Source organism: Psittacula echo (assembly GCF_963264785.1).
Source record: "Psittacula echo genome assembly, chromosome: 2".
NCBI lineage: Eukaryota > Metazoa > Chordata > Aves > Psittaciformes > Psittacidae > Psittacula > Psittacula echo.
Genome location: NC_137737.1, coordinates 160,902,067 through 160,973,103, shown reverse-complemented (window position 1 = coordinate 160,973,103; position 71,037 = coordinate 160,902,067). Strand labels below are relative to the sequence as shown.

General features: G+C 59.7%; 3 protein-coding genes across 4 annotated transcripts in view; 1 reads left to right on the top strand and 2 right to left on the bottom strand.

Moving 5' to 3' along the window:
- The window catches only part of CPSF1 (cleavage and polyadenylation specific factor 1), a 63,765-nt gene extending 61,074 nt beyond the window's left edge, over positions 1-2,691 (bottom strand). Inside the window, exon 1 of the mRNA XM_080610902.1 lies at positions 2,651-2,691. The gene's annotated coding sequence lies outside the window, so the exon portion shown is untranslated. The remainder of the gene's footprint in view (positions 1-2,650) is intronic.
- Positions 2,692-20,435: 17,744 nt separating this feature from the next.
- On the top strand, positions 20,436-28,340 carry VPS28 (VPS28 subunit of ESCRT-I). The gene is made up of 9 exons (XM_080609848.1): positions 20,436-20,909; positions 21,069-21,097; positions 22,038-22,075; positions 23,609-23,698; positions 23,804-23,909; positions 25,805-25,906; positions 27,822-27,875; positions 27,950-28,041; positions 28,118-28,340. The coding sequence occupies exons 1-9, from the start codon at positions 20,873-20,875 to the stop codon at positions 28,233-28,235; spliced, it is 666 nt and encodes a 221-aa protein (XP_080465974.1). The 5' UTR covers positions 20,436-20,872; the 3' UTR covers positions 28,236-28,340.
- TONSL (tonsoku like, DNA repair protein) lies at positions 28,257-70,689 on the bottom strand. 2 transcript variants are annotated; one of them, XM_080609846.1, is made up of 25 exons: positions 70,622-70,689; positions 66,509-66,604; positions 60,249-60,391; positions 57,440-57,632; positions 57,234-57,363; positions 55,707-55,878; positions 54,375-54,489; positions 52,760-52,902; positions 51,245-51,397; positions 49,970-50,095; positions 48,286-48,529; positions 46,257-46,318; positions 44,109-44,198; positions 43,932-44,004; positions 42,967-43,130; positions 41,408-41,534; positions 40,766-41,327; positions 37,946-38,096; positions 37,191-37,269; positions 35,500-35,798; positions 33,951-34,092; positions 30,689-30,861; positions 30,043-30,119; positions 29,328-29,461; positions 28,257-28,524 (listed from the first exon to the last, which is right to left on the bottom strand). In XM_080609846.1, exons 1-25 carry the CDS (start codon positions 70,650-70,652, stop codon positions 28,349-28,351), a joined length of 3,855 nt encoding a protein of 1,284 aa, XP_080465972.1. In that variant the 5' UTR covers positions 70,653-70,689; the 3' UTR covers positions 28,257-28,348. The 2 variants fall into 2 exon arrangements, with proteins under 2 accessions (XP_080465972.1, XP_080465973.1); XM_080609847.1 differs by having other exon boundaries at positions 28,258-28,524; positions 48,286-48,472.
- Between the last annotated feature and the right edge of the window lie 348 nt (positions 70,690-71,037).

Here is a 71,037-nt window from a genome sequence, read left to right as displayed (position 1 = left end):
CCATAGCACCCCATAGACCCCCATAGCCCCCCCATAGCACCCCCATAGCACCCCCATAGCCCCCCATAGCACCCCATAGACCCCCATAGCCCCCCATAGCCCCCCATAGCACCCCCATAGCACCTCCATAGCACCCCCATAGCCCCCCCATAGCACCCCCATAGCACCCCCATAGCCCCCCATAGCACCCCATAGACCCCCATAGCCCCCCCATAGAACCCCCATAGCACCCCCATAGCCCCCCATAGCACCCCATAGCCCCCCATAGCACCCCCATAGCTCCCCATAGCACCCCCCCATAGATCCCCATAGCACCCCCATAGCACCCCATAGCCCCCCCATAGCACCCTCATAGCCCCCCATAGCCCCCCATAGCACCCCCATAGCTCCCCATAGCACCCCCATAGCACCCCATAGCCCCCCCATAGCACCTCCATAGCACCCCATAGCCCCCCATAGCCCCCCCATAGCACCCCCATAGCCCCCCATAGCACCCCATAGCCCCCCATAGCACCCCCATAGCTCCCCATAGCACCCCCCCATAGATCCCCATAGCACCCCCATAGCACCCCATAGACCCCCATAGCCCCCCCATAGCACCCCCATAGCACCCCCATAGCCCCCCATAGCACCCCATAGCCCCCCATAGCACCCCCATAGCTCCCCATAGCACCCCCCCATAGATCCCCATAGCACCCCCATAGCACCCCATAGCCCCCCCATAGCACCCTCATAGCCCCCCATAGCCCCCCATAGCACCCCCATAGCCCCCCCATAGCCCCCCCATAGCACCCCCATAGCACCCCATAGCCCCCCCATAGCACCCTCATAGCCCCCCATAGCCCCCCATAGCACCCCCATAGCTCCCCATAGCACCCCCATAGCCCCCCATAGCCCCCCATAGCACCCCCATAGCCCCCCATAGCACCCCCATAGCCCCCATAGCACCCCCATAGCCCCATAGCACCCCCATAGCACCCCCATAGCACCTCCATAGCCCCCCATAGCCCCCCCATAGCACCCCCATAGCACCCCATAGCCCCCCCATAGCACCCTCATAGCCCCCCATAGCCCCCCCATAGCACCCCCATAGCACCCCATAGCCCCCCATAGCCCCCATAGCACCCCCATAGCCCCCCATAGCACCCCCATAGCTCCCCCATAGCACCCCCATAGCACCCCCATAGCACCCCCATAGCCCCCCATAGCACCCCATAGCCCCCCATAGCCCCCATAGCACCCCCATAGCCCCCCATAGCACCCCCATAGCTCCCCCATAGCACCCCCATAGCCCCCCCATAGCACCCCCATAGCACCTCCATAGCACCCCCATAGCCCCCCCATAGCACCCCCATAGCTCCCCCATAGCACCCCCATAGCCCCCCATAGCTCCCCATAGCCCCCCATAGCCCCCCCATAGCTCCCTCATAGACCCCCATAGCCCCCCACAGCACCCCCATAGCACCCCCATAGCCCCCCCATAGCACCCCATAGCACCCCCATAGCACCCCCATAGCCCCCCCATAGCACCTCCATAGCCCCCCCATAGCACCCCCATAGCCCTCACCCCCCCCGTAGCCCCCCCCCCGTTGTACCCCATTGTCCCTTCAGCCCCACATTGACCCCCACTGACCCACAGCCCCCCCCTTGGGGCTGCACCCCAAAACCTGGCCGGAGGGAGGCTCCGTGGGGCCCCCCCATTGACCCATAGAACCCCGATGAGCCCCCAAAGCCCCCCTCATTGACCCACGGATCCCCCCATTGACCCCCAGCACCTCCCCACTGCCCCCGCCTTGCCCCACACCCCCCCATGGGTGACCACGGGGACCCCCCCCTGCCCCACATCCCCCCCATCCCCCCCCCCCAGCCCCCATTGACCCCCCCCGGACCCCAAACTGCCTCCATTGTCCCCCATAGGCCCCATTGCCCCCATAGGGCCCCACTGCCCCCATAGGCCCCATTGCCCCCATAGGGCCTCATTGCCCCCATAGGGCCCCACTGCCCCCATAGGCCCCATTGCCCCCATAGGGCGCCATTGTCCCCATAGGGCCCCATTGCCCCCCATAGGCACCATTGCCCCCATAGGGCCCCATTGCCCCCATAGGGCCTCATTGCCCCCATAGGGCCCCACTGCCCCCATAGGCCCCATTGCCCCCATAGGGCCCTATTGTCCCCATAGGGCCCCATTGCCCCCCATAGGCCCCATTGCCCCCATAGGGCCCCATTGCCCCCATAGCGCCCCATTGCCCCCATAGGGCCCATTGTCACCCATAGGCCCCATTGCCCCCATAGGGCCCCATTGCCCCCCATAGGCACCATTGCCCCCATAGGCACCATTGCCCCCATAGGGCCCCATTGCCCCCCATAGGCACCATTGCCCCCATAGGGCCCCATTGCCCCCATAGGGCCCCACTGCCCCCATAGGGCCCCATTGCCCCCATAGGGCCCCACTGCTCCCATAGGGCCCCATTGCCCCCATAGGGCCCCATTGTCCCCCATAGGGCCCCATTGTCCCCCATAGGGCCCCATTGCCCATCACAGGGCCCCACAGGCCCCATTGCACCCCATAGCCCCCCTATAACGCCCCATAGGGCCCCACTGCCCCCCACTGCCCCCCATTGCCCCCCATAGGCCCCACTGCCCCCCTCACCCTCACACGCGAGCTCCCTCCAACGCGCCCGGAAGTTCGGCCGGAACCACCGAGACACCGGAAGTCGCGTTTAGAGCGGCGCCGCGCAGGGCGCGCTGGGCCGCTACCATCGAGACGGCGGTCCTCCAACGTCCGCCAAGGTCCTCCAAGGACCTCCTGGACCCGCCGGTTCGAATCCCGGGTCCGCCATAGCGGGGGGGGAGGATGTGGGGGTCCTGAGCCCCATAGAGGGGTCCTGAGCCCCATAGAGGGATCCTGAGCCCCATAAAGACGGTCCTGAGCCCCATAGAAGGGTCCTGAGCCACATAAAGAGGGTCCTGAGCCCCATAGAAGGGTCCTGAGCCACATAAAGAGGGTCCTGAGCCCCATAGAAGGGTCCTGAGCCCCATAGAGAGGGGTCCTGAGCCACATAAAGAGGGTCCTGAGCCCCATAGAAGGGTCCTGAGCCCCATAGAGAGGGGTCCTGAGCCACATAAAGAGGGTCCTGAGCCCCATAGAAGGGTCCTGAGCCCCATAGAGAGGGGTCCTGAGCCCCATAGAAGGGTCCTGAGCCCCATAGAAGGGTCCTGAGCCCCATAGAGAGGGGTCCTGAGCCCCATAGAGAGGGGTCCTGAGCCCCATAGGAGGGTCCTGAGCCCCATAGGAGGGTCCTGAGCCCCATAGAGAGGGGTCCTGAGCCCCATAGAGAGGGGTCCTGAGCCCCATAAGGAGGGGTCCTGAGCCCCATAGAAGGGTCCTGAGCCCCATAGAGCGGGGTCCTGAGCCCCATAGAGAGGGGTCCTGAGCCCCATAGAAGGGTCCTGAGCCCCATAGAGGGGTCCTGAGCCCCATAGAAGGGTCCTGAGCCCCATAGAAGGGTCCTGAGCCCCATAGAGGGATCCTGAGCCCCATAGAGGGGTCCTGAGCTCCATAGAGGGGTCCTGAGCCCCATAGAAGGGTCTTGAGCCCCATAGAGAGGGGTCCTGAGCCCCATAGAGAGGGGTCCTGAGCCCCATAGAGGGCCCCTGCACCCCCTAGGGCCGCATCCTGCATCCCCCCCTGTGCCCCACATCCCCCCCCCCGAGCGGCTCTGGCCCAATCAGCGCTGCCTTTATTGGGGGGCTTGGGATGGGGCTGGGGGGGGCCGGGACACCGGGGGGGACACGTGGGGTTATGTGGGGTGAGCCCGGGTCATGTGGGGTGAGCTCGGGTCATGTGGGGTGAGCCCGGGTCATGTGGGCTGACGCTGTTTGCCATTGGGTGCCATTGGGTGCCATTGGGTGCCATTGGGTGCCATTGGGTGCCAATGGACGCCATTGGGTGCCGTTATGTCCCATTCGGTGCCTTTGGGTGCCACTGGGTGCCATTGGGTGCCTTTGGGTGCCATTGGGTGCCATTGGTTGCCTTTGGGTGCCATTGGTTGCCATTGGTTGCCTTTGGGTGCCATTGGTTGCCGTTATGTTCCATTCGGTGCCTTTGGGTGCCATTGGTTGCCATTGGTTGCCATTGGTTGCCATTGGGTGCCAATGGGTGCCTTTGGGTGCCACTGGGTGCCAATGGGTGCCCCCGTTGGTGTTGGGTGTCAATGGGTGTCAAAGAGTGTCATTGTGTGTCAATGGGTGTTAATGGGTGTCAATGGGTGTCAATGGCTGTCAATGGGTGTCAATGGGTGTCCCTGGCTGTCAATGGGTGTCAATGGCTGTCAATGGGTGTCAATGGGTGTCCCTGGCTGTCAATGGGTGTCAATGGGTGTCAATGGGTGTCCCTGGCTGTCAATGGGTGTCAATGGGTGTCAATGGGAGTCTCTGGGTGTCAATGGGTGTCAATGGGTGTCCCTGGGTGTCAATGGCTGTCAATGGGTGTCAATGGGTGTCAATGGGTGTCAATGGCTGTCAATGGGTGTCAGTGGGTGTCCCTGGCTGTCAATGGCTGTCAATGGGTGTCAATGGGTGTCAATGGCTGTCAATGGGTGTCAATGGGTGTCCCTGGCTGTCAATGGGTGTCAATAGGTGTCAATGGGTGTCAATGGGTGTCAATGGGTGTCCCTGGCTGTCAATGGGTGTCAATGGCTGTCAATGGCTGTCAATGGCTGTCAATGGGTGTCAATGGGTGTCCCTGGCTGTCAATGGGTGTCAATGGGTGTCAATGGGTGTCAATGGGTGTCAATGGGAGTCTCTGGGTGTCAATGGGTGTCAATAGGTGTCCTTGGCTGTCAATGGGTGTCAATGGCTGTCAATGGGTGTCAATGGGTGTCAATGGGAGTCTCTGGGTGTCAATGGCTGTCAGTGGGTGTCAATGGGAGTCTCTGGGTGTCAATGGGTGTCAATGGCTGTCAATGGGTATCAATGGCTGTCAATGGGTGTCAATGGCTGTCAATGGGTGTCAATGGGTGTCAATGGCTGTCAATGGGTGTCAATGGGTGTCAATGGCTGTCAATGGCTGTCAATGGGTGTCAATGGGAGTCTCTGGGTGTCAATGGCTGTCAATGGGTGTCAATGGGAGTCTCTGGGTGTCCCTGGCTGTCAATGGGTATCAATGGGTATCAATGGGTGCCCCCGGGTGCCCCCGGGTGCCGCGGTCGGTGCTCACAGGCCGATCCCCTCCTCGTACAGCGCCAGCAGCAGCAGCGTCGCCCAGCCCAGCGCCAGCCCCAGGCTCTGCACCCCCAGCAGCACCCATGGGTGTGGGTCCTGCAGCGCCAGCAGCGCCGGCACCTGCGGGGGCAAGGGGGGGACGGGCTGGGGGGGGGCCCTGGCACCCACCCAGCACCCACAGAGCACCCATGGCCTCCCTACAGCACCCCCATGGCACCCATAACCCCCCCAGCCCCTATAGGCCCCTATAGGCCCCATGACCTCTTCTATCCCCCCTATATCCCCCGTAGCCCCCCATAACCCCCCCTATATCCCATAATCTCCCGCTCCGCATTGTTGTATCCCACTATATCCCGCTATATCCTGCTAGATCCCACCTTGGGCTCCTGTATCCCATTAGATCCCACTTCATCCCATTACATCCCGCTCTATCCCCCCGATCCTGCTCCATCCCACCCGTTCTTGCCCACTATATCCTGATATCCCGTTCTATCCTGCTCTATCCCATTATTCCCACCCTATCCCATGCTATCCCGTTATATCCCATTATATCACCTGTATCCCACCCTATCCCGCTCAATCCACTACACCTCGCTCTATCCTGCTGTATCCCACTGTACCCTGCTCTATCATGAGACATCCCACTGCATCCCATTCTATCCCGCTCCATCCCGTTATATCCCCTATATCCCGCTCTATCCCGCTCAATCCCGATAGACCTCACTCTATCCCATTCTATCCCGCTATACCCCACTCTATCATGCTATCTCCCGCTCCATCCCATTCTATCCCCTATATCCCGCTTTATCCTGCCCTATCCCGCTCCCTATCCCACTCTATCCTGTCCTATCCCTCCCTATCCCGCTCTATCCTGCTGTATCCCCCTCTATCCCGCCCTATCCCCCTCTATCCCACCCTATCCCGCCCTATCCCATCCTATCCTGCCCTATCCCGCTCTATCCTGCTGTATCTCACGCTATCCCACCCTATCTCTCTCTATCCCCTGCTCTATCCCCCTCCATCCCAATCCATCCTGCTGTATCCCCCTCTATCCCGCTCCCTATCCCGCTCTATCCCGCCCTATCCCGTTCTATCCCGCTCCATCCTGCTGTATCCCCCTCTATCCCGCCCTATCCCCGCTCCCTATCCCGCTCTATCCCACTCTATCCCCTGCTCTATCCCTCCCTATCCCGCTCTGTCCCGCTCTGTGCCGCTCTATCCCTCCCCATCCCTCCTCTATGCCCCGCTCCCTCCCTCTCTATCCCCCTCCCTCCACTGCTCCCCGCGCCGCTCTCTCCCCTCCCTCCCGCCGCGCTGCGGCGCCCCCTGCCGGCCGGCTCACCAGGTCCGCCAGGCTCAGGTACAGGATGGCCCCGGCCGCCGCCGCCTGCACCCAGGCCCCGGCCCCGCCCCCTCCGAGCGCGAGCCCCGCCCACAGCCCCGGCAGCGCCGGCGCCGCCCCCGCCACGCGCAGCCACAGCGCGCGCCGCCGCGCCGACGACGACGGCGCATGCGCCAGCACCGCCGCGTCCCCTGCCGGGAGGAGCGGGAGACAGAGAGAGAGAGAGAGAGAGAGAGACACAGCGGGTGAGCGCGCCCCCTGCCGGACGGGAGGACACAGCGGGCACAGCAGCACCGGGGGGGGCCCCCCCAACCTGAGCAACGCCCCCCCCGCACCCCCCTCCTGCCATGGTGGTCCCCTCCATGCACCCCCCACCCCTGTGCACCCCCCAGCCCCCATTCACCCCCATTCACCCCCAATTGACCCCCATTCACCCCCATTCACCCCCATTCATCCCCCCCACCCCTGTGCACCCCCAGCCCCCATTCACCCCCATTCACCCCCACCCTGTGCACCCCAACACCCCACACACTCTGCACCCACCCCAGGTGCTCCCCACTCCCCCACCCCCCCCGTACACCCCATGGACCCCCCACATCCCCCCGTGCACCCCACAGCACCCCCCTCCTGCCCCCATCCACCCCCATTCACCCCATTCAACCCCATTCGCTCCCATTGACCCCCATTCACCCCCATTCACCCCATTCACCCCATTCACCCCATTCACCCCCATTCATCTCCATTGACCCCCATTGACCCCCATTCACCCCATTCACCCCCATTCATCTCCATTGACCCCTATTGACCCCCATTCACCCCATTCACCCCATTCACCCCCATTCATCTCCATTGACCCCATTAACTCCCATTGGCCCCCATTGACCCCCATTGACCCCCACTGACTCCCACTGACCCCCATTGACCGCCATTGACCCCCATTACGTCCCATTCATCCCCATTGACCCCCATTCACCCCCATTCACCCCCATTGACCCCCATTCACCCCCACTGACCCCCACTGACCCCCATTGACCCCCATTCACCCCCATTCACCCCCATTGGCCCCCATTCACCCCCATTGACCCCCATTGACCCGATTCACCCCCACTGACCCCCATTGACCCCCACTGACCCCCATTGACCCCCATTAACCCCCATTGACCCCCATTGACCCCCATTCACCCCCACTGACCCCCATTGACCCCCGTTGACCCCCACTGACCCCCGCTGACCCCGAGGCCCCGCCCCCTCACCCAGCGCGTGGGGGAGCTCGTGCAGGAGCAGCCCCGCCCCCGCCGCCGCCCCCGCCCGCCACGAGCCCGAGAAGGCGGCGCCGAGCGCGAGCCCGTCCGCGAGGCTGTGGGCGGCGGCGCCCAGTGACGTCATCACCGGGAGCGACCACCGGCCTGGGGGGGGGGGGGGGGGGATACCGGGGTCACGTGAGGTCATGGAAGGGGGGTTACCCGAGGTCACTGGGGAGGGATCGCACAGGGACGTGGGGGGGTCACAATGGGGGGGGCGTTGGAGGTCACGTGGCGGGGGTGACACCGGGGGGGGCGTTGGAGGTCACGTGGGGGGGTTACACCGGGGGGGGCATTCGGTGTAAAGGAGGGGCACAATGGGGGTGGGGTCAGTCGAGGTCACGTGGGGAGGGGGGGGGCGCACCAGGGGGCCCATTCAGTGTAATGGGGGGGGGGGTCATAATGGGGGGGCTCATTGGAGGTCACGTGGGGGGGTCACACCATGGGGGGCGCATTCAGTGTAATAGGGGGGGGCAGAATGGGGAGGAGCATCCGAGGTCACGTGGGGGGGGTCACACCGGGAGGGGGGGGCTCATTGAGTATAATGGGGGTTCCCAAGGGGGGGGGGGGGGGTCATCCGAGGTCACGTGGGGGGGTCACACAAGGACACGGGGGGGTCCCTCTGGGTCCCCTCCAGCCGTGGCCCCCCCCCCCCCAGCAGCAGCTTGGTGCCGGCTGCAGGCGCTCAGGGCCCAGTGGCCTAATGGACAAGGCATCAGCCTCCGGAGCTGGGGATTGTGGGTTCGAGTCCCACCTGGGTCGGATCCCTTTTGCTGGGGGGGGATGTGGGGCTGGGGAGGGGGCAATGGGGGTGATGTGGGGCTGGGGGGGACAATGGGGGTTATGTGGGGCTGGGGAGGGAGGGCTATGAGGGTTATCTGGGGCTGGCAATGGGGCTGATGTGGGGCTGGCAATGGGGGTTATGGGGCTCGGGGCCTTACTCCTGCTCTGCAGCTCCTCTGTGCTCTGGTCCAGGTTGGTGTCGTCCTCATTCACCTGGGGGGGGGGGATGTGGGTCTCCTGCCCCATAGATTCGACACCTTCGTGTTCCCCAGCCCCAAATCTGCCCCATAGATTCGATGCCTCCCCAGCCCCACATCTGCCCCATAGATTCGATGCCTCCCCAGCCCCACATCTGCCCCATAGATTCGATGCCTCCCCCAGCCCCACATCTGCCCCATAGATTCGATGCCTCCCCCAGCCCCACATCTGCCCCATAGATTCGATGCCTCCCCCAGCCCCACATCTGCCCCATAGATTCGATGCCTCCCCCAGCCCCTCACCTCCTTGGGGGTCAGCAGGGCCCCCCCCAGACTCTCCAGCAGGAAGGCCCCATAGATGCCCCCCAGCACCACCAGCAGCTTCCAGTGGGGCTCAGCCCCGGGCTCCTGACCCACGGCGGCTCCGGCCCCACTGTGATCGTGCAGGCCCAGAACCTGGGGGCGGGGGGGTGGGGGTGTGAGCATGGGAATGCAGCCCCATATCCCATATCCCATAATACCCCATATCCCATATCCCATATCCCATAATACCCCATATCCTATATCCCATATCCCATAATACCCCATATCCATATCCCATATCCCATAATACCCCATATCCATATCCCATATCCCATAATACCCCATATCCCATATCCCATAATATCCCATATCCTATATCCCATATCCCATAATACCCCATATCCCATATCCCATAATACCCCATATCCTATATCCCATATCCCATAATACCCCATATCCCATATCCCATAATACCCCATACCGCATACCCCATATCCCATAATACCCCGTATCCCATATACCCCATATGCCATATAGCCCACATATCCCTATATCCCATACCCCCACACCCCCCATCCCCTACTTCCCCCCCATCGCCCCCATCCCCCCATTCCCCCCCATCACCCCCCTTCCCCCCATCCCCCCCATCCCCCCATCCCCTCCTTCCCCCCCATCCCCCCCATCCCCCCATCGCCCCCATTCCCCCCATCCCCCCATCCCCTCCATCCCCCCCATTCCCCCCCATCCCCCCATCCCCCCCATCCCCCCATCCCCCCCATCCCCCCCATTCCCCCCCATTCCCCCCCATCCCCCCCATCCCCCCCATCCCCTCCTTCCCCCCATCCCCCCCATCCCCCCCATCCCCTCCTTCCCCCCATCCCCCCATCCCCCCCATCCCCCCATTCCCCCCCATCGCCCCGCCCCGCTCACGTGGGGCAGCAGGTGCAGGATCCCGTCCCCGCTCAGGGCCCCCGCCGCCCCCCCCAGCAGCAGCGGCCGCAGCCACCGCCACGTCCCGGCCGCCAGGGGGCAGCGCAGCAGCAGCAGCGCCGCGAGCGGCGCCAGAGCCAGCAGCAGCCCGGCCGCGGAGCCCACGGCGAACCCTGCAGGGGAGCAGCCCCATGGCACCCTATGGCACCCTATGGAGCCCTATGGAGCCCTATGGAGCCCTATGGAGCCCTATAGCACCCCATAGACCCCTATAGCACCCTATAGCACCCCATAGCACCCCATAGAACCCTATAGCACCCTATAGAACCCTATAGCACCCTATAGAACCCTATAGCACCCCATAGACCCCTATAGCACCCTATAGCACCCCATAGCACCCCATAGAACCCTATAGCACCCTATAGAACCCTATAGCACCCTATAGAACCCTATAGCACCCCATAGAACCCTATAGCACCCTACAGAACCCCATAGCACCCCATAGAACCCTATAGCACCCCATAGAACCCTATAGCACCCTATAGAACCCTATAGCACCCCATAGAACCCTATAGCACCCTACAGAACCCTATAGCACCCTATAGAACCCTATAGCACCCCATAGAACCGTATAGCACCCTATAGAACCCTATAGCACCCCATAGAACCCTATAGCACCCTATAGAACCCTATAGCACCCCATAGAACCCTATAGCACCCTATAACACCCCATAGCACCCTATAGAACCCTATAGCACCCCATAGAACCCTATAGCACCCTATAGAACACTATAGCGACCCAATGGGACCCAACAGCACCCAATGGGACAAAATGGCACCCAACAGCACCCAATGGCACCCAATGGGACCCAATGGAACCCAACGGAACCCAATGGCAACCAATGGCACCCAACGGGACTCAATGGGATTCAATGGAACCCAGTGGGCCCCATGGCACCCAATGGCACCCAATGGGACCAAACAGCACCCAAAGGCACCCAATGGGACCCAATGGGACCCAGCGGGATCCAACAGCAGCCAATGGCACCCAACGGCACTCAATGGCACCCAATGGGACCCAACAGCACCCAACGGCACCCAATGGCACCCAAAGAGACTCAAAGGCACCCAATGCGACCCAACAGCACCCAATTGCACCCAATAGGACCCAACGGGACTCAATGGCACCCAACGGCACCCAATGGCACCCAAAGGGACTCAAAGGCACCCAATGCGACCCAACAGCACCCAATGGGACCCAATGGGACCCAACGGCACTCAATGGCACCCAATGGGACCCAACGGCCCCCAATGGCACCCAACCCCCCCCCCAGGCACCCTGATGCTCCCAGGCCCCAGCCCTGCCCGCCCTCACTCTGCGCGGTGCTGAGCTGGTCCCGGGGGCCGGCGCTCGCGGTGCCGTTGGCCGTGGGGCCGGGGCTGGGGTCTCCGTGGCGGGGGCTGGGCTCGGGGGGGGCCCGGCTCACCTGGGGGGGGGGCACGGCCTCAGTGTGGGGATGGGGACCCCATGGGCACCTTGACCCCCCCCCAAGGGGCCTGGGTACCCCTATGGGGCACACGGGCTCCTTCAGAGCACCCCTCTATAGGGCACCTTGACCCCCCCTCGAGGAGCCCAGACCCTCCTATAGGGCACCCTGACCCCCCCATAAGCACCCCAATCTCACCCCAAGGGCACCCTGACCCCCCCCAGCACCCAGGGTGCCCCTCACCGTGGCCCAGAGCAGCGCCTTGGGGTGTCCATCACCGGTCCCATTGGAGGTCCCATGGGTCCGGGGGGGTCCAGGGGGGGTTGTGGGGGGGGCCATGGGGTGCAGGCAGCGGCCACGCAGCACCAGGGCCCCCAGTGCTGCCAGCACCCGGCCGGCACCCACCCGGGGGGACACCGCGGCCCCCGCGGCCAACACAGCCCCAGCGTCCAGGCAGCCCTGGGGACACCATTGACATCAATCGGTGACGTCATCGACATGGGCGACGTCATCAACATGGGTGACATCATCAATGACACCATCGACACCATTGACACCATCGACACCATTGACACCATTGACACCATCGACACCATTGACACCATTGACACCATCGACACCATCGACACCATTGACACCATCGACACCATTGACACCATTGACACCATCGACACCATTGACACCATTGACACCATCGACACCATCGACACCATTGACACCATCGACACCATTGACACCATTGACACCATCGACACCATTGGCACCACTGACACCATCGACACCACTGACATCCCATACCCCACACCCCACATATCCCACACCCCACATATCCCATATCCTACATCCCACACATCCCACATCCCATATCCCACACCCCACATATCCCATACCCCACATATACCATATCCCATATCTCACATCCCATATCCCACGCATCCCACACCCCACATCCCACACCCCACACATCCCATATCCCATACCCAACATCCCATATCCCACACCCCACATATCCCACATCCCACATCCCATATCCCATACCCAACATCCCACATCCCACCCCCCACACATCCCACCCCCACCCCCATCCCTCCCCGCTCACCCTCGCTCCCTCCTCCCCTCTGTAGTTGCCCTCGATGGCCTCCAGCAGCCCCGACACCTCCCGCCGGGCCCGGCCGCCGCTCTCCTTGGTGCTGAACCGGGCCCCGGCCGCCGTGAACGCGCGGTGCAGGGCGCGGGCGCGGGCGACCCAAGGGGAGCCGCTACCGGTAGCATCGCTACCGGTAACGGTGCTACCTGTAACGCGGCTATGGGTAGCGTTGCAAGCGCCCACCGGGTCCCAAAGGGTCCCCAGGACGGCGGCTCCGAGCCAGGGCAGGTCCGGAGCCTCCAGCCCCACGGTGGCACCGGCCAGGGCCAGGACATCAGCGGCGGAGAGGCACTGGGGGGGGACACGGGGGGTCAATGGGGGTCAATGGGGGTCAGTGGGGTCAATGGGGGTCAGTGGGGTCAGTGGGGGTCAGTGGGATCAATGGGGGTCAGTGGGGTCAATGGGGTCAATGGGATCAATGGGGGGGTCAATGGGGTCAAGGGGGTGAATGGGATCAATGGGGGTCAGTAGGGTCAGTGGGGTCAATGGGATCAATGGGGGTTAATGGGATCAATGGGGGTTAATGGGGTCAATGGGATCAATGGGGGGGTCAAGGGGGTCAATGTGGTTGGGGTGATGGGGGGTGCAGGGGTGTCAATGGGGTCAAACGGGGGGATTCAAGGGGATGGGGGCAAATATGGGGGGGTCAATGGAGTCAATGGGGGGGATTCAAGGTGATGTGGGAAGAGGTTGGGGGGGTCAGGGTGCCTTGGGGTGGTCAAGGGGGTCAATGGGGGGGGTCAAGGGGGGTCAAGGGGGTCAATGGGGTTGGGGTGATGGGGGGTGCGGGGGGGTCAATGGGGGGATTAAAGGTGATGGGGGCAGAGATTGGGGGGGGTCAGGGTGCCCTGGGGGGGGTCAAGGGGGTCAATGGGGTTGGGGTGATGGGGGGTGCAGGGGGGTCAATGGAGTCAATGGGGGGCATTCAAGGTGATGGGAGCAGAGATTGGGGGGGATCCGGGGGGTCAAGGAGGGGGTCAAGGGGGTCAATGGGGTCGGGGTGATGGAGGGGGGTGCAGGGGGGGCAATGGGGTCAATGGGGGGCATTTAAGGTGATGGGAGCAGAGGTTAGGGGGTCTGGGGGGTCAATGGGGTTGGGGTGATGGGGGGGTGCGGGGGGGTCAATGGGGTCAATGGGGGGGATTCAAGGGGATGGGGGCAGAGGTTGGGGGGGTCAGAGGGGTCAAGGTGGGGGTCAGGGGGGTCAATAGGGGGGTCAATGGGGTCAATGGGGTCGGGGTGCTGGAGGGGGGGCGCAGGGGGGTCAATGGGGGTTCAAGGTGTTGGGGGGGGCAAAGGAGGGTCAGGGTGCCGGGGGGGGGGGCAATGGCACTGGGGGACATTGGGTGGGAACAGTGGGGTCATGGGGTGCCCCGGTGCTCCATAGCATCGTACATGAGACCATGGGGTGCTATGGGGTCCATGCCCCACCACACAGCGCCATGGTGTGCCATATATGGGACATAGAGTGCCATAGCGTGCCATATATGGGACATAGAGTGCCATAGCGTGCCATATATGGGACACACTGTGCCATAGCGTGCCATATATGGGACATAGAGTGCCATAGCGTGCCATGTATGGGACACACTGTGCCATAGCGTGCCATATATGGGACATAGAGTGCCATAGCGTGCCATATATGGGACACACTGTGCCATAGCGTGCCATATATGGGACATAGAGTGCCATAGCGTGCCATATATGGGACACAGTGTGCCATAGCACACCATAGCACACCACACAGTGCCATAGCGCACCATACAAGAGGCCTTGGTGGTGCTGTGTCCCTCCATACCCTCCCACCCTGTGCCACCTTCTGCCACCCCATCCCACCCATCCTGGTCCTTCCCATCCACCCCATTCCATTCCCTTCCCCATTCCCTTCCTTTCCCCATTCCCTTCCTTCCCTTCCCCATTTTCTTCCCTTCCTTTCCCCATTCCCTTCCTTCCCTTCACCATTTTCTTCCCTTCCCTCCCTTCCCTATTCCCTTCCCCTCCCTATTCCCTTCGCTTCTTTCCCTTCCCTTCATTCTCTTCCCCATCCCCTTCCCTATATCCTGCCCTTTTCTATTCCCTTCCCCATTCCCTTCCCCATTCCCTTCCCTTTCCCTATTCTGTTCCCTATTCCCTTCCCTCCCTTCCCTATTCCTTTCCCTTCCCTTTTCCCTTTGCTTCTTTTCCTTCCCTTCCCTCTCCTCCCTATTCCCTTCCCTTCCCTTGGTTCCCTTCCCCATTCTCCTCTCTTTCCCTTCCTTTCCCTCCCTATTCCCTTCCCTTCCCTTGGTTCTCTTCCCCATTCTCTTCTCTTTCCCTTCCCTTCCCTCCCTTCCCTAATCCCTTCCCCTCCCTATTCCCTTCACTTCTTTCCCTTGCCTTCGTTCTCTTCCCCCTTACCTTCCCTATATCCTGCCCTTCTCTATTCATTTCTCTTCCCTTCCCCATTCCCTTTCTTTTCTCATTCCCTTTCCCCATCCCATTCCCTTCTCTTTCCCCATCCCCATTCCATTCCCTTCCCTTCCTTTCCCTTCCCCCTTTCCCTGTTCCCTTCCCTTGCCCATTCCCTTCCCTCCCTTCCCTATTCCCTTTGCTTCTTTCGCTTCCCTTCCCTTCTTTCCCTTCCCCCTTCCCTTCCCTTTCCTTCCCCTTTCCCTGTTCCCTTCCCTTCCCCATTCCCTTTCCCTTCCTTCCCCATTCCCTTCCCTTTATCCTGCTCTTCCCCATTCCCTTCCCTTTCCCTTTCCCTTCCCTTCCCCATTCCCTTCCCTTCCTTTCCCTTCCCCATTCCCTTCCCTTCCCTTTCCCCGCTCCCTTCCCCGCCCCGTCCCCGCCCGCTGCCCCCCCGCTCTCACCGCTCCGCACGGCTCAGCCCCGCACTGCGCACGGCCCCGCACCGAGCCCACGAGGGCCGCGACGGCGCCGCGGGGCAGGGACCCGGAGCCCGACGCCAGCAGCGCCTCGAGCGCCCGCAGCGCCCCGGGCCCCGCTGGGACCGGACCCGGGCCCCGCCGCCCCCCGCGCCCCGCGCCCGTCAGCGCCAACAGCGCCAGCAGCGCCAGCGCCAGCGGGGCCATGGCGGGGCCGGGACCTGCGCCCATCGCCGCGCGTCGGGGCTGTAAAAGCGGCCGCGGCGCCGGCGGGGATTGGCTGCGGCTGAGACGGCCCCGGGTTAACGATTGCTGGGAACGGGGGGTGCGGGGGCACCCGGGGCTGCGGGGCCGGGAGCGGGGGACGCGGGCGCTGATGGGCGCTGGGGTCACGGCAACGGAGCAGGGATCGGCCCCGGGGGCTCCGTGCACCCATGGGTGCTGGGCTCGGTGCTCAGCGTCCGGCCGGGTGCTGGGCTCATGCCAAGGGCCTTGGCTCACCCATGGGTGCTCAGGGGCCATCCGGGTCCTTGGTTCGCCCATGGGTGCTGGGCTCAGCACTGGGTGCTCAGGGTCCATCCGGGTCCTTGGTTCACCCTTGGGTGCTGAGCTCATGCTAAGGGCCTTGGCTCACCCATGGGTGCTCAGGGTCCATCCAGGTGCTGGGCTCACCCATGGGTGCTCAGCTCATGCCAAGGGCCTTGGCTCACCCGTGGGTGCTCAGGTTCAATCCGGGCACTCAGCCAAGGGTACTGGGCTCATACCTGGGTGCTGTGGTCACGCCAAGGGCCTTGGCTCACCCATGGGTGCTCAGTGTCCGGCCGGATGCTGGGTTCACCCTGGGGTGCTGAGCTCATGCCAACGGCCTTGGCTCACCCTTGGGTGCTCAGGGACCATTCGGGTTCTGGATTCACCCTTGGGTGCTCAGCTCATCCCTGGGTGCTCAGTCAGGGGTACTGGGCTCATAGCTGGGTGCTGAGCTCATGCCAAGGGCCTTGGTTCACCCTTGGGTGCTGAGCTCATGCCAATGGCCTTGGCTCACCCTTGGGTGCTCAGGGTCCATCCGGCTCCTTGGTTCACCCATGGGTGCTGGGCTCGTTGCTCAGCGTCTGGCCGGGTGCTGGGCTCACCCTTGGGTGCTGAGCTCATGCCAAGGGCCTTGGCTCACCCATGGGTGCTCAGGGTCCATCCGGGTCCTTGGCTCACCCTTGGGTGCTCAGCTCATCCCTGGGTGCTCAGTCAGGGGTACTGGGCTCACCCATGGGTGCTCAGGTTCAATCTGGGTGCTCAGTCATGGTGTTGGGCTCACCCCAAGGTGCTGGGCTCACACCTGGGTGCTGGGCTCACACCTGGGTGCTGGGTTCATGGGTGCTGGGCTCATGGGTGCTGGGCTCACACCTGGGTGCTGGGCTCATGGGTGCTGGGCTCACACCTGGGTGCTGGGCTCATGGGTGCTGGGCTCACACCTGGGTGCTGGGCTCATGGGTGCTGGGCTCATGGGTGCTGGGCTCATACCTGGGTGCTGGGTTCATGGGTGCTGGGCTCATGGGTGCTGGGCTCATACCTGGGTGCTGGGCTCATGGGTGCTGGGCTCATACCTGGGTGCTGGGTTCATGGGTGCTGGGCTCACACCTGGGTGCTGGGCTCATGGGTACTGGGCTCATACCTGGGTGCTGGGCTCATGGGTGCTGGGCTCACACCTGGGTGCTGGGCTCATGGGTGCTGGGCTCACACCTGGGTGCTGGGCTCATGGGTGCTGGGCTCACACCTGGGTGCTGGGTTCATGGGTGCTGGGCTCATGGGTGCTGGGTTCATGGGTGCTGGGCTCATGGGTGCTGGGTTCACACCTGGGTGCTGGGTTCATGGGTGCTGGGTTCACACCTGGGTGCTGGGTTCATGGGTGCTGGGCTCATGGGTGCTGGGTTCATGGGTGCTGGGCTCATGGGTGCTGGGCTCACACCTGGGTGCTGGGTTCACACCTGGGTGCTGGGTTCATGGGTGCTGGGTTCACACCTGGGTGCTGGGTTCATGGGTGCTGGGCTCACACCTGGGTGCTGGGCTCATGGGTGCTGGGCTCACACCTGGGTGCTGGGTTCATGGGTGCTGGGCTCATGGGTGCTGGGCTCATGGGTGCTGGGCTCATGGGTGCTGGGTTCATGGGTGCTGGGCTCATGGGTGCTGGGCTCACACTTGGGTGCTGCCCGTCCCCACCCTGGTCCCTCAGCACCCGCCAGGCAGAGCCCTGGCCCCCCCCGGTCCCCCCCGTCCCGTCCCGGTGTCCCCGCGGTGCCACCATCACCAGGACCTGGCCCCGCAGCCAAAGTCCAGGCCGGGCCCGGCGCCGGCTTTGATCCGGGCAGGAGGGAGCGAACCGGGAGCGCCGGCGGCAGCGCCCCAGCCGCTCCGTGGTTAATGGTTACCGGCGGCAGCGCGGGGACGCCGGGCGCGGCGCTGGGGACGTGGCAGGAGGAGGCCCTGGGGCTGGAGTCCCCCGGGCGCTGCTCTGGGCTGAGCGGGGTTCAAGGCCGGCTTGGGCGCAGCCTTGGCTGAGCTGCTCCAGGAGCTGCAGGAGCTTTCAGGTCGCTTCCAGCCCATGGATCCCTGGATCCATCGGCGTCATCTCAACATCGGCATCGCTCCAACGTCATCGCCTCGACCTCGTCCTCGTCACCGTTATCAACGAACGCCGTTATCAACACCATCGTGGTCTCGGCACCGTGGTCTGGACCCGTTGGCATCGGGGCCTCATCCTGCCATCGTTACCGCGTCAACCTTGTCCTCATGTCGACATCGCCGTCTTGACGTCGTCACCGCCTCGACCTCATTGGCCGGACGTTGTCGTTGGCTTCACAGCATCATCATCAGCGTCATCGTTGTTCTGGCATCATCTTCCCAATGTCGCCATCATTCAACGTCGTGGCCCTGACGTCGTCGTCGTTGTCTGACCCCATCATCATCATCATCGCCATTGTTGTCTCAGCATCATTGTCTTGACCTCGTTGGCATCTCGATGTCATCTTCATCGTCCTGATCTCGCTGTTGTCCTGATGTCATCATTGTCTCCATAACAACAGTGCCTCACCATCATCATCTCAACATCATCATCATTATCATCAACATCATTATCAGTATCATCATCTCATCATCATCTCAACATCATCATTATCTCATCATCATCATCTCATCATCATCACATCATCTCATCATCATCACATCATCATCATCATCTCAACATCATCATCTCTTCATTATCATCATTTCATCATCAACATCATCATGATCTCAACACCATCATCTCAACGTCATCACCTTGACATCACCATCTTGACACCATCATTGGGCTGTCTCATGGCTCATTCTCATCCCAGCATCACAGTTATCCTGATGTCATTGTCACATGACATCATCATGGTGACATCATCCTCATAGCCACATCATCATGATGACATCGCTGTCTTGACACCATCACTGTCTTAGCACCGTTGCCGCAATGACGTCACTGCCATGACGTCACCACCCCCCCCCCCAACCCGACCCCCCCCGGCCAGGATTCATTCATTTCCCACATTCCCCTTTCCCGGCACCAGCCCAGCAGGGAGCCCCCTTGAACCCCCCCAACAGCCCCGGACCCCCCGACCCCCCCATTGCCCCCCCCGCGGTTCCTGTGCCCCGGCCGTGACCTCGCTGCTGCCCCTATCGGGCCCTATCGGGATGACGCCGATGCTGACGTCAGCAGCCGCCTCCCTGCGCCCCTTGGCCGGCCTCGCCCCACCCCCCCCCACCCCCCCCGCTCCTCTTCCTCGTTCCTGCTCCTCCGGTTCCGGCCGCTGCTGCCTTTGGAACCCCCCCACCCCCTGCCCGCACCCTGCCTGCGGCTGCTCCTGCCCCTGCCCGCACCCTGCCTGCGGCTGCTCCTGCCCCTGCCCGCACCCTGCCTGCGGCTGCTCCTGCCCCTGCCCGCACCTTGCCTGCGGCTGCTCCTGCCCCTGCCCGCACCCTGCCTGCGGCTGCTCCTGCCCCTGCCCGCACCTTGCCTGCGGCTGCCCTCACATCTGCGGTGCTTCCCCCACCCTTGCCTGCAGCGCTTCCCCTCCTGCCTGTGCTTTGCTCTCTGCCTGCACTGTTTGACCCCTGCCTGCAGCGCTGCCCTGCCCTGGGCCGTGGGATGGGGCTGCGGCTCCTCCTGGGACCTTTCCCTGCCAAAACCACCACTTCCCCCCCAGAACTTCCCATTTCCTCACCAAACCAACCACACCCCCCCCAAAACCACCATTTTCTCCTAAACCCCAACCATTTCCTCCCAAAAACCCTAATTTTCCCTGCCAAATCCTTCATTTTCTCCACCAAACCCTTGGTTTTCCCTATCAAGCGCATGATTTCCCCCCCAAACCCATTCTTTCCCTTCCAAACCCAACTTTTCCTCCACCAAAAAAACCCCACCATTTCCCCCCAAAGCCATAATTTTTACTACCAAATTAAGGAATTTTCCAACAAAATTATAATTTTTGGCAACAAAATCGCTTTTTTTTTTGCAACAAACCCCAACATTTTCCCAAAAATCACCCTTTTTCTGCTAAAATAATCGCTTTTCCACCAAACCCATCATTTTCCCCACCAAACCCATCATTTTTAACACCAAAACAATCTTCTTTCCTTTAAAATCATCTTCTTTCCGCCTCAGGACCACCATTTCCCGCCAAAACCATCCCGTTTCCCAGCAAACCCACCCCATTTCCCGCCAAAACACGAATTTCGCGCCAACCCCACCCCTTTTCCCGCCCTCCCCTCGCAGTCGATCGCCGCCTCCCTCGATCCGGGCTCAGGCGCCACGAGCCGAGCGCCGCGTCATCGGCCCGCCGCCATCTTGCGGAAGTGCGGCCGGCGTCGGGACCGGTTCCGGAAGGACCCGAACCCACCGGAACGGTCCCGGCAGGACCCGAACGCACCCGAGCGGCTCCGGAAGGACCCGAACGCACCGGAACCGTTCCGGAAGGACCCGAACCCGCCCGAGCGGCTCCGGAAGGACCCGAACGCACCGGAACCGTTCCGGAAGGACCCGAACCCGCCCGAGCGGCTCCGGAAGGACCCGAACGCACCGGAACCGTTCCGGAAGGACCCGAACCCACCGGAGCGGCTCCGGAAGGACCCGAACGCACCGGAACCGTTCCGGAAGGACCCGAACCCACCCGAGGGGCTCCGGAAGGACCCGAACGCACCGGAACCGTTCCGGAAGGACCCGAACCCACCCGAGCGGCTCCGGAAGGACCCGATCGGCCCGGAGCGGCCCCGAGGATGTTTCACGGCATCGCGGGCCCGGCCGGGCTCGGAGGTGACCCCCGGGGGGGGGGGGGGGGAGCACCGGGTACCGGGGGGAGCCGGGGCTCAATGGGGGAGGAACGGGAGCGCCCATGGGGGGAACCGAGGGGTCAATGGGGGGGGGACCGCGGGGTCCTCCTGCCCCATCCAACGCTTCCCATCCCCATTCCAGCCGCTGGGAACAAGCCGGAGCTGTACGAGGTGAGTGGGGCCGTGGGACAGGGACACCCCCCCCCGTGTTGTGTCCCCGTGTCCCCATCCCGGTGTCCTGGGTCTCATCCCAGTGTCCCGTATCCCATCCTGTGTCCCAATATCCTTGTGTCCCATCCCCGTGTCCCAGTGTCTTCATGTCCCATCCCTGTGTCCCCATGGCCCCATAGCCCATTGTCCCATCCCTATTGTCCTGATGTCCCTTTATCCCATCCTGGTATCCCATATCCAATCCCCATGTCCCAGTGTCCCATATCCCATCCCCATATCCCATATCCCATCCCTGTATCCCATATCCCATCCTTATATCCCATATCCCATCCCTGTATCCCATATCCCATCCCTGTATCCCATATCCCATCCTTATATCCCATATCCCATCCCTGTATCCCATATCCCATCCTTATATCCCATATCCCATCCCTGTATGCCATATCCCATCTCCGTATCCCATATCCCATCCCTGTATCCCATATCCCATTTCCGTATCCCATATCCCATATCCCATCCCTGTATCCCATATCCCATCCTTATATCCCATATCCCATCCCCGTGTCCCATATCCCATCCCCATATCCCATATCCCATCCCTGTATCCCATATCCCATCCCTGTATCCCATATCCCATCTCCGTATCCCATATCCCATCTCCGTATCCCATATCCCATCCCCGTATCCCATATCCCATCTCCGTATCCCATATCCCATCCTTATATCCCATATCCCATCCCTGTATCCCATATCCCATCCCTGTATCCCATATCCCATCCTTATATCCCATATCCCATCCCTGTATGCCATATCCCATCTCCGTATCCCATATCCCATCTCTGTATCCCATATCCCATCCCCGTATCCCATATCCCATCCTTATATCCCATATCCCATCCCTGTATCCCATATCCCATCCCTGTGTCCTGGTCTCCTGCAGGAGGTGAAGCTCTACAAGAACGCCCGGGAGCGGGAGAAGTGAGTCCGGATCCGCGCGGGAACGGGAAGGACCCGGAGCGGCGCCAGCGGCCACTGCAGGGATGGGGACCATGGGGTCCATCAGGATCCCACCTGCTCCATCCCGGTCCTTCCTGGACCCCATTGTCCATCCTGGACCATCCCGGTCCTTCCTGGACCCCATTGTCCATCCTGGACCATCCCGGTCCTTCCTGGACCCCATTGTCCATCCTGGACCATCCCGGTCCTTCCTGGACCCCATTGTCCATCCTGGACCATCCCGGTCCTTCCTGGACCCCATTGTCCATCCTGGACCATCCCGGTCCTTCCTAGGACCCCATTGTCCATCCCGGACCATCCCGGTCCTTCCTGGACCCCATTGTCCATCCCGGACCATCCCGGTCCTTCCTAGGACCCCATTGTCCATCCTGGACCATCCTGGTCCTTCCTGCACCCCATTGTCCATCCTGGACCATCCCGGTCCTTCCTGGACTCCATTGTCCATCCTGGACCATCCCGGTCCTTCCTAGGTCCCCATTGTCCATCCTGGACCATCCCGGTCCTTCCTAGGTCCCCATTGTCCATCCTGGACCATCCCGGTCCTTCCTGCACCCCATTGTCCATCCTGGACCATCCCGGTCCTTCCTGGACCCCATTGTCCATCCTGGACCATCCCGGTCCTTCCTAGGACCCCATTGTCCATCCTGGACCATCCCGGTCCTTCCTGCACCCCATTGTCCATCCTGGACCATCCCGGTCCTTCCTAGGACCCCATTGTCCATCCTGGACCATCCCGGTCCTTCCTAGGTCCCCATTGTCCATCCTGGACCATCCCGGTCTTTCCTGCACCCCATTGTCCATCCTGGACCATCCTGGTCCTTCCTAGGACCCCATTGTCCATCCTGGACCATCCTGGTCCTTCCTGGACAGTGGTGTCCATTGTGGTCCCTCCTGAGACCCTCTTCTCCATCATGGTCCCTACTTCTCCATCATGGTCCTTCTTTGGCCACCATGGTCCAGCATGGTCCCTACTGAGGCCCTGCTCTCCATCGCTGTCTCCTTTTCTCCATTGTGGTCCCATCTTCTTCATCACAACCCCTGTTCTCCATCATGGTCCTTCCTGAGACACAGCTCTCCATCATCGTCCCCTCCTCTCCATCCTGGTCCCATCTTCTCCATCCTGGTCCCATCTTCTCCATCCTGGTCCCATCTTCTCCATCCTGGTCCCCTCCTCTTCATCCTGGTCCCCTCCTCTCCATCCTAGTCCCCTCCTCTTCATCCTGGTCCCATCTTCTCCATCCTGGTCCCATCTTCTCCATCCTGGTCCCCTCCTCTCCATCCTGGTCCCCTCCTCTCCATCCTGGTCCCACCTCCTCCATCATAACCTCCTGTTCTCCATCCCTGCCTCCTCCATCGCAGCCCTCCCTGGGACTCCATCGCCCATCATTCCCCATCACTGTTCCATCTCCACCCTGCTCCCTCTGCCCCAGCCCAACCGCCCCCCCGAGGCCCCCATTCTCCATGCCGTGCCCCACGGCCCCGCTGCCCTTGCAGGTACGATAACATGGCCGAGCTCTTCGCCGTGGTCAAGACGCTGCAGGCGCTGGAGAAGGCCTACATCAAGGACTGCGTCACCCCCAACGAGTAGGTGCGGGGGTCCCCGGCCCCATGGCGGCCCCTCGATGGGGTGGGTTGCGGGGGGTCCTGTGCTGGGGACCCCCATGTGTGTCCCCCCCCTCCGCACCGCAGGTACACGGCCGCCTGCTCCCGCCTCCTGGTGCAGTTCAAAGCCGCCCTCAAGCAGGTGCAAGGGAACGAGATCAGCTCCATCGATGACTTCTGCCGCCGGTTCCGGGTGAGCCGGGGGCAGCCGGGACAACCGGTAACAACCGGTGACAGCCAAGAACAACCGGTGACAGCTGGTGACACCAGTAACAACCGGTGACAGCCAAGAACAACCGGTGACAGCTGGTGACACCAGTAACAACCGGTAACAGCCAAGAACAACCGGTGACAGCTGGTGACACCAGTAACAACCGGTGACAGCCAAGAACAACCGGTGACAGCTGGTGACACCAGTAACAACCGGTGACAGCCAAGAACAACCGGTGACAGCTGGTGACACCAGTAACAACCGGTAACAGCCAAGAACAACCGGTGACAGCTGGTGACACCAGTAACAACCGGTAACAGCCAAGAACAACCGGTGACAGCTGGTGACACCAGTAACAACCGGTAACAGCCAAGAACAACCGGTGACAGCTGGTGACACCAGTAACAACCGGTAACAGCCAAGAACAACCGGTGACAGCTGGTGGCACCAGTAACAACCGGTAACAGCCAAGAACAACCGGTGACAGCTGGTGACACCAGTAACAACCGGTAACAGCCAAGAACAACCGGTGACAGCTGGTGACACCAGTAACAACCGGTGACAGCCAAGAACAACCGGTGACAGCTGGTGACACCAGTAACAACCGGTAACAGCCAAGAACAACCGGTGACAGCTGGTGACACCAGTAACAACCGGTAACAGCCAAGAACAACCGGTGACAGCTGGTGACACCAGTAACAACCAATGACAACCAGTAACAACTGGTAACACCCAACAACCACTGGTAACACCTGGTGACACCAGTAACAACCGTTGACAACCAGTGACACCAGTAACAACCGGTAACAACCAGCAACAACTGGTAACAACTAATAACAGCTGGTAACAACCAGTGACACCAGTAACAACCGGTAACAACCAACAACAACCGGTAACAACCAGTAACAACCGGTAACAACCAACAAGAACTGGTAACAACCAATAACAACCGGTAAGAACCGGTAACAACCAACAACAACCAGTAACAACTGGTGACACCAGTAACAACTGTTAACAACTGGTAACAACCAACAACAATTGGTAGCAACTGGTAACAACCAGTGATAACCGGTAACAACCAGCAGCAACTGGTAACAACTGGTAACAGCTAAGGACAACTGGTAACAACCAGTAACAACCAATAACAATCGGTGACACTGGTAACAACCAGTAACAACGGTAACAACCGGTGACACCAGTAACAACCGGTAACACCAGTAACAACCAGTAACACCAGTAACAACCAGTAACAACCGTTGACAATGCTAACAAATGGTAACAACAGTAACAACCAGTGACACCAGTAACAACCGGTAACAACCGGTGACACCAGTAATAATCGGTAACAACCAATAACAACCGATAACAACCGGTGACACCAGGAATAATCGGTAACAACCGATAACAACCGATAACAACCGGTGACACCAGGAATAATCGGTAACAACCAATAACAACCGATAACAACCGGTGACACCAGTAACAACCGGTAACAACCGGTGACACCAGTAATAATCGGTAACAACCAATAACAACCGATAACAACTGGTGACACCAGTAACAACCGGTAACAACCGGTGACACCAGTAATAATCGGTAACAACCAATAACAACCGATAACAACCGGTGACACCAGGAATAATCGGTAACAACCAATAACAACCGATAACAACCGGTGACACCAGTAATAATCGGTAACAACCAATAACAACCGATAACAACCGGTGACACCAGGAATAATCGGTAACAACCAATAACAACCGATAACAACCGGTGACACCAGTAACAACCGGTAACAACCGGTGACATCGGTGGTGGTGGCTGCAGCCCAGCCCCGGGGCTCGGTTGTGCCGCTCACGGTGGCTCCCCCCCCCCAGCTCGACTGCCCCTTGGCCATGGAGCGGATCAAGGAGGACCGGCCAATCACCATCAAGGACGACAAAGGCAACCTCAACCGCTGCATCGCCGACATCGTCTCCGTACGGCGCCGGGGGGTGGGGGGGTTTGGGTGGGAATGGTGGGATTTGGATAGGATTTGGGTGGGAATGGTGGGATTTGGGTGGGAATGTTGGAATTTGGATGGGATTTGGGTGGGAATGGTAGGATTTGGGTGGGAATGGTGAGATTTGGGTGGGAATGGTGAGATTTGGGTGGGAATGGTGGGATTTGGATGGAGTTTGGGTGGGAATGGTGAGATTTGGGTGGGAATGGTGGGATTTGGGTGGGAATGGTGGGATTTGGATGGAGTTTGGGTGGGAATGGTGAGATTTGGGTGGGAATGGTGGGATTTGGGTGGGAATGGTGGGATTTGGGTGGGAATGGTGGGATTTGGATGGAGTTTGGGTGGGAATGGTGAGATTTGGGTGGGAATGGTGGGATTTGGGTGGGAATGGTGAGATTTGGGTGGGAATGGTGGGATTTGGATGGAGTTTGGGTGGGAATGGTGAGATTTGGGTGGGAATGGTGGGATTTGGGTGGGAATGGTGAGATTTGGGTGGGAATGGTGGGATTTGGGTGGGAATGGTGGGATTTGGGTGGGAATGGTGAGATTTGGGTGGGAATGGTGGGATTTGGGTGGGAATGGTGGGATTTGGGTGGGAATGGTGAGATTTGGGTGGGAATGGTGGGATTTGGGTGGGAATGGTGGGATTTGGGTGGGAATGGTGGGATTTGGATGGAGTTTGGGTGGGAATGGTGAGATTTGGGTGGGAATGGTGGGATTTGGGTGGGAATGGTGAGATTTGGGTGGGAATGGTGGGATTTGGGTGGGAATGGTAGGATTTGGGTGGGAATGGTGGGATTTGGGTGGGAATGGTAGGATTTGGGTGGGAATGGTGGGATTTGGGTGGGAATGGTGGGATTTGGGTGGGAATGGTGGGATTTGGGTGGGAATGGTGGGATTTGGGTGGGAATGGTAGGATTTGGGTGGGAATGGTGGGATTTGGGTGGGAATGGTGGGATTTGGGTAGGAATGGTGAGATTTGGGTGGGAATGGTGGGATTTGGATGGGATCTGGGTGGGAATGGTGGAATTTGGGTGGGATCTGGGTGGGAATGGTGGGACTTGGATGGAGTTTGGGTGGGAATGGTGAGATTTGGGTGGGAATGGTGGGATTTGGGTGGGAATGGTGGGATTTGGGTGGGAATGGTGAGATTTGGGTGGGAATGGTGGGATTTGGGTGGGAATGGTGGGATTTGGGTGGGAATGGTGGGATTTGGATGGAGTTTGGGTGGGAATGGTGAGATTTGGGTGGGAATGGTGGGATTTGGGTGGGAATGGTGAGATTTGGGTGGGAATGGTGGGATTTGGGTGGGAATGGTAGGATTTGGGTGGGAATGGTGGGATTTGGGTGGGAATGGTAGGATTTGGGTGGGAATGGTGGGATTTGGGTGGGAATGGTGGGATTTGGGTGGGAATGGTGGGATTTGGGTGGGAATGGTGGGATTTGGGTGGGAATGGTAGGATTTGGGTGGGAATGGTGGGATTTGGGTGGGAATGGTGGGATTTGGGTAGGAATGGTGAGATTTGGGTGGGAATGGTGGGATTTGGATGGGATCTGGGTGGGAATGGTGGAATTTGGGTGGGATCTGGGTGGGAATGGTGGGACTTGGATGGAGTTTGGGTGGGAATGGTGAGATTTGGGTGGGAATGGTGGGATTTGGGTGGGAATGGTGGGATTTGGGTGGGAATGGTGGGATTTGGGTGAGAATGGTGAGATTTGGGTGGGAATGGTGGGATTTGGATGGGATCTGGGTGGGAATGGTGGAATTTGGATGGAATTTGGATGGAATTTGGATGGGAATGGTGGGACTTGGAAGGGATTTGGATGGGATCTGGGTGGGCTCTGGGTGGGATGGAGACGGCTCCCGGTGCACCCGAGCCCTCCTCCTGCAGCTCTTCATCACCGTGATGGACAAGCTCCGCCTGGAGATCCGCGCCATGGACGAGGTCGGGCTCCGCCCCCCCCCCCGCCCCGTGCTTCCCATTGGACACCCCCGATCCCAAATCCCCCTTTTCCCTAGATCCAGCCGGACCTGCGGGAGCTGATGGAGACCATGAACCGCATGAGCCACCTCCCCCCCGACTTCGAAGGCAGGCACAAAGTGAACCAATGGTGAGCGCCAGCGCGCCGGGATCCCCCCAGCGCCGGGATCCCGGATGCCAAGCACGGATCCCGTTGGTTTTGCCAGGCTCCAGACCCTCAGCGGGATGTCGGCCTCGGATGAGCTGGATGATTCCCAGGTCCGGCAGATGCTCTTTGACCTGGAATCTGCCTACAACGCCTTCAACCGCTTCCTCCACGCCTGAGCCCATGGAGCCGGCTCCATCCAATAAAACCCATCCCTGAATCCCTGCATCCACAAAGCACCGAGACCGGGATGGGTGAATGAACGGGGGGGATGTAATGGATTAAACCCACGTCAGGGGCTCTTCCAGAGGAGCTTCCGGTGCCGCGCCAGGCTCCCGGTGGGAAGGGGCCGGGATGCGCCGCCGGGATAGGGATGGGCGATGCTGCGGCCGCACAGGCGCAGGTCCCGGATGCGGCCGATGGCCCTGGACCAGTCGGGGTCGTCCAATGGGGCCTCCACGGAGCAGCCTGGAAGGGAGGGAGATGCCCTCGGGTCCCAGCTGTGGTCCAGCCTGGATCCCTGCTCCAGCCCAGCCCATCCATCCCATGCCAGCTCCAGCCCATCCTGCACCTGCTCCAGCCCTTCCCATCCCACCTCATCCCATTCCCAGTGTATCCCATCCCTATCTAATCCCATTCCATCCTCAACCCCATCCGTCTCCATCCCCATCCTCAGCCCCATCCCATCCCCAGTCCCAACTTAAACCATTCCGTTCCATCCCCATCCCAGTCCTCTCTATTTCCAACCTCATCCTCAACCGCATCCCATCTCCATCTAATCCCACCCATCCCATCCCCATCCCAATCCTATCTCAGTCCCAATTCAGTCCTATTTCCATCCCCATACTCAACCCAATCCCATTCCCATCTGATCCCACCCTCATCCCCATCCCGTTCCCTCCATCCATCCCATCCCCTCCCATTCCCAATGTACTTCATTCCATCCTCCTCCCCATCCCAATCCCATCCAAATCCCAATTTGATTCTATCTCCATCCCCATACTCAACCCCATCCCAGCCATCCCACCCCATCCCATCCCATATCTGCTCCATCTCATCCAACCCACCCTACCCCATTCCCATCCCGCTCCATTTCCATTCCCACCCCATTCCCACTCCCACCCCATTCCGCTCCATTCCTGCCCCATTCCCATTCCCGCCCCCTTCCCACCCAATTCCCATTCCCACCCCATTCCATTCCATCCATCCCATCCCATATCTGCTCCCTCCCATCCACCCCACCCCATTCCCCTTCCCCTTCCGCTCCGCACCGGCCAGGCTGAGCAGGCTCAGTCCCTGGCTCCGCTGCTCCAGGGCTCGCAGCAGCAGCCCCATTCCCGCCGTGCTGATCCCGGGATTGGCCGCCAGATCCAGGGAATCCAGAGCCGGGCACAGGGGGAGGCACCTGGGGGGGGGGGGGGTGGCACCTCTGGGTCCCCACGGGGTCCCCTCCATCCCTGTTGCCACCTGAGCTGGGGCTGGGGCTCCATTGGGACCCCCCCCCCAGCATCCCCAATGGCCCCAAGCGTCCCCTTTGGCCCCTTCCTTGTCCCTATGGGGGTCCCGTTGGCCTCAAGGGGGTCTCCTCCTTCCCTTGGGTCCCCCCCGCCATGGGATGGGGTCTCCATTGGGAAGCAGGACCCCCCCCCCACCGCTGCATCACCCCCATGGTGCCCATGGTCCCTATGGTCCTCATGGTCCCTATGGTCCTCATGGTGCCCATGGTCCCTATGGTCCTCATGGTCCCTATGGTCCTCATGGTGCCCATGGTCCCTATGGTCCTCATGGTCCCTATGGTCCTCATGGTGCCCATGGTCCCTATGGTCCTCATGGTGCCCATGGTCCTCATGGTGCCCATGGTCCCTATGGTCCTCATGGTGCCCATGGTCCTCATGGTGCCCATGGTCCCTATGGTCCTCATGGTGCCCATGGTCCTCATGGTGCCCATGGTCCCTATGGTCCTCATGGTGCCCATGGTGCCCTCACCTCGCCAGCTCCATCACGTCCCCATCGCTCAGGTGGTTCCCGGACAATGTGAGGTGGCTCAGGGCCGAGGAACCTTCCTGTGGGAAGCCCGTGTGGGAGCATCCGAACACCAGCACCCACGGCCCAGCACCCATCCTGCGTCCTCCGCACCCACCCCATATCCTCCCCCATCCATATTCTCATCACCCATCCCGTGTCCTCATCACCCATCCCGTATCCTCCCCCATCCCGTGTCCTCCCCATCCCACGTCCTCCCCCATCCCACGTCCTCCCCATCCCATGTCCTCCCCATCCCATGTCCTCCCCATCCCACGTCCTCCCCATCCCATGTCCTCCCCCATCCCACGTCCTCCCCATCCCACGTCCTCCCCATCCCACGTCCTCCCCATCCCACGTCCTCCCCATCCCACGTCCTCCCCATCCCACGTCCTCCCCATCCCATGTCCTCCCCATCCCACGTCCTCCCCATCCCACGTCCTCCCCATCCCATGTCCTCCCTTACCCCACGTCCTCCCCATCCCACGTCCTCCCCATCCCACGTCCTCCCCATCCCATGTCCTCCCCATCCCACGTCCTCCCCATCCCATGTCCTCCCCATCCCATGTCCTCCCTTACCCCACGTCCCCCCGCCCTCCTCCCCGCTCACCTCCCGCAGGTACCGGCCGATGGCGCTGCCCAGGGCCCGGGCTCCGGGGCCGGTGACGGAGCCGAGCTCGAGGCGCGTGAGGCGGTGCCGGGACGCGGTGCCCAGGAGCCGCTCCAGCGCCAGCGGCCCCAGGGCATTGTGGGACACGGAGAGCGCCTGCAGCCGCGCGGCACCTGCGGGGAAGGGGGGGGTCAGAGCCCGGGGGGGCACCGGGGATGGGGGGGTCGTGGTGGTGATGGTGACAACGGTTGGGGGGGCGCGATGGTCACGGCGATGGTGGTGGGTAATGGTGATGGGGGTGATGGTGATGATGGTGGTTCCTGGTGAGGGTGAGGGTGGTGGTGGTGACCAATGAGAGCAATGGTGATGTGATGGTGATGATGGTGGCGGTGGTTACTGCTAATGGGGATGTGATGATGATGTGATAGTGGTGGTGGTGGTGATGGTGGTGCCAGTGGTTACTGGTGAGCGTGATGGTGATGATGGTGGTGGTGATTACTGGTGATGGGGATGTGATGACGATGTGATGGTGGTGGTGGTGATGGTGGTTACTGGTGAGGGTGATGGTGATGGTGGTTACTGGTGATGGGGATGTGATGGTGATGATGATGATGGTGCGATGATGCTGGTGGTTATGGTGATGGGATGGTGATGATGATGGTGCGATGATGGTTATGGTGGTGGTGGTGATGTTGGTGCTGGTGGTTACCACTGAGGGTGAAGGTGTGAGGGTGATGCTGTATGATGATGGAGGTGCTGGTGGTTATGGTGATGGGATGGTGGAGATGATGGTGGTGGTGGTTATGGTGATGTGATGGTGACGATGATGGTGGTTAACGATGGTTACATTGGTGGTTAATGGTGACTACCATTGAGGGTGATGTTGATGACGGCGGTTAATGGTGGTTATGGAGGTGGTTAACGGTGGTTAATGGTTAAAGGCGGTTATGGTGGTGGTTAATGGTTGTTATGGAGGTGGTTAACGGTGGTTATGGTGGTGGTTAATGGTGGTGGTTAAAGGCAGTTATGGTGGCAGTTAATGGTGGTTATGGTGTTGGTTAATGGTGGTTATGTGGTTAAAAGCAGTTATGGTGGTGGTTAATGGTTGTTATGGAGGTGGTTAACGGTGGTTATGGTGGTGGTTAAAGGCGGTCATGGTGGCAGTTAATGGTGGTTATGGTGGTGGTTAATGGTGGTTATGTGGTTAAAGGCGGTTATGGTGGTGGTTAATGGTGGTTAAAGGTGGTCATGGTGGCAGTTAATGGTGGTTATGGTGGTTAACGGTGGTTATGGTGGTTATGGTGGCAGTTAAGGGTGGTGAATGGTGGTTAATGGTGGCGGATAACAGTGGTTATGGGGGCAGTTAATGGCGGTTAACAGTGGTTATGGGGGCAGTTAATGGCGGTTAACAGTGGTTATGGGGGCAGTTAATGGTGGTTAACGGTGGTTACGGGGGCAGTTAATGGTGGTTAACGGTGGTTATGGAGACAGTTAATGGTGGTTAACGGTGGTTACGGGGGCAGTTAATGGTGGTTAACGGTGGTTATGGGGGCAGTTAATGGTGGTTAACGGTGGTTACGGGGGCAGTTAATGGTGGTTAACGGTGGTTATGGGGGCAGTTAATGGTGGTTAACGGTGGTTATGGGGGCAGTTACTGGTGGTTAACGGTGGTTATGGGGGCAGTGAATGGTAGTTAACGGTGGTTATGGGGGCAGTGAATGGTGGTTAACGGTGGTTACGGGGGCAGTTAATGGTGGTTAACGGTGGTTACGGGGGCAGTTAATGGTGGTTAACGGTGGTTACGGGGGCAGTTAATGGTGGTTAACGGTGGTTACGGGGGCAGTTAATGGTGGTTAACGGTGGTTATGGGGGCAGTGAATGGTGGTTAACGGTGGTTATGGGGGCAGTTAATGGTGGTTAACGGTGGTTATGGGGGCAGTTAATGGTGGTTAACGGTGGTTATGGGGGCAGTTAATGGTGGTTAACGGTGGTTACGGGGGCAGTTAATGGTGGTTAACGGTGGTTACGGGGGCAGTTAATGGTGGTTAACGGTGGTTACGGGGGCAGTTAATGGTGGTTAACGGTGGTTACGGGGGCAGTTACTGGTGGTTAACGGTGGTTACGGGGGCAGTTAATGGTGGTTAACGGTGGTTATGGGGGCAGTTACTGGTGGTTAACGGTGGTTATGGGGGCAGTTAATGGTGGTTAACGGTGGTTACGGGGGCAGTTAATGGTGGTTAACGGTGGTTACGGGGGCAGTTAATGGTGGTTAACGGTGGTTATGGGGGCAGTTAATGGTGGTTAACGGTGGTTATGGGGGCAGTTAATGGTGGTTAACGGTGGTTATGGGGGCAGTTAATGGTGGTTAACGGTGGTTATGGGGGCAGTGAATGGTGGTTAACGGTGGTTACGGGGGCAGTTAATGGTGGTTAACGGTGGTTATGGGGGCAGTTAATGGTGGTTAACGGTGGTTATGGGGGCAGTTAATGGTGGTTAACGGTGGTTATGGGGGCAGTTAATGGTGGTTAACGGTGGTTATGGGGGCAGTGAATGGTGGTTAACGGTGGTTATGGGGGCAGTTAATGGTGGTTAACGGTGGTTACGGGGGCAGTTAATGGTGGTTAACGGTGGTTACGGGGGCAGTTAATGGTGGTTAACGGTGGTTATGGGGGCAGTGAATGGTGGTTAACGGTGGTTACGGGGGCAGTTAATGGTGGTTAACGGTGGTTATGGGGGCAGTTAATGGTGGTTAACGGTGGTTATGGGGGCAGTTAATGGTGGTTAACGGTGGTTATGGGGGCAGTTAATGGTGGTTAACGGTGGTTATGGGGGCAGTGAATGGTGGTTAACGGTGGTTACGGGGGCAGTTAATGGTGGTTAACGGTGGTTACGGGGGCAGTGAATGGTGGTTAACGGTGGTTACGGGGGCAGTTAATGGTGGTTAACGGTGGTTATGGGGGCAGTTAATGGTGGTTAACGGTGGTTATGGGGGCAGTTAATGGTGGTTAACGGTGGTTATGGGGGCAGTTAATGGTGGTTAACGGTGGTTATGGGGGCAGTTAATGGTGGTTAACGGTGGTTATGGGGGCAGTGAATGGTGGTTAACGGTGGTTATGGGGGCAGTTACTGGTGGTTAACGGTGGTTATGGGGGCAGTTAATGGCGGTTAACGGTGGTTATGGGGGCAGTGAATGGTGGTTAACGGTGGTTATGGGGGCAGTGAATGGTGGTTAACGGTGGTTACGGGGGCCGTTAACGGTTACCGTCGAGGGTGAAGGCGGGGCCGAAGCCGCAGGCGCTCAGGCGCAGGGTGCTCAGCGCCGGGCAGCACCGCAGGAGCTCGGCCAGCGCCGCGCAGCTCCCATCTCCCAAGGGGTTGAGGCTCAGGTCCAGCTCCTCCAGGCTCTGCGGGGCCGGGGCCAGAAAGGGACAGGGGTGAGGGTCAGGGGTTGGGGGGATGCAGATGGGGATGGGGGGATGCAGATGGGGATGGGGGATGCAGATGGGGATGGGGGGATGCAGATGGGGATGGGGGGATGCGGATGGGGATGGGGGGGATGCAGATGGGGATGGGGGATGCAGATGGGGATGGGGGGATGCAGATGGGGATGGGGGGATGCAGATGGGGATGGGGGATGCGGATGGGGATGGGGGGATGCAGATGGGGATGGGGGATGCAGATGGGGATGGGGGGATGCAGATGGGGATGGGGGATGCAGATGGGGATGGGGGATGCAGATGGGGATGGGGGGATGCGGATGGGGATGGGGGATGCGGATGGGGATGGGGGATGCAGATGGGGATGGGGGATGCGGATGGGGATGGGGGATGCGGATGGGGATGGGGGGATGCAGATGGGGATGGGGGATGCGGATGGGGATGGGGGATGCAGATGGGGATGGGGGATGCGGATGGGGATGGGGGGGATGCGGATGGGGGGGATGCGGATGGGGATGGGGGGGATGCGGATGGGGGGGATGCGGATGGGGATGGGGGGATGCAGATGGGGATGGGGGATGCAGATGGGGATGGGGGGGATGGGGATGGGGGGGATGCGGATGGGGATGGGGGGGATGCGGATGGGGGGGATGCGGATGGGGATGGGGGGATGCAGATGGGGATGGGGGGATGCAGATGGGGGATGCAGATGGGGATGGGGGATGCAGATGGGGATGGGGGATGCAGATGGGGATGGGGGATGCGGATGAGGATGGGGGATGCAGATGGGGATGGGGGGATGCAGATGGGGATGGGGGATGCGGATGGGGATGGGGGATGCAGATGGGGATGGGGGGATGCAGATGGGGATGGGGGGATGCAGATGGGGATGGGGGATGCGGATGGGGATGGGGGATGCGGATGGGGATGGGGGGATGCAGATGGGGATGGGGGATGCGGATGGGGATGGGGGATGCAGATGGGGATGGGGGGGATGCAGATGGGGATGGGGGGATGCAGATGGGGATGGGGGGGATGCAGATGGGGATGGGGGATGCAGATGGGGATGGGGGGATGCAGATGGGGATGGGGGATGCAGATGGGGATGGGGGGATGCAGATGGGGATGGGGGGATGCAGATGGGGATGGGGGGATGCAGATGGGGATGGGGGATGCGGATGGGGATGGGGGGATGCGGATGGGGATGGGGGGGATGCGGATGGGGATGGGGGGGATGCGGATGGGGATGGGGGATGCAGATGGGGATGGGGGGATGCGGATGGGGATGGGGGATGCAGATGGGGATGGGGGGATGCGGATGGGGATGGGGGATGCGGATGCGGTCGCTGCGTTCCCGTTTCCCTCTCTCCGTACCTGCAGGGCAGCTCCAGCGCGGGGCCGCAGCAGCCTCAGCGCCGCGGGGCCCAGGCGGTTTCGGCTCAGGTCGAGCAGCGCCAGTGCCGGCAGCGCGGGCGCCGCCTCCGCCAGGTGCGGGGCCTCGGCGGCTCCCAGCCCGCAGCCGCGCAGCACCAGGACCCGCAGCCCCGGCTGCAGCCGCAGCGCCCGCAGCAGCGGGGCCAGCGCCCGGCCCCGCGGCGCCGCCGCCCCCCCCAGCACCAGCGCCGGGCTCTGCTCCTGGCGCGCCAGCACCTGCAGCAGCGGCTCCTGCGGCTCTGCCGGGCATGGGGGGGGGTTTGGGGTTACTGGGGGCTCATTGGGGGCTATTGGGGGCCATTGGGAGCTCATTGGGGGCCATTGGGGATCATTGGGGGCTATTGGGGATCATTGGGGACCATTGGGAGCTCATTGGGGGCTATTGGGGTCTCATTGGGGACCATTGGGGCTCATTGGGGGCTATTGGGGCTCATTGGGGGCTATTGGGGATCATTGGGGACCATTGGGGCTCATTGGGGGCTACTGGGGCTCATTGGGGACCATTGGGGCTCATTGGGGGCTATTGGGGCTCATTGGGGGCTATTGGGGATCATTGGGGACCATTGGGAGCTCATTGGGGGCTATTGGGGATCATTGGGGACCACTGGGAGCTCATTGGGGGCTATTGGGGATCATTGGGGACCATTGGGGGCTCATTGGGGGCTACTGGGGACCAGTGGGGGCCATTGGGGATCATTGGGGGTTATTGGGGACCATTGGGGGCTATGGAGGGTTATTGGAGGCTCATTGGGGGCTATTGGGGGCCATTGGGGGGCTATTGGGGGCCATTGGGGACCATTGAGGGCCATTGCGGACCATTGGGGGCTATTGGAGATCATTGGGGACCATTGGGGGCTCATTTGGGGCATTGGGGCCCATTGGGGAGCATTGGGGGCCATTGGGGGCCATTGGGGACCATTGGGGGCTCATTGGGGGCTATTGGGGGCCATTGGGTGTATTGGGGGCTATTGGGGAACACTGGGGATCGTTGGAGGCCATTGGGGAGCATTGGGGGTCATTGGGGACATTGGGGTCATTGGGGGCTCATTGGGGATCACTGGGGGCTATTGGGGGCCATTGGGGACCATTGGGGGTTATTGGGGGCTATTGGGGGCCATTGGGGGCTCATTGGGGGTCATTTGGGACCATTGGGGACCATTGGGGGCTCATTGGGGATCATTGGGGGCCACTGGGGACCATTGAGGGCTCACTGTGGGTCATGGGGGGCCATTGGGTAACATTGGGGGCTCATTGGGGGCCATTGGGGATCATTGGGGGCTATTGGGGGCCATTGGGGGCTCACTGGGGACTATTGGGGGCCACTGGGGATCATTGGGGGCTCATTGGTGGCCATTGGGGGCTCATTGAGGACTATTGGGGCCATTGGGGGTCATTGGGTGCTCACTGGGGGACCATTGGGGGCCATTGAGGGCTCATTGGAGGCCATTGGGGACCATTGGGGGCCATTGGGAACTATTGGGAGCCATTGGGAACCATTGGGGGCCATTTGGGGCACTGGGACCCCCCCCGGGGTCATTGCCCATCCCTGGGGACCCCCCATGGATCATTCCCCATCCTTAGGGGCCCCCCAGGCCCTCCCCTTCAGCCCGGTGCCATGGGATGCTCCTCACCCACATCCATGCTGCGGCAGACCCGGCGGTACCGCTCGGCGAGGGGGGGCAGGTCCCAGCACTGCGCCTCGGCCAGCACCTGAGCGCAGCCCAGCTCAGCGCCGCTGCTCCCGGTGCCCCCGGTGCCCCCAGTGCCCCCGGTGCTCCCGGTGCCCCCGGTGCCCCCGGTGCTCCCGGTGCCCCCGGTGCTCCCAGTGCCCCCGGTGCCCCCAGTGCTCCCGGTGCTCCCGGTGCTCCCAGTGCCCCCGGTGCTCCCAGTGCTCCCGGTGCCCCCGGTGCCGCCGGTGCTCCCGGTGCTCCCGGTGCTCCCGGTGCCCCCGGTGCTCCCGGTGCTCCCGGTGCTCCCGGTGCCCCCGGTGCTCCCGGTGCTCCGGATGCTCCCAATGTCCCCGGTGCCCCCGATGCTTCCAGTGTTCCCCATGCTCCCAAGTGCTCAAGATGCCCCATGTACTCTCACTGCTCCCAGTGCCCCTGATGCTCCTGGTGCTCCCAGTGTTCCTGGTGCTCCCAGTGTTCCCAATGCTCCTGATGCCCCCGGTGCTCCCAGTGCTCCCGATGATCCCGGTGCCCCCCCGTGCTCCCCATGCCCCTGGTGCCCCTGGTGCTCTCGATGCCCCTGATGCTTGCAGTGCTCCCAGTGTTCCTGGTGCTCCCAATGTTCCCAATGCTCCCAGTGCCCCCGATGCTCCCGGAGCCCCCCATGCCCCTGGTGCTCCCAACGCTCCCAGTGTCCCCGGTGCCCCCGGTGCCGTCACCTCCTCGTTGCTGCGCAGGACGTCCCGGACCAGGTCCTGCGGTGCCAAACGGGCCCCATCCTGCGAGAGGAGGAGCCGGGGCCGGGAGCCGCAGAGCTGCTGGAAGCGCTCGGCCGCGCGCTCGGCCAACCAGTGCACGGCAAGGTCCTGGCTGCGGGCACAGGGATACAGGGATCAGGGATCCAGGGATACAGGGATGGGCAACCAGTGCACGGCAAGGTCCTGGCTGCGGGCACAGGGATACAGGGATACAGGGATCCAGGGATACAGGGATACAGGGCAACCAGTGCATGGCAAGGTCCTGGCTGCGGGCACAGGGATACAGGGATACAGGGATCCAGGGATACAGGGATACAGGGCAACCAGTGCACGGCAAGGCCCTGGCTGCGGGCACAGGGATACAGGGATACAGGGATCCAGGGATACAGGGATACAGGGCAACCAGTGCACGGCAAGGTCCTGGCTGCGGGCACAGGGATACAGGGATCAGGGATCCAGGGATACAGGGATGGGCAACCAGTGCACGGCAAGGTCCTGGCTGCGGGCACAGGGATACAGGGATCAGGGATCCAGGGATACAGGGATACAGGGCAACCAGTGCACGGCAAGGCCCTGGCTGCGGGCACAGGGATAGAGGGATCAGGGATCCAGGGATACAGGGATACAGGGCAACCAGTGCACGGCAAGGTCCTGGCTGCGGGCACAGGGATACAGGGATCAGGGATCCAGGGATACAGGGATACAGGGCAACCAGTGCACGGCAAGGTCCTGGCTGCGGGCACAGGGATACAGGGATCAGGGATCCAGGGATACAGGGCAACCAGTGCACGGCAAGGTCCTGGCTGCGGGCACAGGGATACAGGGATCAGGGATCCAGGGATACAGGGATACAGGGCAACCAGTGCACGGCAAGGTCCTGGCTGCGGGCACAGGGATACAGGGATCAGGGATCCAGGGATACAGGGATACAGGGCAACCAGTGCACGGCAAGGCCCTGGCTGCGGGCACAGGGATACAGGGATACAGGGATCCAGGGATACAGGGCAACCAGTGCACGGCAAGGTCCTGGCTGCGGGCACAGGGATACAGGGATCAGGGATACAGGGATCCAGGGATACAGGGCAACCAGTGCACGGCAAGGTCCTGGCTGCGGGCACAGGGATACAGGGATCAGGGATACAGGGATACAGGGATGGGCAACCAGTGCACGGCAAGGTCCTGGCTGCGGGCACAGGGATACAGGGATCAGGGATCCAGGGATACAGGGATGGGCAACCAGTGCACGGCAAGGTCCTGGCTGCGGGCACAGGGATAGAGGGATCAGGGATACAGGGATACAGGGATGGGCAACCAGTGCACGGCAAGGTCCTGGCTGCGGGCACAGGGATACAGGGATCAGGGATCCAGGGATACAGGGATGGGCAACCAGTGCACGGCAAGGTCCTGGCTGCGGGCACAGGGATACAGGGATCAGGGATACAGGGATGGGCAACCAGTGCACGGCAAGGTCCTGGCTGTGGGTATAGGGATGAGCCATGGGATACAGGGATATGGGATACAGGGATACAGGGAGACAGGGATAATCTATGGGATACAGGCATACAGGGATGGGCAACAAGCATACAGGCAGGTCCTGGCTGTGGGATACAGGGATCAGTGCTGGGATACAGGGATGAGCTATGGGATACAGGGATATGGGATACAGGGATATGGGATACAGGGATGAGCTATGGGAGACAGGGATGAGCTATGGGAGACAGGGATGAGCTATGGGAGACAGAGATATGGGATACAGGGATATGGGATACAGGGATGAGCTATGGGAGACAGGGATGAGCTATGGGAGACAGGGATGGGCAACCAGTGCATGGGCAGGTCCTGGCTGAGGGGTATGGATACAGGGATCAGTGCAAGGATACAGGGATCAGCAGCACCCACATCCTATTGGGCCACCCATATCCCATCGGCAGCACCCATATCCCATGGGGACACCCATATCCCATTGGGAACGCCCATATCCCATTGGGGACACCCATATCGCATCGGGGACACCCATATCCCATTGGGACACCCATATCCCATTGGCAGCACTCATATCCCATTGGGAACGCCCATATCCCATCGGGAACACCCATATCCCATTGGGAACGCCCATATCCCATTGGGGACACCCATATCCCATTGGGAACGCCCACATCCCATTGGGACACCCATATCCCATTGGCAGCACTCATATCCCATTAGGGACACCCATATCCCATCGGGAACAGCCATATCTCATTGGCAGCACTCATATCCCATTGGGACACCCATATCCCATTGGGGACACCTGTATCCCATTGGGGACACCCATATCCCATTGGGACACCCATATCCCATTGGGGACACCCATATCCCATTGGGACACCCATATCCCATTGGGAACGCCCATATCTCATTGGCAGCGCCCATATCCCATTGGGGACACCCATATCCCATTGGGAACGCCCATATCCCATTGGGAACAGCCATATCCCATTGGCAGCACTCATATCCCATTGGGGACACCCATATCCCATTGGGAACGCCCACATCCCATTGGGACACCCATATCCCATTGGGGACACCCATATCCCATTGGGAACGCCCACATCCCATTGGGACACCCATATCCATTGGGGACACCCCTATCCCATTGGCAGCGCCCATATCCCATTGGGGACACCCATATCCCATTGGGACACCCATATCCCATTGGGAACACCCCTATCCCATTGGGAACGCCCATATCCCATCGGGAGCACCCGCGTCCCATCCAGGCCGCCGCATCCCAGCCCTCACCTCTGTGGCACGGGGATGAGGAAGACGTTGTCCTGGATGCGGACCCGGACTCGGAGCGCGGGCAGCGGCGCGGGGGGGGGCGCGGGGTTCTCCCCACCCTCAGCATCCTTATCCACATCGTTATCCCTATCCACATCCATATCCATATCCATATTGTTATCCTTGTCCTTATCCTTGTCCTCATCCTTGTCATTATCGTTATCCTTGTCCTTATCCCGCTCCTCCGGCACGGGGCTCCCGGCGTCCCCGGCTCCGCCGCGTTCCCTCGGCACCCCATCCCTGGCCGTGCCTCGGTGCCGGCGCCGCGGCTCCCCTCCGCCATCGCTCCCTTTCCTCCCGCTGTCCCCCGGCGCCCGCTCCAGGTCCCGGCGCGGCCGCTTCCGCCCCCTTCGCGCCATTCCCAGGTCGTCCTCGAGCCATTCCCGCTGCCGCAGGTACCGCTCCTCCGGGATCAGCGCCGGGCAGCGCCCTCGCAGCGCGGCTTCGCGCCCCTCCGCATCCCGCTCCGGGCTCTGCCGCACCGCAGCATCCCCGAGCTCCTGGCCGGGCCGCGCTGCGCCCGCTGCAGGAGGCACCGGCACCCTCAGCCCCATGGGGCGACCCCAGGGACCCCGCTCCCGGACGCCCCCGTCCCGGTCCCACCTTGTCCCGGGGCCGCCGCTTCCCGCAGGAGCTGCTCCATGGCGCGCGCCCGCTCCCGCGTCTCCCGGTCCAGCTCCTCGCCGTAGGTGCTCACCCACTGCTGCAGGGTCCCCAGCGGCGTCAGCCCCTGCGTGGGCACCAAGGGGGGGGGCTCAGCACCCACACTGGGGGTGAACCCCACCCCCCCCTTGGTGAACCCCAATGCGATTTTGGGGTCACAAACACCGGGTTTGGGGTCTCCCAAGCCCCATTGCCCCCCATTATCCCTATTGCCCCCCATTATCCCTATTGCCCCCATCACCGCATGGCCCCCATAACCCCACACCACCCGCACCCACTCTGCGGTCCCTGGCAGCGGTGCCTGCCCCATAGCACCCATAGCCCCATACACCCCCCATAGCCCCCATCACCCCATAGCCCATAGTCCCCCCCTATGGCCCCTGCACTGATCCTGCTGCCCTTGGAGGTGGCGTTGGCACAATAGCCCCCATAGCCCCATACACCCCGCATCACACCATAGCCCCATACAACCCCTATAGCCCCATGCACCCCATAGCCCCATACATCCCCCATCACACACATAGCCCCACACACCCCCCATAGTCCCATACACCCCCATCACCCCATAGCCCCATACACCTCCCATAGCCCCATACACCCCCATCACCCCATATCCCTATGCACCCCCATAGCGCCATAGCACCTGCACTGATCCTGCAGCCCCTGGTAGTGGCGCTGGCCCCATAGGCCCATACACCCCCCATCACCCCATAGCCCCATACAAACTCTATAGCTCCATAGCCTCCATTACCAAATAGTGCCTGCACTGAGCCCGCTGTCCCTGGTGGTGGCACTCGCCCCATAGCTCCATACACCCCATACAGCCCCATAGCTCCCATTACCTCATAGCCCCATACAGCCTCTATAGCCCCATAGCTCCCATCGCCCCATTCACTCCCATAGCCCTGCACTGACCGCGCTGTCCCTGCAGGTGGCGCTGTCCCCATTCACCCCCATTCACCCCCACAGCCCTGCACTGACCGCGCTGTCCCTGCAGGTGGCGCTCGCCCCATTCACCCCCATTCACCCCCATAGCCCTGCACTGACCGCGCTGCCCCTGCAGGTGGCGCTCGCCCCATTCACCCCCATAGCCCTGCACTGACCGCGCTGTCCCTGCAGGTGGCGCTCGCCCCATTCACCCCCATTCACCCCCATAGCCCTGCACTGACCGCGCTGCCCCTGCAGGTGGCGCTCGCCCCATTCACCCCCATTCACCCCCACAGCCCTGCACTGACCGCGCTGTCCCTGCAGGTGGCGCTCGCCCCATTCACCCCCATTCACCCCCACAGCCCTGCACTGACCGCGCTGTCCCTGCAGGTGGCGCTCGCCCCATTCACCCCCATTCACCCCCACAGCCCTGCACTGACCGCGCTGCCCCTGCAGGTGGCGCTCGCCCCATTCACCCCCATTCACCCCCACAGCCCTGCACTGACCGCGCTGTCCCTGCAGGTGGCGCTCGCCCCATTCACCCCCATTCACCCCAATAGCCCTGCACTGACCGCGCTGTCCCTGCAGGTGGCGCTCGCCCCGTGCTCCAGCAGCGTTTGGGCCACGTCGAAGTGGCCGCAGCTGAGGGCGTCGTGCAGGGGGGTGACCCCTTCACAGCCCGGACCCCCGGGGTCGTCCCGCGCCGCCCCCCGAGACAGCAGCTCCTGAACGATGGCTGCGGGGGAATGGGGCTCAATGGGGGCTATGGGGGCATCGAAGGGGGCTCAATGGGGGCTATGGGGGCATCGAAGGGGGCTCAATGGGGGCTATGGGGGTATCGAAGGGGGCTCAATGGGGGCTATGGGGGCATTGAAGGGGGCTCAATGGGGGCTATGGGGCATCGAAGGGGGCTCAATGGGGGCTATGGGGCATTGAAGGGGGCTCAATGGGGGCTATGGGGCATCGAAGGGGGCTCAATGGGGGCTATGGGGGAATCGAAGGGGGCTCAATGGGGGCTATGGGGCATCGAAGGGGGCTCAATGGGGGCTATGGGGGTATCGAAGGGGGCTCAATGGGGGCTATGGGGGCATCTAAGGGGGCTCAATGGGGGCTATGGGGGCATCGAAGGGGGCTCAATGGGGGCTATGGGGCATCAAAGGGGGCTCAATGGGGGCTATGGGGCATCGAAGGGGGCTCAATGGGGGCTATGGGGCATTGAAGGGGGCTCAATGGAGGCTATGGGGGAATCGAAGGGGGCTCAATGGGGGCTATGGGGCATCGAAGGGGGCTCAATGGGGGCTATGGGGGTATCGAAGGGGGCTAAATGGGGGCTATGGGGTATCTAAGGGGGCTCAATGGGGGCTATGGGGGTATCTAAGGGGGCTCAATGGGGGCTATGGGGCATCGAAGGGGGCTCAATGGGGGCTATGGGGGCATCTAAGGGGGCACATAAAGGGTCTCTAATGGCACCCAAGGGGGCTCTGATGGTCTCAAGGGGTCCCTGCCCCACACTTGGGGGTCCCTGCCCCACACTCACCCAGGTGCCCGTGGTTGCAGGCCTCGTGCAGGGGGGTCCATCCGCAGTAATCGCGGGGGTTCACGGGGTGCCCCTGGCAGCCAAAGGGGGGCTCAGCCCCACAGACCTTTCATGGGCTCCTGGGGGGGGGCACCCATGGGTGCTGCCCCCCCCCAATGGGTGCTTCCCCCCCGGTACCTGCTGCAGCAGGAGCTGCACCCGGCGCAGGTCGCCCTCGATGCAGGCGCGGTGCAGGGGGGTCTCACCCCGCTCGTTGCGGCGATTCCACTGCAGGACATGGGGGGTGAGGGGGGGACCCCGAAACAGAGCCAAAATCACCCCGAAACAGAGCCAAAACAGAGCCAAAACAGAGCCAAAATCACTCCGAAACAGAGCCAAAACAGAGCCGAAACAGAGCCGAAACAGAGCCGAAACAGAGCCAAAACAGAGCCAAAACAGAGCCGAAACAGAGCCAAAATCACCCCGAAACAGAGCCGAAACAGAGCCGAAACAGAGCCAAAATCACCCCGAAACAGAGCCAAAACAGAGCCGAAACAGAGCCGAAACAGAGCCAAAATCACCCCGAAACAGAGCCAAAACAGAGCCAAAACAGAGCCGAAACAGAGCCGAAACAGAGCCGAAACAGAGCCGAAACAGAGCCAAAATCACCCCGAAACAGAGCCGAAACAGAGCCGAAACAGAGCCAAAATCACCCCGAAACAGAGCCAAAACAGAGCCGAAACAGAGTCGAAACAGAGCCGAAACAGAGCCGAAACAGAGCCAAAATCACCCCGAAACTGAGCCAAAACAGAGCCAAAACAGAGCCGAAACAAAGCCGAAACAGAGCCGAAACAGAGCCAAAATCACCCCGAAACAGAGCCAAAACAGAGCCGAAACAGAGCCGAAACAGAGCCGAAACAGAGCCAAAATCACCCCGAAACAGAGCCAAAACAGAGCCAAAATCACCCCGAAACAGAGCCAAAACAGAGCCGAAACAGAGCCAAAACAGAGCCAAAACAGAGCCAAAACAGAGCCAAAAGAGAGCCAAAATCACCCCAAAACAGAGCCAAAACAGAGCCAAAACAGAGCCAAAATCACCCCGAAACAGAGCCAAAACAGAGCCAAAATCACCCCGAAACAGAGCCAAAACAGAGCCGAAACAGAGCCAAAACAGAGCCAAAACAGAGCCAAAAGAGAGCCAAAATCACCCCAAAACAGAGCCAAAACAGAGCCAAAACAGAGCCAAAACAGAGCCAAAATCACTCCGAAACAGCCAAAACAGAGCCAAAACAGAGCCAAAATCACCCCGAAACAGAGCCAAAACAGAGCCAAAATCACCCCAAAACAGAGCCAAAACAGAGCCAAAACAGGGCCAAAACAGGGCCAAAACAGAGCCAAAATCACCCCGAAACAGAGCCAAAACAGAGCCAAAATCACCCCGAAACAGAGCCAAAACAGAGCCAAAATCACCCCGAAACAGAGCCAAAACAGAGCCAAAATCACCCCGAAACAGCCAAAACAGAGCCAAAACAGAGCCAAAATCACCCCGAAACAGAGCCAAAACAGAGCCAAAACAGAGCCAAAATCACCCCGAAACAGAGCCAAAACAGAGCCAAAACAGAGCCAAAATCACTCCGAAACAGAGCCAAAACAGAGCCAAAATCACTCCGAAACAGCCAAAACAGAGCCAAAACAGAGCCAAAATCACCCCAAAACAGAGCCAAAACAGAGCCAAAACAGGGCCAAAACAGAGCCGAAACAGAGCCGAAACAGAGCCGAAACAGAGCCAAAACAGAGCCAAAATCACCCCGAAACAGAGCCAAAACAGAGCCAAAATCACCCCGAAACAGAGCCAAAACAGAGCCAAAATCACCCCAAAACAGAGCCAAAACAGGGCCAAAACAGAGCCAAAATCACCCCAAAACAGAGCCAAAACAGAGCCAAAACAGGGCCAAAACAGGGCCAAAACAGAGCCAAAATCACCCCGAAACAGAGTCAAAACAGAGCCAAAATCACCCCGAAACAGAGCCAAAACAGAGCCAAAATCACCCCGAAACAGAGCCAAAACAGAGCCAAAATCACCCCGAAACAGAGCCAAAACAGAGCCAAAATCACCCCGAAACAGAGCCAAAACAGAGCCAAAACAGGGCCAAAATCACCCCGAAACAGAGCCAAAACAGAGCCAAAATCACCCCAAAACAGAGCCGAAACAGAGCCGAAACAGAGCCGAAACCAGGCCAGGGACACCCCAGACGCTGCCCCACAGGAGGCTGGGAACCCCCCCAGTTCCCTTTGGGGGTGCCATGGAAGGGACCCCCCGACCCTGTTGCGGTTCCCATCTCTCACCCTATTGGCCCGGCGCCGCCCGGGGCCGCTCCCGCTGGGTCCTTGGAGCTCCTCATCCTCCTCTGGGACAGCCCGAGTGAGGGGGGGCTGAACCCCCATAGAGCCCCATAGAGACCCCATAGAGCCCCATAGAGCCCCATAGAGCCCCCATAGAGACCCCATAGAGACCCCATAGAGCCCCATAGAGCCCCATAGAGACCCCATAGAGCCCCCATAGAGCCCCATAGAGCCCCACAGAGACCCCATAGAGCCCCATAGAGCCCCATAGAGCCCCATAGAGACCCCATAGAGCGCCATAGAGCCCCCATAGAGACCCCATAGAGCCCCATAGAGCCCCCATAGAGACCCCATAGAGCCCCCATAGAGACCCCATAGAGCCCCATAGAGCCCCATAGAGACCCCATAGAGCCCCATAGAGACCCCATAGAGACCCCCATAGAGACCCCATAGAGACCCCATAGAGCCCCATAGAGCCCCCATAGAGACCCCATAGAGCCCCATAGAGACCCCATAGAGCCCCATAGAGCCCCCATAGAGACCCCATAGAGACCCCCATAGAGACCCCATAGAGACCCCATAGAGACCCCATAGAGCCCCATAGAGACCCCATAGAGACCCCATAGAGACCCCATAGAGACCCCCATAGAGCCCCCATAGAGCCCCCATAGAGACCCCCATAGAGACCCCATAGAGACCCCATAGAGACCCCATAGAGACCCATAGAGACCCCATAGAGACCCCATAGAGCCCCATAGAGCCCCATAGAGCCCCCATGGAGCCCCCATAGAGACCCCATAGAGCCCCATAGAGCCCCATAGAGCCCCCATGGAGCCCCCATAGAGACCCCATAGAGCCCCATAGAGCCCCATAGAGCCCCCATAGAGACCCCGTAGAGACCCCCATAGAGCCCCATAGAGCCGCATAGAGACCCCATAGAGCCCCATAGAGCCCCCATAGAGCCCCCATAGAGACCCCATAGAGACCCCATAGAGACCCCATAGAGCCCCATAGAGACCCCATAGAGCCCCATAGAGCCCCCATGGAGCCCCCATAGAGACCCCATAGAGCCCCATAGAGCCCCATAGAGCCCCCATGGAGCCCCCATAGAGACCCCATAGAGCCCCATAGAGCCCCCATAGAGACCCCATAGAGACCCCCATAGAGACCCCATAGAGACCCCATAGAGACCCCATAGAGCCCCATAGAGCCCCCATAGAGACCCCATAGAGACCCCATAGAGACCCCCATAGAGACCCCATAGAGACCCCATAGAGCCCCATAGAGCCCCCATAGAGACCCCATAGAGACCCCATAGAGCCCCCATAGAGCCCCCATAGAGACCCCATAGAGACCCCATAGAGCCCCATAGAGACCCCCATAGAGACCCCATAGAGACCCCATAGAGACCCATAGAGCCCCATAGAGCCCCATAGAGACCCCATAGAGACCCCCATAGAGACCCCATAGAGACCCCATAGAGACCCATAGAGCCCCCATGGAGCCCCCATAGAGACCCCATAGAGCCCCATAGAGCCCCATAGAGCCCCCATAGAGACCCCATAGAGACCCCCATAGAGCCCCATAGAGCCGCATAGAGACCCCATAGAGCCCCATAGAGCCCCCATAGAGACCCCATAGAGACCCCCATAGAGACCCCATAGAGCCCCATAGAGCCCCATAGAGCCCCCATGGAGCCCCCATAGAGACCCCATAGAGCCCCATAGAGCTCCATAGAGCCCCCATAGAGACCCCATAGAGACCCCATAGAGACCCCATAGAGACCCCATAGAGACCCCATAGAGCCCCATAGAGCCCCCATAGAGACCCCATAGAGACCCCATAGAGACCCCCATAGAGGCCCCCATAGAGACCCCATAGAGACCCCATAGAGACCCCCATAGAGACCCCATAGAGACCCCATAGAGACCCATAGAGCCCCATAGAGACCCCATAGAGACCCCATAGAGACCCCATAGAGACCCCATAGAGACCCCATAGAGCCCCATAGATCCCCCGCAGCCCCGCTCACCGCTGGTGCTCAGCTCCCCCTCGCTCTCCTCCTGGTTCTCGCTCCCGGGCTCTTCCTCCTCCTCCTCCTCCTCCTCCTCCTCCTCGTGCCCCCCCCCCAGCGCTTCCAGCCGGGAGCGGCTCCCGGCAGCGCCCGCGGCGTCCCCGGCCCGGAGCTGCTGCACCCGGAGCTGCCGCAGGACCTGGCGCTGGGCGGACACGGACGGAGGGAGGGTATGGGGGGGGTATGGGGCACCATGGGGATGCTATGGGACACCATAGGGGTCCTATGGGGCACCATGGGGATGCTATAGGGATACCAAGGGGACACTATAGGACACCATAGAGGCGCTATGGGACACAAGGGGGACACTATAGGAACTTCATAGGGACATCATAAGAACACCAGAAGGACGCTATGGGGACACTACAGAGACACCATAGGGACACTATGGGCAACCTATGGGGACACTATGGGTACCCTAGGGGTGGCACTATGGGGATACCAAGGGGACATCATAGGGACATCATAGGGACACCATAGGGACACCATAGGGACTCCATAAGGACTCCATAGGGACTCTATAGGGACACCATAGGGACTCCATAGGGACACCATAGGGACACCATAAGGACTCCATAGGGACTCTATAGGGACACCATAGGGACTCCATAGGGACACCATAAGGACACCATAGGGACACCATAGGGATACCATAAGGACACCATAGGGACATCATAGGGAAACCATAGGGACACCATAGGGACTCCATAGGGACTCTATAGGGACACCATAGGGACACCATAGGGACTCCATAGGGACTCCATAGGGACACCATAAGGACTCCATAGGGACACCATAGGGACACCATAGGGACTCCATAGGGACACCATAAGGACTCCATAGGGACACCATAGGGACACCATAAGGACTCCATAGGGACACCATAGGGACACCATAGGGACTCCATAGGGACACCATAAGGACTCCATAGGGACACCATAGGGACACCATAGGGACTCCATAGGGACACCATAGGGACACCATAAGGACTCCATAGGGACACCATAGGGACTCCATAGGGACACCATAAGGACTCCATAGGGACACCATAAGGACTCCATAGGGACACCATAAGGACTCCATAGGGACACCATAGGGACACCATAGGGACATCATAGGGACTCCATAGGGACTCCATAGGGACACCATAAGGACACCATAGGGACATCATAGGGAAACCATAGGGACTCCATAGGGACTCTATAGGGACACCATAGGGACACCATAGGGACTCCATAGGGACACCATAAGGACTCCATAGGGACACCATAGGGACACCATAGGGACTCCATAGGGACCCTATAGGACTCCATAGGGACACCATAAGGACTCCATAGGGACACCATAGGGACACCATAAGGACTCCATAGGGACACCATAGGGACAACATAGGGACTCCATAGGGACACCATAAGGACTCCATAGGGACTCCATAGGGACACCATAGGGACTCCATAGGGACACCATAAGGACTCCATAGGGACACCATAAGGACTCCATAGGGACACCATAGGGACACCATAGGGACACCATAGGGACTCCATAGGGACACCATAAGGACTCCATAGGGACACCATAGGGACACCATAGGGACCCCACAGGGACCCTATAGGACCCTATGGGGGGTCCGCGCGCCCCTCACCTGCAGCCGGGGGGCTCCGGCCTCCGTTGCCCGCTCGAGGGCCGTGTGCAGGCAGGGCAGGAGCTTGGGGGGGGGCTCCCCGGCCTCCGCCATGGTCAGGGCCATGTTCAGCCACGTCTTCGCCTCCTGCCCCACAGGGACCCCATTGAGGACCCATGGAGCCCCCAAGGACCCCATTGAGGACCCATGGAGCCCCCCAAGGACCCCATTGAGGACCCATGGAGCCCCCCAAGGACCCCATTGAGGACCCATGGAGCCCCCAAGGACCCCATTGAGGACCCATGGAGCCCCCCAAGGACCCCATTGAGGACCCATGGAGCCCCCCAAGGACCCCATTGAGGACCCATGGAGCCCCCCAAGGACCCCATTGAGGACCCATGGAGCCCCCCAAGGACCCCATTGAGCCCCCCAGGGACCCCATTGAAGACCCATGGAGCCCCCCAAGGACCCCACTGAGCCCCCCAGGGACCCCATTGAGGACCCATGGAGCCCCCCAAGGACCCCATTGAGGACCCATTGAGCCCCCCAAGGACCCCATTGAGGACCCATGGAGCCCCCAAGGACCCCATTGAGGACCCATGGAGCCCCCCAAGGACCCCACTGAGGACCCATGGAGCCCCCCAAGGACCCCATTGAGCCCCCCAGGGACCCCATTGAGGACCCATTGAGCCCCCCAAGGACCCCATTGAGGACCCATGGAGCCCCCCAAGGACCCCATTGAGGACCCATGGAGCCCCCCAAGGACCCCATTGAGGACCCATTGAGCCCCCCAAGGACCCCATTGAGGACCCATGGAGCCCCCCAAGGACCCCATTGAGCCCCCTAGGGACCCCATTGAGGACCCATGGAGCCCCCCAAGGACCCCATTGAGGACCCATGGAGCCCCCCAAGGACCCCATTGAGGACCCATTGAGCCCCCCAAGGACCCCATTGAGGACCCATGGAGCCCCCCAAGGACCCCATTGAGGACCCATGGAGCCCCCCAAGGACCCCATTGAGGACCCATGGAGCCCCCAAGGACCCCATTGAGGACCCATGGAGCCCCCCAAGGACCCCATTGAGGACCCATGGAGCCCCCAAGGACCCCATTGAGGACCCATGGAGCCCCCCAAGGACCCCATTGAGGACCCATGGAGCCCCCCAAGGACCCCATTGAGGACCCATGGAGCCCCCCAAGGACCCCATTGAGCCCCCCAGGGACCCCATTGAGGACCCATGGAGCCCCCCAAGGACCCCATTGAGGACCCATGGAGCCCCCAAGGACCCCGGCCCCACCTCCAGGGGGTCCCCCCCGTGCAGGGCCAGCTCCTGCCGGAAGTGGTGCAGGGCCCGCGCCGGGTCCCGCAGGTCCCCGAAGGTGGTGGCCAAGGAGACGTGGATGGCGGCGAGCTCCCGGGGCGGCCGCGCCAGTGCCTGCGCCAGCGCCAGCTGCAGGAGACCCAGAGGGACCATAGAGACCCATAGGGACCGTAGAGACCCATAGGGACCATAGAGACCCATAGGGACCATAGAGACCCATAGAGACCGATAGGGACCGTAGAGACCCATAGGGACCATAGAGAGACACAGGGACCATAGAGACCCATAGGGACCATAGAGACCCATAGAGACCCATAGGGACACACAGGGACCATAGAGACCCATAGAGACCCATAGGGACCATAGAGAGACACAGGGACCATAGAGACCCATAGGGACCATAGAGACCCATAGGGACCATAGAGAGACACAGGGACCATAGAGACCCATAGAGACCCATAGGGACCATAGAGAGACACAGGGACCATAGAGACCCATAGGGACCATAGAGACCCATAGAGACCCATAGGGACACACAGGGACCATAGAGACCCATAGAGACCCATAGGGACCATAGAGACCCAGAGGGACCGTAGAGAGACACAGGGACCATAGAGACCCATAGAGACCCATAGGGACCATAGAGACCCATAGGGACCGTAGAGACACATAGGGACCCACAGAGACACATAGGGACCATACAGAGCCATAGAGAACCATAGAGAGCCATAGAGACCCCATAGAAACCCCACAGAGACCCATAGAGCCCCCATAGAGCCCCACAGACACCCAATAGACACCCATAGAACCCCACAGAGCCCCATAGAACCCCACAGAGCCACACAGAGCCCCATAGAGCCCCATAGAGCCCCATAGAGCCCCACAGAGCCCCAGAGAGCCCCATAGAGACCCCATAGAGCCCCATAGACACCCATAGAACCCCACAGAGCCCCAGAGAGCCCCATAGACACCCATAGAACCCCACAGAGCCCCATAGAACCCCAAAGAGCCCCATAGAACCCCATAGAGCCCCACAGAGGCCCATAGAACCCCATAGAGCCCCCATAGAACCCCATAGAGACCCCATAGAGACCCCATAGAGCCCCATAGACACCCATAGAACCCCACAGAGCCCCACAGAGCCCCATAGAACCCCACAGAGCCCCATAGAACCCCACAGAGCCCCACAGAGCCCCATAGAGCCCCATAGAGCCCCCATAGAGCCCCCATAGAGCCCCATAGAACCCCACAAAGCCCCACAGAGCCCTACAGAGCCCCATAGAGCCCCGTAGAGCCCCACAGAGCCCAAATAGAGCCCCATAGAACCCCACAGAGCCCCACAGAGCCCCATAGAACCCCACAGAGCCCCATAGAACCCCATAGAGCACCATAGAGCCCCATAGAACCCCACAGAGCCCCCATAGACACCCACAGAGCCCCACAGAGCCCCACAGAACCCCACAGCCTCCCCACAGCCGCCCCTGCCCCCACCTGTCTCTGGTAGAACTCGACGGCGCGGGCGAAGTCCCCGTGCCGGGAGCAGGCGTCCCCCAGGCGCTCGCAGAGGGGCAGCGCCGCCGCCGCGTCCTCCCCGGCGCCCTCCAGCGCCTGCAGCAGCCGCAGCACCCGCGAGGCTGCAGGGACACAACCGGGCCCCATTGAGGCCTTGGGGAGCCATTGAGGCCTTGGGGCCCCCATTGAGGCCTTGGGGAGCCATTGAGGCCTTGGGGAGCCACTGAGGCCTTGGGGCCCCCATTGAGGCCTTGGGGAGCCACTGAGGCCTTGGGGCCCCCATTGAGACCTTGGGGAGCCATTGAGGCCTTGGGGAGCCACTGAGGCCTTGGGGAGCCATTGAGGCCTTGGGGAGCCATTGAGGCCTTGGGGCCGCCATTGAGGCCTTGGGGCCCCCATTGAGGCCTTGGGGAGCCATTGAGGCCTTGGGGTCCCCATTGAGGCCTTGGGGAGCCACTGAGGCCTTGGGGAGCCACTGAGGCCTTGGGGAGCCATTGAGGCCTTGGGGAGCCACTGAGGCCTTGGGGAGCCATTGAGGCCTTGGGGAGCCATTGAGGCCTTGGGGAGCCACTGAGGCCTTGGGGCCCCCATTGAGGCCTTGGGGAGCCATTGAGGCCTTGGGGTCCCCATTGAGGCCTTGGGGAGCCACTGAGGCCTTGGGGAGCCACTGAGGCCTTGGGGAGCCATTGAGGCCTTGGGGAGCCACTGAGGCCTTGGGGAGCCATTGAGGCCTTGGGGAGCCATTGAGGCCTTGGGGAGCCACTGAGGCCTTGGGGCCCCCATTGAGGCCTTGGGGAGCCACTGAGGCCTTGGGGAGCCATTGAGGCCTTGGGGAGCCATTGAGGCCTTGGGGAGCCACTGAGGCCTTGGGGCCCCCATTGAGGCCTTGGGGAGCCACTGAGGCCTTGGGGCCCCACTGAGGCCTTGGGGAGCCATTGAGGCCTTGGGGAGCCACTGAGGCCTTGGGGAGCCATTGAGGCCTTGGGGAGCCACTGAGGCCTTGGGGAGCCATTGAGGCCTTGGGGAGCCACTGAGGCCTTGGGGAGCCACTGAGGCCTTGGGGAGCCACTGAGGCCTTGGGGAGCCATTGAGGCCTTGGGGAGCCATTGAGGCCTTGGGGAGCCACTGAGGCCTTGGGGTCCCCATTGAGGCCTTGGGGAGCCATTGAGGCCTTGGGGAGCCATTGAGGCCTTGGGGCCCCCATTGAGGCCTTGGGGAGCCATTGAGGCCTTGGGGCCCCCATTGAGGCCTTGGGGCCCCCATTGAGGCCTTGGGGAGCCACTGAGGCCTTGGGGAGCCATTGAGGCCTTGGGGAGCCACTGAGGCCTTGGGGCCCCCATTGAGGCCTTGGGGCCCCCATTGAGGCCTTGGGGCCCCCATTGAGGCCTTGGGGCCCCCATTGAGGCCTTGGGGCCCCCATTGAGGCCTTGGGGAGCCACTGAGGCCTTGGGGAGCCATTGAGGCCTTGGGGAGCCACTGAGGCCTTGGGGAGCCATTGAGGCCTTGGGGCCCCCCTTGAGGCCTGGGGCCCCCATTGAGTCCTTGGGGCCCCCCTTGAAGCCTGGGCCCCCCCCTGAGGCCCTTCCCCGCTTACCGTAGCGCAGGTTGGCGCGCACCAGCTCCCGGTGCTGCGGCTGCCGCGGGCCCAGGGCCCGGGCCTGCCTCAGGGAGCGCCGGGCGGCAGCGAAGTCCCCCAGGGCCAGCAGCACCTGCGGGGATAGAGGGGACGGGGGGGGATGGGGTAATGGGGGCTATGGGGGGTGATGGGGCTATGGGGAAATGGGGGTCAGGAGGCTATGGGGGCAATGGATGGCAATGGGGAATAATGGGGGCAATGGGGAACAATGGGGGCAATGGGGAACAATGGGGGCAATGGGGAACAATGGGGGCAATGGGGGTCATGGGGAACAATGGGGATCAGTGGGGAACAATGGGGGCAATGGGGCTCAATGGGATCAATGGGGATCAATGGGGATCAATGGGTGCGATGGGGATCAATGGGTGCAATGGGTGCGATGGGGATCAATGGGTGCGATGGGGATCAATGGGTGCGATGGGATCAATGGGGGTCAATGGGGGCCAATGGGATCAATGGGATCAATGGGGGCCAATGGGATCAACGGGGGTCAATGGGGATCAATGGGGGCCAATGGGGACCAATGGGGGCAATGGGGATCAATGGGGGCGATGGGTGCGATGGGGATCAATGGGGCTCAATGGGGTCAATGGGATCAATGGGATTAATGGGGGTCAATGGGGGTCAATGGGGGTCAATGGGGATCAATGGGGATCAACGGGTGCGATGGGGATCAGTGGGTGCGATGGGGATCAGTGGGGGCAATGGGTGCGATGGGGATCAATGGGTGCGATGGGGATCAATGGGGCTCAATGGGATCAATGGGATCAATGAGGTCAATGGGTGTCAATGGGGGTCAATGGTGTCAATGGGGGTCAATGGGGCTCAATGGGGCTCAATGGGGCTCAATGGGATCAACGGGGATCAATGGGGCTCAATGGGATCAATAGGGCTCAATGGGCTCAATGGGGCTCAATGGGCTCAATGGGGCTCAATGGGATCAATGGGGCTCAATGGGATCAATAGGGCTCAATGGCCTCAATGGGGCTCAATGGGATCAATGGGGCTCAATGGGATCAATGGGGCTCAATGGGATCAACGGGGCTCAATGGGGCTCAATGGGATCAATAGGGCTCAATGGGCTCAATGGGGCTCAATGGGATCAATGGGGCTCAATGGGCTCAATGGGATCAATAGGGCTCAATGGGGCTCAATGGGATCAATGGGGCTCAATGGGCTCAATGGGATCAATGGGGCTCAATGGGCTCAATGGGATCAATAGGGCTCAATGGGGCTCAATGGAATCAATGGGGCTCAATGGGGCTGGCAGGGGGGAGCTCTCCGCGGTACCTGCGCGGCGCTGGCGCAGCTCTCGCTCTCCAGGGCCCTGTCCCCCAGGCTGCGGGCGCAGTCGCGGGCGCGGCTCAGGCTCCGCAGGGCCCCGCTGGGGTCCCCGTCCCGCAGCCGGATGGAGCCGAGGTTGAAGTGCGCCCGGTACAGGTCCTCCTGCAGCGCCCCCTGCCTGCGGGGGGACAGCGGCACCCATGGGCACCCCATAGGGACCCCATAGGGACCCCGGCACCCATAGGGACCCTGTCATCCATGGGTACCCCATAGGGACCCCAGCACCCATAGGGACCCTGTCATCCATGGGTACCCCATAGGGACCCCAGCACCCATAGGGACCCTGTCATCCATGGGTACCCCATAGGGACCCCAGCACCCATAGGGACCCTGTCATCCATGGGTACCCCATAGGGACCCCAGCACCCATAGGGACCCTGTCATCCATGGGTACCCCATAGGGACCCCAGCACCCATAAGGACCCTGTCATCCATGGGTACCCCATAGGGACCCCGGCACCCATAGGGACCCTGTCATCCATGGGTACCCCATAGGGACCCCGGCACCCATAGGGACCCCATAGGGACCCCATCACCCATAGGGACCCCATCACCCAGACCCCCCCTGCCTGGGCAGGGACAGTGGCAGCAGCACCCCCAGAGCACGTCTGAACCCGCTCCCAGGTCCCAGCACCGCCAGCTCCTGCCTGAACCCATTCCCAGCTCCCGCCTGAACCCATCCCCAGCTCCCACCAAACCCATTCCCACATCCCACCTCAGCTGCTCCCAGATCCCATCGCTCTCAGAACCCACCTCAACCCAATTCCAGATCCCACCTCACCCTGTCTCTAGATCCCATCATTCCCAGATCCCACCTAACCCATTCCCAGCTCCCACCTCAACCCAATTCCAGACCCCATCATTCCCAGCTCTCATTTCACCCTGTTCGCAGCTCCCATCATTCACCATCATTCCCATCACTCCCATCACTCCCATCACTCCCATCATTCCCATCATTCCCATCACTCCCATCATTCCCCATCACTCCCATCATTCCCATCACTCCCATCACTCCCATCATTCCCATCACTCCCATCACTCCCATCATTCCCATCATTCCCATCATTCCCATCACTCCCATCATTCCCATCACTCCCATCATTCCCCTCACTCCCATCACTCCCATCATTCCCATCATTCCCATCACTCCCATCATTCCCATCACTCCCATCATTCCCCTCACTCCCATCACTCCCATCATTCCCATCATTCCCCATCACTCCCATCATTCCCCTCACTCCCATCATTCCCATCATTCCCATCATTCCCCATCACTCCCATCATTCCCATCACTCCCATCATTCCCATCACTCCCATCATTCCCATCACTCCCATCATTCCCATCATTCCCATCACTCCCATCATTCCCATCACTCCCATCACTCCCATCATTCCCATCACTCCCATCACTCCCATCACTCCCATCATTCCTATCACTCCCATCATTCCCACCGCTCCCATTCCCGCCCGTACTCCGCCAGGAAGATGCTCTTCTCCAGGTACCGCTCCCGCTCCTCCGGCTCCTTGAGGCTGTCGCTGACCAGCGCCAGGTTGAGGAAGAGCCGAGCCTTCATCTCCAGCACCTCCCGCGCCGGCACCGATCCTGCCCCAGCACCAGGGCCCGGGCTCAGGGAGCGCCGGGCCCCGGGCTCAGCACCCCCCGCCCGCGCCGCCCTCACCTTCCAGGCTCTGCTCCACGATGGCCAGGCTGGTGCGCAGAGCCCGCTGGGCCTCATCCAGCGCCTCCCGCTCCTGGCCCGGCGCCCGGCTCTCGCCCATCAACATGTAGGTCCTGCCGAGGGTGGCCCAGGCCCGCTGCTGCTCCGTGGCGTCGCCCAGCGCCCGCGCCAGCTCCAGGTGCTGCCGTTGGTGCTGGCAATGGGAAAGAGCGGCAGGATTGGACCCCGGGAACATGGGAACGATGCGGGGGGATCGGGACCATGGGGATGCTCCAGCACAGGGAAGGATGCGGAGGGACCGGCACCATGGGGATGCTCCAGAACAGGGAAGGATGCGGAGGGACCGGCACCATGGGGATGCTCCAGCACAGGGAAGGATGAGGAGGGACCAGCACCATGGGGATGCTCCAGCACAGGGAAGGATGAGGAGGGACCAGCACCATGGGGATGCTCCAGCACAGGGAAGGATGCGGAGGGACCAGCACCATGGGGATGCTCCAGCACAGGGAAGGATGCGGAGGGACCAGCACCATGGGGATGCTCCAGCACAGGGAAGGATGAGGAGGGACCGGCACCATGGGGATGCTCCAGCACAGGGAAGGATGCGGAGGGACCGGCACCATGGGGATGCTCCAGCACAGGGAAGGATGAGGAGGGACCAGCACCACGGGGATGCTCCAGCACAGGGAAGGATGAGGAGGGACCAGCACCATGGGGATGCTCCAGCACAGGGAAGGATGCGGAGGGACCGGTACCATGGGGATGCTCCAGCACAGGGAAGGATGCGGAGGGACCAGCACCACGGGGATGCTCCAGCACAGGGAAGGATGAGGAGGGACCGGCACCATGGGGATGCTCCAGCACAGGGAAGGATGAGGAGGGACCAGCACCATGGGGATGCTCCAGCACAGGGAAGGATGCGGAGGGACCGGCACCATGGGGATGCTCCAGCACAGGGAAGGATGCGGAGGGACCAGCACCATGGGGATGCTCCAGCACAGGGAAGGATGCGGAGGGACCAGCACCATGGGGATGCTCCAGCACAGGGAAGGATGAGGAGGGACCAGCACCATGGGGATGCTCCAGCACAGGGAAGGATGAGGAGGGACCGGCACCATGGGGATGCTCCAGCACAGGGAAGGATGAGGAGGGACCGGCACCATGGGGATGCTCCAGCACAGGGAAGGATGAGGAGGGACCAGCACCATGGGGATGCTCCAGCACAGGGAAGGATGAGGAGGGACCGGCACCATGGGGATGCTCCAGCACAGGGAAGGATGCGGAGGGACCGGCACCATGGGGATGCTCCAGCACAGGGAAGGATGAGGAGGGACCAGCACCACGGGGATGCTCCAGCACAGGGAAGGATGAGGAGGGACCAGCACCATGGGGATGCTCCAGCACAGGGAAGGATGCGGAGGGACCGGTACCATGGGGATGCTCCAGCACAGGGAAGGATGCGGAGGGACCAGCACCACGGGGATGCTCCAGCACAGGGAAGGATGAGGAGGGACCGGCACCATGGGGATGCTCCAGCACAGGGAAGGATGAGGAGGGACCAGCACCATGGGGATGCTCCAGCACAGGGAAGGATGCGGAGGGACCGGCACCATGGGGATGCTCCAGCACAGGGAAGGATGCGGAGGGACCAGCACCATGGGGATGCTCCAGCACAGGGAAGGATGCGGAGGGACCAGCACCATGGGGATGCTCCAGCACAGGGAAGGATGAGGAGGGACCAGCACCATGGGGATGCTCCAGCACAGGGAAGGATGAGGAGGGACCGGCACCATGGGGATGCTCCAGCACAGGGAAGGATGAGGAGGGACCGGCACCATGGGGATGCTCCAGCACAGGGAAGGATGAGGAGGGACCAGCACCATGGGGATGCTCCAGCACAGGGAAGGATGAGGAGGGACCAGCACCATGGGGATGCTCCAGCACAGGGAAGGATGAGGAGGGACCAGCACCATGGGGATGCTCCAGCACAGGGAAGGATGCGGAGGGACCAGCACCACGGGGATGCTCCAGCACAGGGAAGGATGAGGAGGGACCAGCACCATGGGGATGCTCCAGCACAGGGAAGGATGCGGAGGGACCAGCACCATGGGGATGCTCCAGCACAAGGAAGGATGAGGAGGGACCAGCACCACGGGGATGCTCCAGCACAGGGAAGGATGAGGAGGGACCAGCACCATGGGGATGCTCCAGCACAGGGAAGGATGAGGAGGGACCAGCACCATGGGGATGCTCCAGCACAGGGAAGGATGCGGAGGGACCGGCACCATGGGGATGCTCCAGCACAGGGAAGGATGAGGAGGGACCAGCACCATGGGGATGCTCCAGCACAGGGAAGGATGAGGAGGGACCAGCACCATGGGGATGCTCCAGCACAAGGAAGGATGAGGAGGGACCAGCACCATGGGGATGCTCCAGCACAGGGAAGGATGAGGAGGGACCGGCACCATGGGGATGCTCCAGCACAAGGAAGGATGAGGAGGGACCAGCACCATGGGGATGCTCCAGCACAGGGAAGGATGCGGAGGGACCAGCACCATGGGGATGCTCCAGCACAGGGAAGGATGCGGAGGGACCAGCACCATGGGGATGCTCCAGCACAGGGAAGGATGAGGAGGGACCAGCACCATGGGGATGCTCCAGCACAGGGAAGGATGCGGAGGGACCAGCACCATGGGGATGCTCCAGCACAGGGAAGGATGAGGAGGGACCAGCACCATGGGGATGCTCCAGCACAGGGAAGGATGCGGAGGGACCAGCACCACGGGGATGCCCGGGGACGCTCTGGTACCTCGAGGGCGGCTCCGTAGCGCTCCAGCTCCGCCAGGCGCTCCCCGATCTTGCGGTGGGCGATGGCGCAGCCCAAGCGGTCCCCGGCGCCCTCCAGCAGCCGCAGCTCCTCCCGGTGCTGCTCCAGGGCCTCCTCATAGCGGCCTGCGGGGGGCACAGAGCGGCTGGGGGGGGCCTTGCCTTTGCCTGGGGGTATCCCTGGGGCTGTTATCCATGGATGGGGGCTGTTATCCCTGGATCCCGGTTACTGTTATCCCTGGATCCCGGTTACTGTTATCCCTGTATCTCGGTTACTGTTATCCCTGGATCCCGGTTACTGTTATCCCTGGATCCCGGTTACTGTTATCCCTGGATCCCGGTTACTGTTATCCCTGGATCCCAGTTACTGTTATCCCTGGATCCCGGTTACTGTTATCCCTGTATCCCAGTTACTGTTATCCCTGTATCTCGGTTACTGTTATCCCTGGATCCCGGTTACTGTTATCCCTGGATCCCAGTTACTGTTATCCCTGTATCTCGGTTACTGTTATCCCTGGATCCCGGTTACTGTTATCCCTGGATCCCGGTTACTGTTATACCTGGATCCCGGTTACTGTTATCCCTGTATCCCAGTTACTGTTATCCCTGGATCCCAGTTACTGTTATCCCTGTATCCCAGTTACTGTTATCCCTGGATCCCGGTTACTGTTATCCCTGGATCCCGGTTACTGTTATCCCTGGATCCCAGTTACTGTTATCCCTGGATCCCGGTTACTGTTATCCCTGGATCCCGGTTACTGTTATCCCTGTATCCCGGTTACTGTTATCCCTGGATCCCAGTTACTGTTATCCCTGGATCCCAGTTACTGTTATCCCTGTATCCCGGTTACTGTTATCCCTGGATCCCAGTTACTGTTATCCCTGTATCCCGGCTGTTATCCCTGTATCCCGGTTACTGTTATCCCTGGATCCCAGTTACTGTTATCCCTGGATCCCAGTTACTGTTATCCCTGTATCCCGGTTACTGTTATCCCTGGATCCCAGTTACTGTTATCCCTGTATCCCGGTTACTGTTATCCCTGGATCCCAGTTACTGTTATCCCTGGATCCCAGTTACTGTTATCCCTGTATCCCGGTTACTGTTATCCCTGGATCCCAGTTACTGTTATCCCTGGATCCCGGCTGTTATCCCTGGATCCCAGGTACTGTTATCCCTGTATCCCAGCTGTTATCCCTGTATCCCGGTTACTGTTATCCCTGTATCCCGGCTGTTATCCCTGGATCCCAGTTACTGTTATCCCTGGATCCCGGCTGTTATCCCTGGATCCCAGGTACTGTTATCCCTGTATCCCGGTTACTGTTATCCCTGTATCCCGGCTGTTATCCCTGTATCCCGGTTACTGTTATCCCTGTATCCCGGTTACTGTTATCCCTGGATCCCGGCTGTTATCCCTGTATCCCGGTTACTGTTAACCCTGTATCCCAGCTGTTATCCCTGGATCCCAGTTACTGTTATCCCTGTATCCCAGGTGTTATCCCTGTATCCCGGCTGTTATCCCTGTATCCCGGTTACTGTTATCCCTGGATCCCGGTTACTGTTATCCCTGGATCCCGGTTACTGTTATCCCTGGATCCTGGCTGTTATCCCTGGATCCCAGTTACTGTTATCCCTGTATCCCGGCTGTTATCCCTGTATCCCGGTTACTGTTATCCCTGTATCCCAGGTGTTATCCCTGTATCCCGGTTACTGTTATCCCTGTATCCCAGTTACTGTTATCCCTGGATCCCAGTTACTGTTATCCCTGTATCCCAGCTGTTATCCCTGTATCCCGGTTACTGTTATCCCTGTATCCCAGTTACTGTTATCCCTGGATCCCAGTTACTGTTATCCCTGTATCCCAGCTGTTATCCCTGTATCCCGGTTACTGTTATCCCTGTATCCCAGGTGTTATCCCTGTATCCCGGTTACTGTTATCCCTGTATCCCGGTTACTGTTATCCCTGTATCCCAGTTACTGTTATCCCTGTATCCCGGCTGTTATCCCTGTATCCCGGTTACTGTTATCCCTGTATCCCGGCTGTTATCCCTGGATCCCAGTTACTGTTATCCCTGTATCCCGGTTACTGTTATCCCTGTATCCCGGTTACTGTTATCCCTGTACCCCGGCTGTTATCCCTGGATCCCAGTTACTGTTATCCCTGTATCCCGGTTACTGTTATCCCTGGATCCCGGTTACTGTTATCCCTGGATCCCAGTTACTGTTATCCCTGGATCCCGGTTACTGTTATCCCTGGATCCCAGTTACTGTTATCCCTGTATCCCGGTTACTGTTATCCCTGGATCCCAGTTACTGTTATCCCTGTATCCCGGTTACTGTTATCCCTGTATCCCGGTTACTGTTATCCCTGTATCCCAGGTGTTATCCCTGTATCCCGGCTGTTATCCCTGTATCCCGGTTACTGTTATCCCTGTACCCCGGCTGTTATCCCTGGATCCCAGTTACTGTTATCCCTGTATCCCGGTTACTGTTATCCCTGGATCCCGGTTACTGTTATCCCTGGATCCCGGCTGTTATCCCTGGATCCCAGTTACTGTTATCCCTGGATCCCGGTTACTGTTATCCCTGGATCCCGGTTACTGTTATCCCTGTATCCCGGCTGTTATCCCTGTATCCCGGTTACTGTTATCCCTGGATCCCAGTTACTGTTATCCCTGTATCCCGGCTGTTATCCCTGTATCCCAATTACTGTTATCCCTGGATCCCAGTTACTGTTATCCCTGTATCCCGGCTGTTATCCCTGTATCCCAGTTACTGTTATCCCTGTATCCCGGTTACTGTTATCCCTGGATCCCGGTTACTGTTATCCCTGTATCCCAGCTGTTATCCCTGTATCCCAGTTACTGTTATCCCTGGATCCCGGTTACTGTTATCCCTGGATCCCGGTTACTGTTATCCCTGTATCCCGGCTGTTATCCCTGTATCCCGGTTACTGTTATCCCTGTATCCCAGTTACTGTTATCCCTGGATCCCGGCTGTTATCCCTGTATCCCGGCTGTTATCCCTGTATCCCGGTTACTGTTATCCCTGTATCCCGGCTGTTATCCCTGTATCCCAGTTACTGTTATCCCTGTATCCCGGCTGTTATCCCTGTATCCCGGTTACTGTTATCCCTGTATCCCGGTTACTGTTATCCCTGTATCCCAGTTACTGTTATCCCTGTATCCCGGTTACTGTTATCCCTGGATCCCAGCTGTTATCCCTGGATCCCAGTTACTGTTATCCCTGTATCCCGGTTACTGTTATCCCTGGATCCCAGTTACTGTTATCCCTGGATCCCGGTTACTGTTATCCCTGTATCCCGGCTGTTATCCCTGTATCCCGGTTACTGTTATCCCTGGATCCCGGCTGTTATCCCTGTATCCCAGTTACTGTTATCCCTGTATCCCGGCTGTTATCCCTGTATCCCAGTTACTGTTATCCCTGTATCCCGGTTACTGTTATCCCTGTATCCCAGTTACTGTTATCCCTGTATCCCGGCTGTTATCCCTGTATCCCGGTTACTGTTATCCCTGGATCCCAGCTGTTATCCCTGTATCCCGGTTACTGTTATCCCTGTATCCCAGTTACTGTTATCCCTGTATCCCAGGTACTGTTATCCCTGTATCCCGGTTACTGTTATCCCTGGATCCCAGCTGTTATCCCTGGATCCCAGTTACTGTTATCCCTGTATCCCGGTTACTGTTATCCCTGGATCCCAGTTACTGTTATCCCTGTATCCCGGTTACTGTTATCCCTGTATCCCGGCTGTTATCCCTGTATCCCGGTTACTGTTATCCCTGTATCCCGGCTGTTATCCCTGTATCCCAGTTACTGTTATCCCTGGATCCCGGCTGTTATCCCTGGATCCCAGTTACTGTTATCCCTGTATCCCTGTTACTGTTATCCCTGGATCCCAGCTGTTATCCCTGGATCCCGGTTACTGTTATCCCTGGATCCCGGCTGTTATCCCTGGATCCCGGCTGTTGTCCCTGGATCCCAGTTACTGTTATCCCTGTATCCCGGCTATTATCCCTGTATCCCGGCTGTTATCCCTGGATCCCAGTTACTGTTATCCCTGTATCCCGGTTACTGTTATCCCTGTATCCCGGTTACTGTTATCCCTGGATCCCAGGTGTTATCCCTGTATCCCGGCTGTTATCCCTGTATCCCGGTTACTGTTATCCCTGGATCCCGGCTGTTATCCCTGGATCCCAGTTACTGTTATCCCTGTATCCCGGTTACTGTTATCCCTGGATCCCAGTTACTGTTATCCCTGTATCCCGGCTGCTATCCCTGGATCCCGGTTACTGTTATCCCTGTATCCCGGTTACTGTTATCCCTGTATCCCAGTTACTGTTATCCCTGTATCCCAATTACTGTTATCCCTGGATCCCAGTTACTGTTATCCCTGTATCCCGGCTGTTATCCCTGTATCCCGGTTACTGTTATCCCTGTATCCCGGCTGTTATCCCTGTATCCCGGTTACTGTTATCCCTGTATCCCAGTTACTGTTATCCCTGTATCCCAATTACTGTTATCCCTGTATCCCAATTACTGTTATCCCTGGATCCCAGTTACTGTTATCCCTGTATCCCAGTTACTGTTATCCCTGTATCCCGGCTGTTATCCCTGTATCCCAGTTACTGTTATCCCTGTATCCCAGTTACTGTTATCCCTGGATCCCAGTTACTGTTATCCCTGGATCCCAGCTGTTATCCCTGGATCCCAGTTACTGTTATACCTGTATCCCGGTTACTGTTATCCCTGTATCCCAGTTACTGTTATCCCTGGATCCCAGTTACTGTTATCCCTGTATCCCGGCTGTTATCCCTGTATCCCGGTTACTGTTATCCCTGTATCCCGGTTACTGTTATCCCTGTATCCCGGCTGTTATCCCTGTATCCCAGTTACTGTTATCCCTGTATCCCGGTTACTGTTATCCCTGTATCCCAGTTACTGTTATCCCTGTATCCCGGTTACTGTTATCCCTGTATCCCAGTTACTGTTATCCCTGTATCCCGGTTACTGTTATCCCTGTATCCCAGTTACTGTTATCCCTGTATCCCGGTTACTGTTATCCCTGTATCCCAGTTACTGTTATCCCTGTATCCCGGTTACTGTTATCCCTGTATCCCAGTTACTGTTATCCCTGTATCCCGGTTACTGTTATCCCTGGATCCCAGTTACTGTTATCCCTGGATCCCGGCTGTTATCCCTGGATCCCAGTTACTGTTATCCCTGGATCCCGGCTGTTATCCCTGGATCCCAGTTACTGTTATCCCTGTATCCCGGTTACTGTTATCCCTGGATCCCAGTTACTGTTATCCCTGGATCCCGGCTGTTATCCCTGGATCCCAGTTACTGTTATCCCTGGATCCCGGCTGTTATCCCTGGATCCCAGCTGTTATCCCTGGATCCCGGTTACTGTTATCCCTGTATCCCAGCTGTTATCCCTGTATCCCGGTTACTGTTATCCCTGGATCCCAGCTGTTATCCCTGTATCCCGGTTACTGTTATCCCTGGATCCCAGTTACTGTTATCCCTGTATCCCGGTTACTGTTATCCCTGGATCCCGGTTACTGTTATCCCTGGATCCCAGCTGTTATCCCTGGATCCCGGCTGTTATCCCTGTATCCCGGTTACTGTTATCCCTGGATCCCAGTTACTGTTATCCCTGTATCCCGGTTACTGTTATCCCTGGATCCCAGTTACTGTTATCCCTGTATCCCGGTTACTGTTATCCCTGTATCCCGGTTACTGTTATCCCTGGATCCCAGCTGTTATCCCTGTATCCCGGCTGTTATCCCTGTATCCCGGTTACTGTTATCCCTGGATCCCAGTTACTGTTATCCCTGTATCCCGGTTACTGTTATCCCTGTATCCCGGTTACTGTTATCCCTGGATCCCAGCTGTTATCCCTGGATCCCGGCTGTTATCCCTGGATCCCAGCTGTTATCCCTGGATCCCGGCTGTTATCCCTGTATCCCGGTTACTGTTATCCCTGGATCCCGGCTGTTATCCCTGGATCCCAGCTGTTATCCCTGTATCCCAGCTGTTATCCCTGTATCCCGGTTACTGTTATCCCTGTATCCCAGCTGTTATCCCTGTATCCCGGTTACTGTTATCCCTGTATCCCAGCTGTTATCCCTGTATCCCGGTTACTGTTATCCCTGTATCCCAGCTGTTATCCTTGTATCCCGGTTACTGTTATCCCTGTATCCCAGCTGTTATCCCGCACTCACCGTGGCCGGCCAGGATCTCTCCCAGTTGGTTGCAGAGCGCAGCCTCCTCCACCACGTGGCCGCTGCGCTGGGCCTTGGCCTTGGCCTTGTGCAGCTCTGGGGGGGCAAAGGGGGGCACCCATGGGGGACACCCCAGAAATGGGGGGGGAAAGGGGGGCACCCATCGGGGACACCCCAGAAATGGGGGGGGCAAAAGGGGGGCACCCATGGGGGACACCCCAGAAATGGGGGGGGGGGAGCACAATGGAGTCTAATGGGGGGGTACCCATGGGGGACACCCCAGAAATGGGGGGGGAAAGGGGGGCACCCATGGGGGACACCCCAGAAATGGGGGGGGAAAGGGGGGCACCCATGGGGGACACCCCAGAAATGGGGGGGGAAAGGGGGGCACCCATGGGGGACACCCCAGAAATGGGGGGGGCAAAAGGGGGGCACCCATGGGGGACACCCCAGAAATGGGGGGGGAAAGGGGGGCACCCATGGGGGACACCCCAGAAATGGGGGGGGAAAGGGGGGCACCCATGGGGGACACCCCAGAAATGGGGGGGGCAAAAGGGGGGCACCCATGGGGGACACCCCAGAAATGGGGGGGGGGGAGCACAATGGAGTCTAATGGGGGGGTACCCATGGGGGACACCCCAGAAATGGGGGGGGGGAGCACAATGGAGTCTAATGGGGGGGTACCCATGGGGGACACCCCAGAAATGGGGGGGAACGACCCCAATAGGGTCTAAGGGTTGGGGGGGGCTCTGTGGAGCTGCAATGGGGGGGTAAAGAGGGGGAGTGAAGAGGAAGGAGGCCCCACACAGACCAGTTAAAACCAGTTTAGCCCAGTTAGGACCTGGTTAAGCCCCATTAAGACCAGTTACGACCTGGTTAAGCCCCATTAAAACCAGTTAGGACCTGCTCAAGCCCCATTAAAACCAGTTAGGACCTGGTTAAGCCCCATTAAGACCAGTTAGGACCTGCTCAAGCCCCATTAAGACCAGTTAGGACCTGCTCAAGCCCCATTAAGACCAGTTAGGACCTGGTTAAGCCCCATTAAAACCAGTTACGACCTGCTCAAGCCCCATTAAGACCAGTTAGGACCTGCTCAAGCCCCATTAAGACCAGTTAGGACCTGGTTAAGCCCCATTAAGACCAGTTACGACCTGGTTAAGCCCCATTAAGACCAGTTACGACCTGGTTAAGCCCCATTAAAACCAGTTAGGACCTGCTCAAGCCCCATTAAAACCAGTTAGGACCTGCTCAAGCCCCATTAAAACCAGTTAGGACCTGGTTAAGCCCCATTAAGACCAGTTAGGACCTGCTCAAGCCCCATTAAAACCAGTTAGGACCTGGTTAAGGCCCATTAAAACCAGTTACGACCTGGTTAAGCCCCATTAAAACCAGTTAGGACCTGCTCAAGCCCCATTAAAACCAGTTAGGACCTGGTTAAGCCCCATTAAGACCAGTTAGGACCTGGTTAAGCCCCATTAAGACCAGTTAGGACCTGCTCAAGCCCCATTAAGACCAGTTAGGACCTGCTCAAGCCCCATTAAGACCAGTTAGGACCTGCTCAAGCCCCATTAAGACCAGTTAGGACCTGGTTAAGCCCCATTAAAACCAGTTAGGACCTGCTCAAGCCCCATTAAGACCAGTTAGGACCTGCTCAAGCCCCATTAAGACCAGTTAGGACCTGGTTAAGCCCCATTAAGACCAGTTAGGACCTGGTTAAGGCCCATTAAAACCAGTTAGGACCTGGTTAAGGCCCATTAAAACCAGTTACGACCTGGTTAAGTCCCATTAAAACCAGTTACGACCTGGTTAAGCCCCATTAAAACCAGTTAGGACCTGCTCAAGCCCCATTAAAACCAGTTAGGACCTGGTTAAGCCCCATTAAGACCAGTTAGGACCTGCTCAAGCCCCATTAAGACCAGTTAGGACCTGCTCAAGCCCCATTAAGACCAGTTAGGACCTGGTTAAGCCCCATTAAAACCAGTTAGGACCTGGTTAAGCCCCATTAAGACCAGTTAGGACCTGGTTAAGGCCCATTAAAACCAGTTAGGACCTGGTTAAGGCCCATTAAAACCAGTTACGACCTGGTTAAGCCCCATTAAGACCAGTTAGGACCTGCTCAAGCCCCATTAAGACCAGTTAGGACCTGCTCAAGCCCCATTAAGACCAGTTAGGACCTGGTTAAGGCCCATTAAAACCAGTTAGGACCTGGTTAAGCCCCATTAAAACCAGTTAGGACCTGGTTAAGCCCCATTAAAACCAGTTAGGACCTGCTCAAGCCCCATTAAAACCAGTTAGGACCTGGTTAAGCCCCATTAAGACCAGTTAGGACCTGCTCAAGCCCCATTAAGACCAGTTAGGACCTGGTTAAGCCCCATTAAAACCAGTTAGGACCTGGTTAAGCCCCATTAAGACCAGTTATGACCTGCTCAAGCCCCATTAAGACCAGTTAGGACCTGGTTAAGCCCCATTAAAACCAGTTAGGACCTGCTCAAGCCCCATTAAAACCAGTTAGGACCTGGTTAAGGCCCATTAAGACCAGTTAGGACCTGCTCAAGCCCCATTAAGACCAGTTAGGACCTGCTCAAGCCCCATTAAAACCAGTTAGGACCTGGTTAAGGCCCATTAAAACCAGTTAGGACCTGCTCAAGCCCCATTAAGACCAGTTAGGACCTGCTCAAGCCCCATTAAGACCAGTTAGGACCTGGTTAAGCCCCATTAAGACCAGTTAGGACCTGGTTAAGGCCCATTAAAACCAGTTAGGACCTGGTTAAGGCCCATTAAAACCAGTTACGACCTGGTTAAGTCCCATTAAAACCAGTTACGACCTGGTTAAGCCCCATTAAGACCAGTTAGGACCTGCTCAAGCCCCATTAAAACCAGTTAGGACCTGGTTAAGCCCCATTAAGACCAGTTAGGACCTGCTCAAGCCCCATTAAGACCAGTTAGGACCTGGTTAAGCCCCATTAAGACCAGTTAGGACCTGGTTAAGCCCCATTAAAACCAGTTAGGACCTGGTTAAGCCCCATTAAAACCAGTTAGGACCTGGTTAAGCCCCATTAAGACCAGTTAGGACCTGCTCAAGCCCCATTAAGACCAGTTAGGACCTGGTTAAGACACATTAAAACCAGTTAGGACCTGCTCAAGCCCCATTAAGACCAGTTAGGACCTGCTCAAGCCCCATTAAAACCAGTTAGGACCTGGTTAAGCCCCATTAAAACCAGTTAGGACCTGCTCAAGCCCCATTAAGACCAGTTAGGACCTGCTCAAGCCCCATTAAGACCAGTTAGGACCTGGTTAAGCCCCATTAAGACCAGTTAGGACCTGCTCAAGCCCCATTAAGACCAGTTAGGACCTGCTCAAGCCCCATTAAAAACCAGTTAGGACCTCGTTAAGCCCCATTAAGCCCAGTTAGGACGTGGTTAAGCCCCATTAAGCCCAGTTAGGACCTGCTCAAGCCCCATTAAAAACCAGTTAGGACCTGGTTAAGCCCCATTAAGCCCAGTTAGGACGTGGTTAAGCCCCATTAAGCCCAGTTAAGCCCCATTTGGTCCCTTTAAGCCTCTCTAAAGCCCTTTTAAGGCTGGTTAAGAGCTGGTGGAGGCCCTTTAAGCCCAGTTAAAGGGCCCATTAAGCCTTGTTAAGGCCCTTTAAGCCCAGTTATGGCCCATTAAGCCCCAGTTAAGGTACGTTAAACCCAGTTAAACCCCATTAAGGCCCAGTTAATGCCCTTTAAGCCCACTTAGGGCCTGATTTGCCCCATTAAGGCCCAGTTAAGGCCCTTTAAGCTCGTTTACGGCCCGGTTTAGCCCCGTTAAGGCCCGGTTAAACCAGGCTGGGACCGGTTAAACCCCCGTTAAGGCCCTTGAAGCCCGGTTAAGGTACGGATAAACCCGGTTAAACCCCGTTAAGGCCGGCTGAGGCTCCTTAAGGCCCATTACGCCTCAGTTAAGGCCCGGTATAGGCCGCTGAAGCTCAGTTAAGGCCCAGTTTAGGCCATTCACCCCCGGTGAAGGCACTTGAACCCGGTTCAGCGCCGTTAAAGCCCCGTAGAGAGAGGCCGGGCCCGGTTTATCCCCATTAAGCCCGGTTCGCCCCGGTGCAGGCCGCACTCACGCCGGATCTCCCGCGCCCGCTCCGCGTTCATCCTCCGCCGCTGCCGCCCAGCGCCGCTCGCCCCGCCCCTCCGCCCCTATTGGCCCGCGCTCCGCCCCTCGGCGCCCCCATTGGTCCGCGCTCTGTCCCCCCTGCGCCAATCCACGCCCGGAAGAGCGGCGGGCGGGCGCTCCTATTGGACAAGAGGGGCTCTCTGTACCCGCCCAGCCGAGGGGCATGCTGGGAGGTGTGGCGGAAGGCACAGAGCGTCCCGCCGCGGGGAATGCCGGGAGGTGTGGCGGGGGTTGTCGCCCCCTGCTGGTGACGCCATGTATAAACCAGCAGCTCCCCAGTATAAACCAGCAGCTCCCCAGTATAAACCAGCAGCTCCCCAGTATAAACCAGTAGCTCCCCAGTAGCCTCCACTGAGCTCCATT

What these genes read in the sequence shown, in the direction of transcription:
- VPS28 (XM_080609848.1), top strand. Translation starts at nt 20,873, where the DNA reads ATGTTTCACGGCATCGCGGGCCCGGCCGGGCTCGGAG. An exon ending in ACAAGCCGGAGCTGTACGAG is followed by an intron (nt 21,098 to 22,037) that starts GTGAGTGGGGCC and finishes GGTCTCCTGCAG; the next exon opens with GAGGTGAAGCTCTACAAGAA. An exon ending in GCATCGCCGACATCGTCTCC is followed by an intron (nt 25,907 to 27,821) that starts GTACGGCGCCGG and finishes CTCCTCCTGCAG; the next exon opens with CTCTTCATCACCGTGATGGA.
- TONSL (XM_080609846.1), bottom strand. Translation starts at nt 70,652, where the DNA reads ATGAACGCGGAGCGGGCGCGGGAGATCCGGC. An exon ending in GGCGGCGCCGGGCCAATAGG is followed by an intron (nt 44,199 to 46,256) that starts GTGAGAGATGGG and finishes CATGTCCTGCAG; the next exon opens with TGGAATCGCCGCAACGAGCG. An exon ending in TCCTGCGCAGCAACGAGGAG is followed by an intron (nt 37,270 to 37,945) that starts GTGACGGCACCG and finishes GGCTGCGCTCAG; the next exon opens with GTGCTGGCCGAGGCGCAGTG.